General features: G+C 36.0%; 1 protein-coding gene and 2 pseudogenes across 1 annotated transcript; all 3 read right to left on the reverse strand.

The window, feature by feature from the left end:
• Positions 1-7,901: 7,901 nt before the first annotated feature.
• On the reverse strand, positions 7,902-8,840 carry LOC140510943 (olfactory receptor 10AG1-like). The gene has a single exon (XM_072619893.1). It carries the CDS (start codon positions 8,838-8,840, stop codon positions 7,902-7,904), a length of 939 nt encoding a protein of 312 aa, XP_072475994.1.
• A 20,600-nt stretch (positions 8,841-29,440) lies between these two features.
• On the reverse strand, positions 29,441-53,871 carry LOC140510947 (olfactory receptor 10AG1-like; annotated as a pseudogene).
• Positions 53,872-61,243: 7,372 nt separating this feature from the next.
• Positions 61,244-62,188, reverse strand: LOC140511464 (olfactory receptor 10AG1-like; annotated as a pseudogene).
• Positions 62,189-72,089: the final 9,901 nt, after the last annotated feature.

A 72,089-nucleotide genomic window follows, 5' to 3' on the forward strand; every position in this document is an offset into this window, starting at 1 on the left:
ACAATGTAACGGGGAAAAATATTGACTTTGGACAATGCGGTAGGGGAGTATCGGCTTTACTTTAGTTTTCTTAGCTCTGAGTTAGTCACAAGTAGCTACTCCTCTCTAAAACTTAGTTTCTTCATTTGTAAAATGGGGAAGATTATATTTGAACTCCCTGCTTCAAATAACTGGCATGAGAAAAGCAATTAGCAGACACCAAAGTGTTATGGACATGGACATTTCAATGAGTAAAAACAGAAACAATGAATGATTTTGTTAATTTATTAGAAACGAATACACACATATTTTATTTAACATGATTTTTCTTATTTTCCATAGTATGTTACTGTGGAAAGTCAAATTTTGTCAATTGTTCCCTCTCAATCTTGATATTTATTTATAACATGATAAGGCAGCAAGTTATAGATATAAGAACCAAGAACATAAGACATCAACTTGAAGTCCAACTATTGCACTTAGAGCCTTTTTTGCCAGTAGGCAAGTTACTTTCCCATTCTGAACCTTGACTTGTTATTGTCTTAGGTAATAAAGTTGATAGAAATGATTTTCAGAGTACCTTTCAGTTCAGGAATAAAAGTGAATTGTTAAGGAAAAAATCCTTGTATAACAGTAGATAGTAGCAAGAACAGAATAATTTCAGAAAGTGAACTGGCTTTTGTGCCTTTGCTAGATTTAAACTGACCTGAGAACTTGATTTCACAAATGTTTATCACAGGCTACTCTAGTTAACAAGTTCCATAGATGTGAGTTGACTTGAATATAAGTAGATTAAGGTGGAGATGATGTCTATAGCATTGGCTATGAAATAAAAAATACACTTTATGTAACTACACTATGACAAGAAAGATCTTCAAAAAGTAAGGTCTCCTCCTTTCACACACTCAAGTAAGAATTCTAGTAAACTGGCCATGCATTCGCAGCATATAATAGAGTGCCTTTTATATATTGGAGAAAAATTTTGAAAAAAAAATGTTGAATGAATAAAATCTTAGTTTAAAATTCAGGAAACTATACATTAACTCCAAACTATGGAAATTGTATCCATATATCTAGATACATCCAGACATAAGTAAATACAAATACATCAATATCCTCATTATATAGAGATCTATATAGAGATATACATAGAAATAAAACGTTAGTATAGATATATCTGTTCTATTTCCTCTACCAAATGGCCACAGAGGTCTAAGATTAGACAAACTCAGTCTTCTCACTGATACTATGTGCGAAATCTAAATTTGAGGATATTGATGGAAAGATAATGTAGCACCAGGTACTTAATATAATTTTTCTGAACTAAAACATGCATGTAAGTCAGTTATAATTGTTAAGTATTTCAGGAAATAATATGAACTACACTATTTCAGTTACGAAAGGTAAAAGAGAATATGTATTGTTTTAAAGGACAATAGAGCAGAGAAATCGAATTATATTAGCCTTCATTCATTTCTTAAAAAAAAAAAAATATTTAAGAGAGTACTATGTGTAAATTACTTTCTGTGTTGAGAGCAGTAATAGTGCAAATAAGAATAATAGTGATTTTTGCCCAAAGAGCAGAATGTTGATATTCCTAATCCTAAAGCTCAAATAATTCTAAGAGATGGGGAAAATTTTGATCTTGGAAGCAAAAGCATTCAAATGAAATTCAAAGATCTAAAATGTTCTACTTTCTTTTCTACTTAAAAATCTCTCCCCTATTTATTTCACTACTTCTCATTCCTTGGATGAGACTTGACATCTTGGAACCAATGACTCCTTTCAGGTCTCAGCTCATGAGCCATTTTCTCCACTAGACCCTTCCTGATTCTTTGATTTCATTGTACTCTTATCTGTCCTTTTTAATTTCTTTGTAAATGCTTTATTTATATTTTGCATTGAAGCATCTCGATACATGTTTTGGCTTCTTTTCCTATCAATAAATGTCAGTTATTACATTTCAGGCTAGTTGTTTCATTTGCATCTTTGTATCTATAGCCTCTCACATAATAACTAACACAACAACCCTACAAGGTAAGTATCATAATTATTCCCATTTTACAAATGAGTTAACTGAGGAAGAAACAGGTTAAGTGACTTGCCCTGGGTCCCAGAACAAATGAGTCTCAGTTTGAATTTCAATTTGTCTTCCTCACTCCAGGTTCAGTGACTTATCGGTGCCATCATCTAGATACCTCTAAAGAGAATTCATGTCTGCTATTCTTTTTCTGTTACTCACAAGAAGAGAAGGGGTGATAGCCATACAACTTGCTTTGCATCGACACTGTAGAATTATTTCTGTCTCATTTACCCTCAATAACCTTTCCTTTTTGAGATTCATTACTTCCTTTTATTTACCCTAAAACTCTACTACATTCTTTTTTCTTCTACCAACCAACTTCCACAGCATTTTAACAACTTTTCTCCTTTTTGTTTTACACAAAATTTGTAAAGTTTCCTACAAATCTAAAGTTCTCTATACTATAATCTATATCCATATATATATATTCTCATATGCTTTTCATCATCATCATCGTTGTTGCAATTATTGTTATACCATGAAAGATGGTCACAATGGATGGATTTGGATGTATTGCAGGAACGAATTTAACAGCAAATTGAGTTTTAATTAAAATGAGGAATTCAAAACCTTTATGAAAAACCAAAAAATTAAATAAATTTCAGAAGATAATGATTGTGTGTTTTTATTGGGAGTTTGTTAGGAAGAACAGCAAGTGGATTTAAACGATAGAACACTGGACTTGGGGTCAAAAAGTTCAGATTGACAAATCCTGTCTGAGGCCCTTATTAGCTGAATGACACTGGAAAAATAATTCATATAATCTTCTTTCTGCCTCAGTTTCGTCATTTGTAAATTAGGGACAGTAATGCAACCTACCTTGCAGTTTTACAAGGATATGATTTGAATATTATAAAGTGCTATGAAATGTTATTTTTTTTGTTTTTGTTATTATTTTTAAACACCACTATTATTTTTTTTATTTTGTAATGTTTAACAATCACTGCCATACAATTGTGATTTTATCCCCCCCACCTACCCCCCACTCCCTCCCTCCCTCCCCACGACTGCATACAATTCTGTATAGATTCTACATATACTTTCCTATTGAGTATATTTTCACTATAGTCATGCTATGTAGTCAGACTGAGATAAATGAAAGAAATCGTATAACAAATCAGAACATGATACACAAACACATACACATACACAAACATGATCTGCTACAATATGTGAGTGACTTCCATATTTCTCTCTCTGAGTGTGGCAGGCATTTTGCCTTGAGATCCTCCATTGGGATTTTTTTTTTTTTTGGTAAGAAGTTCTTGTGTTATTACACAAATCTAAGTCTACCAGAAAAAACTCTCACACACTGTGGTTGTTGCTGTGCATAAAGTTCTCCTGGTTCTTCTCCTTTCACTCAGCATCAGGTCATATAAGTCCTTCCAGGCCTCTCTGAAGTCTTCTTGTTCATCATTTCTTATGGCACAATAGTACTCCATTACATTCATATACCATAATTTATTCAGCCATTCCCCAATTGATGGACATCCCCTTGACTTCCAGTTTTTGGCAACTACATAGAGTGCTGCTATAAATATTTTTGTACATGTGGGACCCTTTCCCATTTTTATGATCTCTTGGGGATATAGTCCTAGTAGCGATATTGCTGGGTCAAAGGGTATGCATATTTTTGTAGCCCTTTGGGCATAGTTCCAAATTGCTCTCCAGAATGGTTGGATGCGCTCGCAGCTCCACCAACAATGAATTAGTGTTCCAACTTTCCCACATCCTCTCCAGCATTTATCATTTTCTTGTTCTGTCATGTTTGCCAATCTTATAGGTGTGATGTGGTACCTCAGAGTTGTTTTGATTTGCATCTCTCTAACCAATAGTGATTTAGAGCATTTTTTCATATGATTGTAGATAGCCTTAACCTCTTCCTCTGAAAATTGCCTGTTCCTATCCTTTGACCATTTATCAATTGGGGAATGACTTGTATGATTATACATTTGGATCAGTTCTCTATATATTCTAGAAATGAGGCCTTTATCCCCGAGCTTAGCTGTAAAAATTCTTTCCCAATTTACTACATCCCTCCGGATTTTGGTTGCATTGGGTTTGGTTGCACCACTATTATTTTTGACTAAAAAGAAAATCTTGGGGAGAAGAACGGATGATTAGAACAATGATAAGGATTTTGGAAAGCCCATAGAGCATGTATAGATATATTCTGGTTTCCTGGGAGTATGTAGGACTCTTTGGAAAGCTGAGTGCTCAGTGCCATCCCGACTCATCTGACCCTCACAATTGGTTACTGGAGCAGCAAAGCTGATGACATCAAATACTACATATGAAAAAAGAAAACATGTTTTCTGGTTGATGGATCCTTTGGTGGTGGCTTCTTGAGGTAATACTTGTGATGAAACTCAGGATAAAGGAAAGATCCTTCCCTGCCCCAGACAAAACATCAGGGTGCCTGATAGTCACATAAAATCAATAAGTTAATAAGCATTTATTCAATGCATGCCATGTGAAAGGTTACGTGGTGCAGTGGGTAAAGTGAGAAACGTGAAGTCAGGCAGACTCATCTTCCTGAGTTCAAATCTAACCTCAGACTTTTACTAACTGTGTTACTCTAAGCAAGTCTCTGAATCCTGTATACCTCCGATCTTCATCTGTAAAGTCAGCTGGAGCAGGAAATGACAAACTGCTCTAATGTCTTTGCCAAGAAAATCCCAAATGTGGTCATGCAAAGTCTAATACAACAGAAATGACTGAATAGCAACAAATATCAATGGCACTTCCGTTAGAGCTCAACTTTCTTTCCTTAGTTAGCACAAGTGTCTGGCTCTCTTGTGCTTTCATTTATATTCCCTTTCTCTTTTTAATATTAATTAACTTTGTGAAAAATGAAAGGACTTGGAAGATCCCTAAGTTCTCTAGATAAAGTCAATATCAGGGCAGTTTCGGTTTCACCAGTAGTAAAAGTAATCAGGTTTCTGACAAAAATAATTGTTGGCACAGGGGAGGGCAAAAGAAGGTCTCACATAGATCCTCCAAGGTTATTTCACTGTGGCATATGTAATGCAATTAATACTGTACTCTGATAAGGCTTAAAATTACTATAAGTGGTTAGTTGCTATTTTCTATTCTACTCAATCTGTTTTTTTTTAATTGCTTAGCACTAAATTTTTTTTCTGAAAATAAACTACCTACACCATACTTCATAAAGTTTAGCACATGAACTATTCTGTCTAGGCTAGTTCTTCCAGTATTATCTAGGTTAGGAGTGACACTTCAGCGAATAGGAGAAATGATAAGGTATTTTGTCTATTATAAATACACAAAAGAAGAAAGATGCTATCTCCATCCAGACCATGAAATTTTAAAAAATATATACATACACACATACATATAGGTGTGTGTATATGTTACAAAAACCCATATCTATATTTTTCTATCTATACACATGCACACGTGTGTATGTATGCTTGTATTATAGGTACACAGCTGTGTATATCTATATGTTTATATACATGTATATTTGTGTATATATGAGTATATATATCTATATGTAAATATATAATGTATTCATACATGTGTGCATAGGTGTGCGTGTGTGTCTTTGTGTTACCCATCTAATTTGTGTATAATGGCATCCATCTCAAGGGCAGGAGAGAAGGAAGAAAAAACTGGAAACATGAAATTTACATACTTGTTTTATTCCTTAAAAATAAAACTAAAAAATAATATGAGAAATGTAGACTATACTACTTCTATTGAATAATTAGATAAGACCAGAGGAATCAACCTGGAACCCAAATGTCTCACTGGATCCAAAGCGGAGAGAAGTGGCTAGTTTGGTAGTGGAATCCTCTTCCCTAAAGCTCTTCATGTGTGAAATTAAAATACATTTACACACACACACACACACACACACACACACACACACACACACACACACACACATATATATATATATTCTGGTCATGCTAGAAAGTGATTTTTGCTCACCTACAGGCTCTATAACAGGGATGCTTCCACAGCTGAAATTCACTGAATTATTGGTCTATAAATGAATTATGACCCTTTTGTTTAGATTAATAAAAAGTTTTCCTTTCTGTTACGTCAAAATGATGTGGGGATTTTTCACCAAGCTATGGTTTAAGATTTTATAATTTGCCACAAGCTGATTTAAATAGATTGCAGCTTAAAGAAATATACCTTTGGTTCTAAACTGTCTAAAAAGTAAGAAAGCACAAAAGTTTAAAAGGGGCACATAATATGTTTCCTCTAAATGGCTGTACATAGCCAAATGATCAAATGCAACTTTGAGAATGAGTTTTGAAAAGAAAAAAAGTAAAATGTTGATCATTACCTAAAAGATGTTCTCTTTTGAATAACAAAAATTTACAAGTTAAAACAGGTTTCTGATAATCATAAAGTTGTCAAAACAGAATGAAAAATGAAATTCAATGCTATTGAGAAAATGCTAAAATGCACAGACATTCACTGGTGTCAAAATTGCAAATGAGTAGAATCATTTTGGAGAGAGAGAAGAGGTCAACTTGCAATAAAAACTTCTATTTCAAGTCAACTCAACAATATTTACTCTTACAATAACTCCATTTTGGAAAATACATGTTAAACATTTTTATACAGTAAAATTTTAAAGGTTTTTATTGTAACATTTTTTTGTAATTGCAATAAAAAACCACATAATTTCCACCTATCTCCACCTCTGTAAGTCTGTCTATAAATCGCTAATATTTATTTCAATTTATGAACAATATCTATATATGTATTTGGATCTAACACTCTCTCACTTTTGCTCTCTGCAAACATATATAAATATGCATGCATGCATATGTACACATATACATAAATAGAAATATAGTTATAGCATAGAAATAGATTATGTCAATAAATATATAGCTATAGTCAAATGTGTATTTTGTATTATATTACAATTATTACATTACATTGTATTATATCGTATTGTGTCATATCATATCATGTACTTTGTATTTTTATATTAATAAGTTTTGTTTAGAAATATATAGAACTAAATTTGCGTATGATATGTAAAATTACATTATGTATGCACATGCATGTATTTATGTATGTATGCATCTATGTATATGTGTGTGTGCGGGTATGTGTATATTTATGTATATGTGTGCACACACACAGTTTTATTTTTTTTTGTTGTTTAAGAGAAAGACAAGGTGATTTCTCCTCCCCTAATTAAAAAAAAAAATTGAAATGCCCTTCCAGACATAACAAATTAATTATTTTTTCTTGCTTTACTTTCTACTTAAAAAGGTCCATCTTCTATTCCAGACACACATCATTTCCCTTTCAATCTTTATACTTTTTACAAAGACTCTTCTAAATGTGTACTTGATAATACAAACGTAATAAGTAGACACAGACATCCAAATCCTAAATTTCAGAAGAAATGTTACAAGCAATCGATATAATTTTTTTGGAATGATTAAAGTCAGGAAGCTAAAAATTATAATCAATTAATAATTGTTGAAAACGTATTTCCTCTGCGTTGTACTATGTGGCATAGTTTCAAAGATACATGTGAAATGACCCCAGTCTCTGCTAAGTTTATAATCTAGAATAGGAGAGAATGTATTTACATAAATCGATACATACAGATTATGAGCAAAGTTATGTGTGGCACAAACATTTGGGGGAATCAAGAAGGGTTTCATTTCAAAGGTTATACTTAAATTGAGACTTGATTCGAAAGCACAAAAGAGAAGGGATTAAATTATGAAAATGAATCTCGCTAGTGGAAAGTTAGCGAGACTAGAGAGGTGTTGGAGTTCATGGAAACAGAAATTTTTAAGAACTATGACACAAACACATTGAAAGACAGAATTCATGAATTTGTGTGCCACTTAGATCCTAGTTGTTTAATTGCTGCAATGACATCTTTGTTCCTCAGGCTGTATATCATAGGATTAAAGAGTGGGGTTACAATAGTATAGAAAAGGGCAAGTACTTTGTCTACTCCCGGTGAATGGTTTGACTTGGGTCTCAAATATGTGATAAAACCAGATCCATAGAATAAGCTCACAACTATCAGGTGGGAGGAACAAGTGGAAAAGGCCTTCCTTCTCCCCATGGCAGATGGTAGCTTCAGGATAGTCTTAATGATTTTGATGTAGGACCAGAGTATCAACAGTGAAGGAAATGTTACAAAGATTGTAGCACCAGCAAAGACTGATAACTCATTCAAAGTGATATCCCCACATGCCAGTTTCAATAATGGGGGAATATCACAGAAAACATGATTGAGTTTATTAGACCCACAGAAAGACAGAGAAAATAGTTGACAAGTTTGTGCTATCTGAATTGGAATTCCAATTATCCAGGCACCAGTAACTAGCTGAAGGCACTTTTTGTGGTTCATGATGATAGGATAGTAAAGGGGCTTACAGATAGCCACATACCGATCGTACGCCATCACAGCCAGGAAGAAGCTCTCACTGCCCCCTAGACTAAGGAGGATAGCAAGTTGTACACCACAAGCTAGGAAAGAAATATTTTTCTTCTGGGTCCAAAGGTCTGACAACATCCTTGGGATAGTCACTGTTGTGTAGCAGATTTCCAAGAAAGAAAAATTTCTGAGGAAAAAGTACATGGGGCTTTGGAGAGCAACAGTAACTTTGGTAATGACAATGATGAGGCCATTTCCTAAGAGGATACTTGTGTAGATCATTAAGAAAATCCCAAAGAGAAAGCCTTGTACACTGGGAAGGTCAGAAAATCCCAGGAGAATGAATTCCACCACTGTGCTGAAATTTGTTTCTGCCATTTTTCTGTATGTTCCAATGAAAAAATTACTAAAGCCATGTTAAGCAAATCATTATATTCCTCTGTGCCTTTTTCTGATCTTATAAAATGAATACTTTAATTTGGCCTAGAGATAAGTAATGCACTCCCTTTGACTTTGTATATTCTATGATTTCAAGTTCATTTTAACTGTACTATGCATAGAATCACAAAACGACAAAAGTGGAGAATCATAAGAGATATCACAGCCATCACATCCAATACATATAAGGAAACTATCACCATTACAACTCAACTAACTATCAGTTTTGAAGCTTCTATTGTTGTACGTTCCTTGAGGGAATCATCTATATGTTGAGATGAAAATTACACTTTACTTTATGTGACTGTTAAGAATTCTCTCTCTCTCTCTCTCTCTCTCTCTCTCTCTCTCTCTCTCTCTCTCTCTCTCTCTCTGTCTTTCTCTTTCTCTGTCTCTTTCTCTCTTTTTCTTTCTCACTCTTTCTCTCTCTCTTTCTGTCTCCCTCTCTGTCTCTCTTTCTGTGTGTCTCTGTCTCTATCTCTGTCTGTATGTCTCTCCGTCTCTCCATCTGTGTGTGTGTGAGTCTCTTCCTCACTTTGGCATTAATTCTAAATTTTAATTTTTACAATTTTTTTGTTCTTTGCTCCCATTTTGCCTTTTGGGTTCAAACACCTTCCCCCTCTGACTTTCAGTCATTTCGATGAAATGTGAATCATCAAAGGGTTAAAAATAGTTCCCTAAGTACGTCTCATGCTGCATTGACTTCACCCCAATAAATTAATGACCACTTATTAAGTTCCTCCTGCTTGTCAGACATTGTACTAGATGTTCTACACATAAAGTCAACGTGAAACAGTGCCTGGCTTTGAGCACAGATATTGTATGTGCATTGTAGCAGAGTCACAAAACAGTGCATTTTGCTCTCATACTATGATAAAGGGAGTACTATTTGATCAATCAATTTTAACTGATGTGAATTTAGATTTTGTTCTATGACTACACTCAAAAAGTGCTCATTGATAATTTCGGAAAATGCAGTTCTGACTTTACTATTCTCCCATTCAATAAACCTTAGTGTCTCTGAATTCACTTTAGAATCAAATATAGACATATTTCACATCTAAAGTGCTCATTACTTGACGCAATCCTGTTTTTTCACTCTTGTTAAATATTTTCATTCAAAATATGGTCCACTAAATTGAGTATTTTACTTTTCATCCTACCTGGCATTCTCTCTCCCTTTAGGACTCCCCCACCTCCCCACCCCAATACATGGAATACTTTCACTTCTTACCTATGCTTCATAGAATCTATGGTTTACTTTAGGTACTTTTATCTCTCCAGTGATGAGAAATCTTTCTTTATCCTGAATTTTTACAGCATATCTATACAACAATTTGATTATATGTTGCATTGTAGACTAAGATTAAGTTACCTTTTAAAAAAATATTCATATATGTTTGTCCTGTTTTTTCCGATCACTCTTAAGGTGAAGAGTCCTCTCATATACTTTTGTCTGCCTTCAATCATATCATGGATATATTCAGTTAAGTATTAGTAAACGGAATTGTTTCAAAGGTATGATTTTAGGTTCAAAGGTGAGACTTCCAATACCATCAAATGGCTCTCCCCCCACTCCCAGTTCAGGATAATTTAAACATAGCTCTTTGCTTTAGGTTAAGAGACTATCCTTGAAATCACACTGGGAGGGTTAATATGATCACTTATTGAAAATCATTTCCACCTTAATTTGGAAATATGTTGGTGGAAACAAAAGAAACAAACATGAAGAGAATGTGTATGTCAGTCTCTTACATGAAACCAATCTAAGTTTGAAAAAGGAAATGTGTTGGAGTAAATACTCAGCAAATTTAAGATAAATTCAAAGCCCTTCCCATGGAACTGTTTTAAAAATATTTTCAGCTTCACCAAAGTAAATATAATTGAAATAATGCTTGTCTTTAATATGTTGCATATAATATTTGTATACTGTAGGGCTGCAATTAAAATGAAAATTAATCTCACAATACTATAAAAATTGTTTTCCTAGCCATGATCTTAAATGATTAAATATATGTGTCAGTGTATACCTCTCCCTACTATGAAAAAATATGGTCTGTTTTGTGTTAGGGGATGACTACCATTGTTGGGAAGGTGTCCCACGCTCTTTCCTTAATCTTGGTCCGTAGTGGTAATATAGGATATAAAGACAGCAGGCAGATTAGAGCCCTATTCTACAAAAGCTAGACATCTTGATTAAGATTAATTATTAGAATGATAAAATACTCCATATTTACCTTCATAAGATGAAATGAAATCATATTCACTCACTTCATTTTTAAAACAAATGATGAAAATAAAATACTCACATACTATTAGCTGATGTGTATATTTCCATTTAAGGTATGCAAAATAAAAGCTTAGCATATAGTATCTTGTTTGAATCTCAAACAAATCTGGGAGATATACAATATGGCTATCTTCTTTTCTTTATTTCATGGATAAGATAACTGAAGCTTACATTAAATGACATGTCCAAGGTTACCTAGTTAGTAAAGGTGAGAGTGGCAATTCAGAGCCAGTCTTTTCTAGAATACAGATTCAACATTAATCTTCTCTATACAGTAAACTACCTCTTAATTAGATTTAAAATACCCACCTCAGTCCTGTAAATTCTACAAAAGGAATGGCAACTTCCTTCTACAATGTTGACTGTGTTGTATGCAGTCAGAGGACCTTAAAAAGAAAATTAGTCTTATTCTTCTTTGGTCTATGGGGATAACTCAGGTCACATTTTAACTTATAATTAGAAAAGAATACTTATGACTTTAGTCAAATATCTTAACCATTGTTTAATTAGGTGATATCATAGAAAGAATCCTGGGATTTTAGTCAGGAGACTGTGTTTCCAGTTTTGCTTAATGTGGAGCTCTTCTCAACTGGGTTTTATTTTTGTTGACTTCAGCGACTAATGGCTAAATTCATGAGGATTCTAATAAATCCTCCAGAAACTGGAAAAAAAATCTGTCTTTCCCTCCTGTTGTGTAAATTCTGCTCTACCCATCAGAGAACTTGCACTCAAAGAAAAAAATATACAACATACAAGGATGAAAAATAATAACAGAATCCTATTATATCATTTACAATTCATGTGAACTTGGTGAAGTCAGTAAACCATTATTTTCTTCACTTACAAGATTTGATGATGTTTATAAAATTATTTTCCCTTTAGAAAATACTACATAAATGAGCTAGAGTCAAAAAGCAGTGTTAAGGAGTCACAACAGTCAAACTCTCCTCAAATACTCCTTCTAACAACTTTAAAATATGCTTTAAAACAAATTTTGAACCAATTTAACCTACAAAAAGTCTGAGTGAGTCTTTTTTTTCAGAGTAGAAGAGAACGTAGGAGGTCAAAAGGAGGGGTTTTTTTTCCCCTAACCTTTGAGTGTGGGCCAGATCAGAGTATGCGTGGCAGCTACGGGAGCAGCAAGCCTTGGAAAGGACTGTGACAATAACAGCTTCAGGAGTTCTCAGCCCAGAGATTAAAAAAAAGGGGGGATTAGACAACTGGTCAGAAAGAGGTTACAGGAGACTCCTGTCCTAGCACTGCACAGCAAACCAGGCTCTATTTGGCAGTTACGTTGCCTACACTCAATTCTGGGTCACAGTTCCAAAGCAGATAGAAGGCAATAGGAAACCTGAGGAGCAATATCACTTGGGGCTAAAAGGAATCAGTGACCCTTTCTGGATAAGGACCAAAGCACAGATCAAAAGAGCAATGTGATGGCCACACATTTCCCCAATTCACACTTCCTTGGAAGCACAAAAAAATTTAGAGATACCCAGAACTGTCTGCAAAATTAGCACAGAATAAAAGCTTTAAGCTAGTGACAATGACCCACGACAATTCCCACCCCAGCTGCACAGAGACCAATGTTAACATAAAGTTCAAAGTCAAGAAATAGACTGGAAAAATCAGTACATAATAAAAGCAGAACTGGACTGTAAAATTCAATTATGTTAAGGGGAAGATCAATGAAAAAATTCAGAAGAAGGAAATAATATGAATTAGTTATAAGTAAAATCCCCAAAGGAAAATTTGCTTTTGAAACAACCACAAAAAGAATTCCTAAAATGGAAAAATCACAAGCCAAAAAAAGTAAAAATCAAAAAGATTGGTAAAGGAAAATAAATGGATGCAGTTCAAAAACATTCTGAAAAAAGAATTAACACTTTGGTAAAAAAAAAAAGAAAGAAAGAAAGAAAGGTACAATTCTTAAAAGGATGCCTTAAAAAATAAAATTAGTCAATCGATTAAAAAGGTATAAAAGTTCATTGAAGAAAATAGTTCATTAAGATTTAGCATTAGACAATGGGAAATAATGACTCCGTGAGAAATTAAGAATCAATAACAAAGATGATAAAAATGATATAAAAAATCCCTTGCCTTTTTCCATAATTTAGTGAATCTATCTCTGCAAACAAGTCTGCTCTTCTTGTAATTTTGAATTGACATATTGCTGAAACCTAGCTTGCTGAATCTGAATCATAACATCGCTGCCGTGGGAAATGAGGACAATTGTTCAGTAATTTGAACATTTTTGGCATTGCCTCTTTTTTATGACTGGAAAATAAATAATATATTTTCTTATCCAGTGGCTACTGTTAAGTTTCCTAAATTTCAGGCATATTGTACTGAACATTTTTATTTTTTTATTAAATGATTTTATTTATTTTCAGTGTTCTATAATCACTTTCATATAGCTTAGATATTTTCCCTTTCCTCCCCCTCCTTCCTACTCCCTCCCCCCTCCCCACACCCTTCCAGGGTCAGCATATAATCTTACATAGGATCTACACATACAATTTATTAAATACATTTTCACCTTAATCATGTTGCACAGAAGAATTACAAGAATTGAGAAAAATCATAAAACGAAAATAAAAAAGAAAACATAATACAAAAGAAAATGGTCTGCTGCATTCTGCAATCAAATTTCATAGTTCTTTCTCTGTAAGTGGAAAGCATTTTGCCTCAAGAGTCCTTTGGGAATTTTTAAATTCTTGCATTGCAATTATGTACTATGTCACCCAGGAAAATTCCTCACACACTGTGGTTGTTGCTGTGTACAAAGTTCTTCTGGTTCTGCTTCTTTCACTCACCATCAGCTCATACAGGTCTTTCCAGGTCTCTCTGAAGTCTTCCTGTTCATCATTTTTTATAGCACAGTAGTATTCCATTACACACATACACCACAACTTATTCATTCATTCCCCAAGTAAGGGGCATCCCCTTGATTTCCAGTTTTGGGCCATCACAAAGAAAGATATAAATATTTTTGTACATGTGGAAAACTTTCCCATTTTTATGATCTCTTGGGGATACAATCTGAAAAACACTATTGCTGAGTCAATGGGTATGCACATTTTTTTAGAGTTTTAAGCATAGTTCCAAATTGCTCTCCAGGATGGGTGGATCAGCTCACAACTCCACCGACAAAGAATTATTATTCCAACTCTCCCATACCTCCTCCAACATTTGACATTTTCCTCTTTTGTCATGTTAGACAATTTGATAGGTGTGATGTGCTACATCAGAGTTGCTTTGATTTTCATCTCTCTAATCAATAGTGGATTTAAAATATTTTTCATATGACTATAGATAGCTTTAATTTCTTGCTCTGAAAACTGCTTGTTCATATACTTTCATCATTTAACAAATGGGGAATGCCTTGTATAATTGTACATTTGACTCAGTTCTCTATATATGTTAGAAATGAGGCTTTTAACACAGATATTAGTCCCAAAATTTTTTTCCCAGTTATCTGTATCCCACCTAATCTTGGTTGCATTGGGCTTGTTTGTGCAAAATCTTTTCAATTTAATGTAATCTAAATTACCCGTTTTGCACTTTGTAATGTTTTCTATTTCTTGTTTAGTCAAAAATGTCTCCATTCTCCATAAATCTTACAAATAGACTATTATTTGCTTCATTAATTTGTTTACAAAGTCAATCTTTATACCTAGACCATGTAGTCATTTGGAATTTATCCTTGTGTGCAGAGTAAGACATTGGTCTATTCTCACTCTCTGCCACTCTGTTATTCAGTTTTCCCAACAATTTTTTAGAACAGTGAGTTCTTAACCCAGAAGCTTGGGTCCTTGGGTTTATCAAAAAGTAGATTATTATATTCATTGATTGCCGTGTCTCGGGTACCTAACCTATTCCTGTGGTCTACCCCTATGTTTCTTGGACAGCACCAAGTTGTTTTCATAATTACTGCTTTATAATACTATTTAGAATGTGGTATGGGTTGGCCACCTTCCCCAACATTTCTTTTCATCAGTTCACTTGATATTCTGGAGCTTTTGTTCTTCCAGATGAATTTTGATACTATTTTTCCTAGATGTGGAAAATAATTATTTGATACTTTATTTGTATGGCACTGAATAAGTAAAATAATTTAGGTAGAATTTTCATTTCTTTTAAATTGATTCTGCTTATCCACGAGCAACTGATGTTTTTCCACTTACTTAGATCTGACTTTATTTGTATCAAAATTGTTTTGTAATTGTGATCACATACTCCCTGGCTTTCTTTTGACAGGTAGACTGCCCAATATTTTATAGTGTCTATCTTAGCTTTAAATGGGATTTCTCTTTCTATCTCTTGCAGTTAGACTTTCTTAGAAATATAAAAAAATCCAGATAATTTGTTTGGATTTATATTGTAGCCTGCAATTTTGTCAAAGTTGTTTATTATTTCAAGTCATTTTTACTTGATTCTCTAGGATTCTCTATGTATATCATGATATCACCTACAAAGAGTGATAATTTAGGTTCTTCTTTGTCTATTGTAATTGCTTCAATTTCTACTTCTTCTCATATTGCTACAGCTTACATTTATAGTACCATATAGTACCATAATAGTGCTGATAATGGACATCCTTGTTTCAAACCTGATCTTATTGGAAATGCATCTAGCTTATCCCTATTGCATATAATGCTTGCTGAAGGTGTTAGGTAGATACTGCTTATTATTTTATGGAAAGTTCCATTTATTCCTATGCTTTCCAATGTTTTCAATAAAAACAGGAGTTGTATTTTGTCAAAAGCTTTTTCTATATCTGTTGAGATAATTATGTGTTTTGTGTTAGTTTTGTTGTTGATGTGATCAGTAATGTTAATAGGTTTCCTGATATTGAGTCAGCCCTGTATTCCTGCTATAAATTCTACCTGAACATAATGTATTATTCTCATGATAATTTACTTTTTTCTTTTGACTAAAAGCTTGTATAAAATTTTTGCATCTATTTTCATTAGATAAATTGGTCTATATTTTTCTTTCTCTATTTTGGCTTTTCCTGGTACCAGAACCATATTTGAATGATAAACATAAAATACTCAGACAGTTCATTGATGGCTTTTTCAATATCTGTTTATGAGATAAAGTTATTTAAGAATTCGAGTCCCTCTTCTGTTAATCTGGGCAATTTATATGTTTTAAAATAATCATCTATCCAAGGTCATGGAAATATAAACCAAAAACTAACTGGAAACTAAACAATCTAAACCTAAAGAATAAGTGTGTTTAACAACAAATTAGAGAAACAATCAACAACTTCATTTAAGAGAATGATGATAAGGAGACAACCTAGGAAATCTTATGCGATACTGCAAAAGGAGTTCTTAGGGAAAGTTTTATATCTTTGAATGCCTACATGAATAAAATAGAGAAAGAGTAAATCAGTCAACTGGGTATGGAGCTGAAAAACTAGAAAACGAAAAAACAGAAAATCTTCAAGTAAGCACCAAATCAGAAATACTGAAAACTCAAGGAGAGATTAATGAAATTGAAATAAGAAAACTATTGAACTAGTAAATAAAACAAAGAGTTAGTTTTAAGAAAAAAAAGCAATAAAACTGATAAATCTTTGGTAAACTTCATTTAAGAAAAGAAAGAAGAAAATCAAATTACCAATATAAAAACTGAAAAGGGTGAACTCACCTCCGATGAAGAGGAAATTAAAAAGACAATGAGAAATTACTTTGCCCAAGTGTATGCCCATAAACAGGAAAATCTAAATGAGATGAATGATTATTTTAAAAGGAATGAATTTCCCAGATTAACAGAAGAGGAATTTGAATACTTAAATAACCCTGTCTCAGAAAAATAAATTGAACACGCCTTCAATGAACTACACAGGAAAAAATCTCCAGGGTCAGATAAATTCACAAGTGAATTCTATGACACATTTAAAGAACAGTGAATTCCAACATTACAGAAACTATTTGGGAAAATTGGGGAAGAAGGAGTTCTCCAATACTCTTTTTATGATACAAAGATGGTTTTGATAATTAACAAGAAAAAGCCAAAACAGAGAAAGCAAATTATAGACCACTTTCTCTAATGAATCTATATTCATTATATTATATGAATCATAGGCAAAAATTTTAAATAAGATTTTAACATAAAGAATGCAACACTTTATCAAGAGAATAGTACATGATGATTAGGTAGAATTTATACCATACTGGTTCAATATTAGGAAAACTATTTGCATTATTTATCATATCAACAACAAAACCAACAGAAACCACATGATTATGTCAGTAGATGCAGAAAAAGCTTTTGACAAAATACAGCACCCATTCTTATTGAAAACACTGAAGAACATAGGAGTAAGTGTAACTTTTTATAAAATAATAAGCATTATCTCTCTAAAATCTTCAGCAAGCATTATATGCCATCGGGATAAGCTGGATCAATTTCCAGTAAGATCAGAGGTGATCAAGGATATCCATTGTCACCACTATTAATCAATATGGTACTACAAATGTTAGCTGTGCAATAAGAAAAATAAATTGTAGGAATTAGAATAAGCAAAGAAGGAACAAAGCTATCACTCTTTGCAGATGATGTGATAATATATTGAGAGAAACGCAGAGAATTAAGTAAAAAAAAAATCTTGAAATAATAAACAACTCTGGCAAAGTTGCAAGGTACAAAATAAACCCATAAAAATCTTCTGCATTCCTTTATATTATTAACAAAACCTGTCAAAACAATCCCAGGGACTGTATGAAAGTAATTGCCAAACACTTTTCGCACTAATAAAGTTAGATCTAAGTAAGTGGAAAAACATAAGTTGCTCGTTGGAGGACCAAGCCAATATGATAAAAATGATAACTTTAGCTAAATTAATTTACTTATTTTGTGACATATCAACCTATCAGATGATTATTTTGTAGGGAAAGAAAAAATAATATCAAAATTCAACTGGAAGGACAAAAGGTCCAGAATATCAAGGGAACTAATGAAGAGCACTGCTAGGGAAAATTACCTAACCCTATCAGATCTCACATTGTAGTATAAAGCAACAATTATCAAAACCACTTGGATTTGGCTAAGGAACAGAAATGTAGACCATAGGAATAGGTTAGGTACCCAAGACACAGTAGTCAGTGAATATAGCGGTCTACTGTTTGGTATACATAAGGATCCCAGGTTCTGGGATAAGAACTCATTGTTTGACAAAAATTACTGGGAAAACTGGATAACACTGTGGCGAATCCCAGACATACATCAATGCCTGAAACCATATACAAGAATAAAGTCCAAATGGGTAAATGATCTAGGTATAAAGATTGATTCTGTAAACAAATTAGTGGAGAGAGAAATAGTACATTTATTGGATTTGTGGAGAAGGGAAAAATTTTTGACTAAACAAGAGACAGAAAATATTATGATGTGCAAAAGGGATAATTTTTTGATTACATTAAATTGAAAAATTTTGCACAAACAAACTCATTAGAACCAAAATTAGGAGGGAAACAGAAAAGTGGAAAGAATTTTTACAACTAGCGTCTGTGATAGTGGTCTCATTTCTGAAATATATTAAAAAACTGAATCTAATATACAAGAATACAACTAACACACCTAACATGGCAAAACAGGAAGATGATAAATGCTGGAGAAGATGTAGGAGAGTTGGAACACTAATTCACTGTTGGTGGAGCTCTGAGCTGATCCAATTTGGAACTATACCCAAAAGGCTACAAAAATGTGCATATCCTTTGACTCAGCAATACTATTTCCAGGATTGTATACCCAAGGGATCATAAAAATGGGAAGTGGTCCCACATGTACAAAAATATTTATAGCAAGTCTCTTTATGGTGGCCACATGGTGGAAATCAAGGGGATGGCCATCAATTGGGTAATGGCTGAATAAATTGTGGTATATGAATGTAATGGAATACTATTGAGCTATAAGAAATGATGAACATAAAGACTTCAGAGAGGCCTGGAAAGACTTATATGAACTGATGCTGATGGAAAGGAGCAGAATCAGGAGAATTTTGTACACAGCAACAACCACAGTGTGCCAGGATTTTTTCTGGTAAATTTAGTACTTCATTGAAATGCAAGGACTTTAAAAATTCCCCGTGGTCTCTTAAGGCAAAATACCTTCCACATCCAGAGAAAGAACTATGAAATTCGAATGCAGAATGGGGGAGACCATTTTCTTTTGTATTACCTTTTCATTGCTTTTATAATTGCTCCTATTCATTTTAATTCTACTATGCAATGTGACTAAGGTGAAAATGTATTTACTGGAATGTACGTGGAGAATCTATACAAAATCATGTGCTGTCTCAGGAAGGGAAGGGAGAGGTAGGGAGGGAAGATGGGTAGGGAGGGGGGAAATCTCATTTATATGGAAGTGATTGTAGAGCACAGTAAACAAATAAAATTTTAAAAATGAAAAAATAATTATTCATCTCATTTAGATTGTCGAATTTATGAGTGTACACTTGGGCAAAGTAATTTCTAATTATTCTTTCGATTTCCTCCTCATTTGAGGTTAGTTCACGTGTTTGCTTTTCATATTGGTAATTTGTTTTTCTTTCTTTTTTTTAATCAAATTGACCGTTGATTTTTCAATTTTATTCATAAAATCATCTTTTGGTTTTATTTTTTCTTTCAATAGTTTTCTTTATTTCAGTTTTACTAATTTCTCCTTTGGTTTTCAGTATTTCTAATTTGGTATTTACTTGGGCATTTTCAATTTGTTATTTTTCCAGCTTTTTCAGTTGCATGCCCAATTCATTGGTCTTTTTTCCCTATTTTATTCATGTAGGCATTCAAAGATATTAAACTTCCCCTAAGAACTTCTTTTGCCGTATCCCATAAGTTTTGGTATGTTGTCTCATTATTGTCATTTTCTTGAATGTGATTGCTGATTGTTTTTTATGATTTCTCTTTTAACCCACTCATTACTTAGGATTAGGTTATTTAGTTTCCAATTAATTTTTGGTCTATCTTTCCGTGGCCTTTTATTACATATAGTTTTTATTGCATTTTGATCTGAGAAGGACACATTAACTGTCTTTGCCTTTCTGCACCAGATTTTGAAGGCTTTTGCCCTAGCATCTGGTCAATTTTTTGTATATGTGTCATGTCTCACTGAGAAAAAGGTATATTACTTTCTATTCCCATTCAATTTTCTCCAGAGATCTATCATGTCTACCTTATCCAGATACGTATTCACCTCATTAACTTCTTTCTTGTTTACTTTGAGGTTAGATTTATCAGATTCAGAGAGGGGATGGTTAAGGTCACCCACCAGTAAATATTTGCTGTGTATTTCTTCCTGTAACTCCTCTAACTTCTCCTCTGAGGATTTGGATGCTATACCTTTTGGAATATATATGTTTAGTAATGATATTGCTTTCATCAGATCAAGGACAGTATATTCTGCTCCAACATTTTACCTTTACCCTGTGTGAATCCACCTGCTTCAAATGTTTTTCTTGCAAACAACTTATTGTTGGATTTTGGTTTTTAATCCATTCTGGTATTCGCATTCGTTTTATGAGAGAGGTCATACCATTCACATTCACAGTTATGATTGCTATCTGTGTCTTTCCCTATATCCTTTTTCTCTGTGTTTGAATTTTTTTTTCTCCCTTCTCACTTCCACTCCACAATAGAGTTTTATTTTTTGACCACTACCCCCCTCACTCTTCCCTTCCTTCTTTCAGCCCCCCCCACACCTTTTGCTCCCTTTGACACTTACTAATTCTTTCCTAGCTTTTAACCTCCCCTCCGTTTTCCTTTTTTCTTCCTCTCCTACCACCTGTTGAGCTAGCTAAATTTCTATAATTAAGTGATTTTGTTGTTCTCTCCTCAAATGAAATCAAATGACAGTAAATATCAAACAATGATCCTCTCCTCTCCTCTTTCCCTCTACTGTAATATTTTTTTTTCTTCTTCCTGGGATGTAATTTGCAATTTTGCACCTCCTTTTCACATCTGTTCTTACAATGGCTTTGCTAACTTAAATCATATTTTATCATCACATCATTTACTTTACACCTGCCCCATCTATCTATGTATATCCCTTTTAAATGTCAGGATAACTACACAATTCTCAAGATTAAAAAGTATCATCTTCCCTTGTAGGGATGGGTGTTGAGGGCTAGGATGGAGTACCCTGGCAAGTTCAGGTTAGAACTTTGGAAAAAATTGTTCTCGGAGACTGTGCACCTTATCATCCACAATTACTCTCCAGCACCCCACCCCCCCACCCCTGATGTTGCTGTCTCCATGAGATAAACAAGAGAACTACAGAATACAAAGGATATGTAAAATAGAAAGATGCCCTCTAGGATAACATTCTTTTAAGACGATAAGACTGACCAAATTACTAGGACGGGAGATGAGTAAATTGTCAAGTAGATTTGCAATTTGTGTCTTTAAAAACCCCAAACCTCAGAACAATAAATGGAGTTGTTCTATCTTCTTCTACCTGCCCATGTTTTTCTTCTTCATCCTATCCCCAAGCCACATTGGGACGCCAGCTGTCCTCCACAGATAGAAACAGTATGTGCATATTGAATGACAAGATTTTTTCTCTCTGATTACCTTCTCATCCCTTTCTTGAGACTTGTGATTGGAGACAGAATTGTCAATTGAGCTCTGGTCTTTTCATCAGGAAGATCTGGAAACCCCTTATTTCATTGAATGTCCATCTTCTCACCTTAAATATTATGCTCAACTTTCCTGGGTAATTGATCTTTGGTTGTAGTCCCAGCTCCTTTACCTTACAGAATGTCATATTCCAATTCCTTCGTTCTTTTTATGTACAAGCTTCAGGGTACTGTGTGATCCTGACTGTAGTTCCTTGATATTTGAATAATTTCTTTCTCTCTGCCTGTAGTATTTTCTCCTTCACTTCACAGTTCTACAATTTGGCAACGATATTTCTAGATGTTTTCTTTAATTTGGGATCCCTTCCAGGATGTGAACTGTAGGTTCTATAGATGGCTGCTTTGCTCTCTGGATCTAAGACTTTTGGGACCCTAAATTCTTGATGATTTCTTGGAAGATATTTTCCAACCTCTTTTTTCCAACATGGCTTTCTAGTAGACCAATAACTCTTAGATTTTCTCCCTGTACCAGTTATCCAGATCATTTGTTTTTCCAATTAGATATTTGACATATTCTTCTATCTTTTCATGCTTTAGATTCTGTTTGACTGATTCTTGATGTCTTAGCTTCTACTTGCCCAATTCTACTTTTTATCAAATTGTTTTATTCAGTTAACTTTTGCATTTCCTTTCCCATCTGTCCAATTATTCCTTTTAAGGAGTTATTTTCTCCAGTTGCTTTTTGTACTGACTTTTCCATTTGTCTGATTTTCCTTTTAAATTCTTCTGTGATTTATTTTTTCCTATTTTAAAAATCATTGGCCAGATTTTCTTCTATTTCTTCTATTTGACTTTTAAAATCCTTCTTCAACTCTTCCAAGAACGATCTTTTTGAATGCCACCAGTTCGTAATCCCTTCTGGAGTTTCCGATGGGAGTACAGTCTCATTGCTGACCTCTTTGGTATTCTTGTTTTGGTCCTTGCCCCTGTAGAAAGATTCTGTGGTCCTTTCTTGTCTGTTTTGCTTCTTCTTCATGATGCTCACCCTTTTCCTGACCTTTAAAATAGATCTCTTCTTCTAGGGAAGAAAGGGCTCTGTCCTGTAGTTCTTGTGCCATGAACTTGTGTGTTGTGGCCTCTGGTTCTTTTAGCTAGAAGCTAAAATGCTGCAGATTACCTGGTGCCAAGCTGGCTGGTGTGAGAAAATAGAGGCAAGGTGTAGCCTTTCTGGGTTTCCCTGGAGTTTTGCTTGAGCTAACTCTGCTAAATGTGGAGGAGAGGCAGTCTGACTACAGTAGGTCATCTCCTGAGCTAGAGCATATGCAAACTCAGTGGTTTGTGATACCATCTGTACTAGTGTCTTGCCGAATCCTCTGGGGTGCTAAGGCATGCCTGGGTTCCTGATGTTGGTGGTTGTGGGCTTTATCTCCCTGGATCTCAGGATTTCCCTCCAGTTTGCTGCAGTGGAGCTGCCTGGGACAGCTCTTGTGGTGCACTTGTCCCATTGAGCCACAGAAAGAGGGACCCTCCTTAGCAATTTTCCTACCCTCACATGCTAAGAGACTGTTTGCTGCTTTGGTTGATCCCACTGTTCCAAGATGTTACTGGGGAAACGTTTTAAGGGTCTTTCAAGTTCAGGAAAGGGAGGGGGAGATCATTCACTGATCACTTCACCATCTTGGCTCCTGTAATTTCAAGTAGGTGATTTACAGACATTTAATCTGCTGGCTGATGTCCATTTTTGGAGCCCTCAGCCAAAAGACCCTGGGAGAATTGGGCTGCTGATCTGGATCTCAGCCCTGAGTGGCAGTCCTGAGGTGAGGAAGGGTGATGGTATGGTGGAGCTAGTGGAGGCTCTGGAAAAGGAATTGAACTTGCAGATCCTAGGCAGAAAAGCATTGGTAGCTCTCACACTAGAGTACAGGTCAGGAGAGGAGTAACTCCTCTCGATTGATTGTGCCACCTTGGAGGAACTAAGAACTTACAAGTTCCCAGAGTATACCCTCCACTTGACAAAGGACTCAGAATCAAGTAACTGGCTAGGAAAATGCCCAAAATAGGGGGGGGCGGGAAGAAGTCTATAGAAGGCTACTTTCTTGGTGAACAGGTATTTTCTTCCATTCTTTTGGGTGAGGAAAAACAATGCATACCATCAGAGGAAGATTTAAAGGTCAAGACTTCTGCATACAACACCTCCAAAATAAATATTCAATTGTATCAGGCCATGGAAGAGCTCAAAAAAGATTTTGAAAATCAAGTAATAGAGGTGGAGGAAACATTGGGAAGAGAATTGACAGTGAGACAAGAAATTCCTGAAAAGTGAGTCAACAGCTTGCTAAAGGAGAAGTAAAAAATGATGAAGAAAGTAGCACCTTTAAAAATAGGGTAACTCAATTGACAAAAAATGTCCAAAAAACCAATGATGAGAAGAATGCTGTAAAGAGTAGATTTCACCAAATGGGAAAGGAGGTGCAAAAGCTCAATGATGAAAACAGTTCATTAAAAATTAGAATGGAGTAGATGGAAACTAATGACTCTATGACAAACCAAGAAATTACTAAACAAAATCAAAAGAATGAAAAAATAGAAGATGCTGCTCCTGAGACTACCTCTTCCACCACTTCTACTCCCTGGAGCCAGTGCTGGGAAGACCAAACTCCCCTCTCGCCCAGCTGAGAAAGCCCTGAAACACTGACATTTGGAGCTTTCATTGCCTTTTGTATGTTGTGGGAACTGGGACCCTCCCTGCCAGAAATTCTGCCCCAGAGGTCTATTCAGATGCTGTTCCTCCCAGTGCTGCATGACCAGGACTAGGCTCTGCTCCACTCAGCGTCCCATGAGATAAACCTTTCCTGTTGGCCTTCCAGGTCACTTTTGACTGGAAACCTCTTTCACTCTGTTTTTCTGTGGTTTCTGCTTCTCTGGAATTTGTTGAGAATCATTTTTTACAGGTATTTTGTGGGCTGTGGGGGAAGTGCTAGAGTATATGTGACTTTCTACTCTACCATCTTGGCTCTATCCCCAAGAAAATGTTTTTTCAATGGAGGAGAAAAACGAGGAAGTAAGAGGGTAAAAGTGAAGCTTAGTCCCATCACATTTGGCTTAAGGAGGGAATAACATGACACTGAATTTGGTTTGAAAACTTATCTTATACTACAGGAAAGTAGGGGAGGAGATAAGTGGGGTGGGGGGATGATAGAAAGAAAGGCAAATGGGATGAAAGAGTCATTAGAAGTAAACACTTTTGGGGTGGGAGAGGGTCAAAAGAAAGAATGAAATAAATGAGGGGTAGGATAGAATGGAGGGAAATATAGTTAGTCTCTCACAACATGATTATTATGCAAGTCTTTTGCATAACTACACATGTATAGCCTTCATTGAATGGCTTACCTTCTCAGTGGGGATGGAAGGCGAGGCAAGAAGGGAGAGAAGTTAGAACTCAAAGTTTTAGGAAAGAGTGTTGAAAATTATTTTTGCATGCAACTGGGAAATAAGAAATACAGGTCATAGGGTACAGTAATCTATCTTGCCCTCCAGAAAAAGAGAGAAGATTGGGATAAAGTAAGGGAGGGGTGTGATAGAAGGGAGGGCAGATTGGAGAAGATATAATTGGAATGCACCGTGTCTTGGGGTGGGGGCAGGGGAGAGACGGGGAGAAAATTTGGAAGTGAAAATCTTGTGGAAATGAATGTTTAAATCTAAATCTAAATAAATAAATAAAAACAGATAGATGGATGGATGGATGGATGGATGGATGGATGGATGGATGGATGGATGGATGGATAGCGGGATAGAGGGATGGATGGATAGATGGATAGATGAATAGATGGATAGATAGATGGATAGATGGATAGATAGATAGATAGATAGATAGATAGATAGATAGATAGATAGATAGATAGATAGATAGATAGATGAACAAAAGGTTTACTCCAACTAAAATCTAATCAGGCAATAAATTAAATTCTAAGTTTGATTTAAGAAATGTCTTTCTGTTCATTATATTTGTTCAGACAAGTCTGGGGACATGTAGATCCTCCCTTTTTTCAGAGAGGTGACATGAAAATTGACAGCTCTTTCACTAACATTTGAGTAATCCAACTCATGCACCCCACACCCTATTGTAATGTATCCCAGCCTCTCATTGTAATAGTCATTTTCTCATTAATTGTTAACCAGATTTGACTGCCTCTCCTCAGAAACATCTACTCCTCAAAGAGTATATAAATTGTGAACCCATTGTCATGATGGATCTTTGGTCTAAGAGAGATGACCAAATGATCATCGATTTATTAAGAAGTGTGATGGTCTTCTTAATAAAATGATTAAGTTATTCATTAACTGTCTTTGGGATGTTGTAACCATCACAAAAATGATTAATATCGAATGTTGGACTAACAGCATCTAGGTACAAAATGAGAAAAGTTTGAAGTTTCATTAGTTCATTTGATTATTAAATAGATAATTAATTTCACAGGTTACATGAAAGATAATTATGGTAATATCTGTGCTTTAGTGTTGTTGTTGTTGTGTCATTTTAGTTGTCTCCAGCCATAGTAGAACGTGCGAACCGCACCATAAAACAATATGTCCAAAAACAAAAAGGGGCAGCTTCGGGACCCAGGTCCACAGCACATGATCAATTAAAATTGGCACTTTACACAATCAATTTTTAAAATTCAATGAGTACCGTCTTACGTCTGCCATGAAATACATGGTCAGCTCAGACTGACTGCTAGAACACATACCATACTAACTTGGGGCAAGGGTTATGCTTGTATCTTTACAGGAGACAAGGAGATCTTGGGTACCAGTGAAAAGACTACGGGTCGTACAACACAGGGAAGAAATCACAGGGAGTCCGCCAGAGAAAGAAGAAGAAACTACAAGGCCTGAGTCATGAAATTAGTCAGCTACATCTTACTACTCCTAACAGTGAGCCAGGCCGAGGACCAGTATTGGACTTTTGGACATTAGTAGACATTTCAACTTTACAGGACTGGTGAAGGGCTATCCTTGGTGTTTGTACAAATAATGTATCAGTGGGATTTAGGGAACAATTGAGGATGGATCACGAATTCTATCAGGCCATTCTAATGTTATAAAATGATGTAATAGCTATTGGAGATGAATTGCAGGCCATAGAAACACAATTGGCTTTAAGATGTGATTACAGATATCGTCATTTTTGCATGATGAACAAATTGTACAATGATACTGAATTTTATTGGGAAGAAATAAGAGCTCAGTTGCATGGTTTAACACTAGCCAAAATTTCAAGTGAAATGAAACTGTTGGAAAAATTGGCATTGGATATAAATACTCAAGGGACAAAAAGGTTAATACCTGAAAATTTTGTTTCAGACGTGATGCAGCTTTTTGGTCATTCGACCTCATTGTTTAATTGGCTAGGTCCATTGTTGTCAGGAGGTATTGTTATCCTGATTGTTATATGTCTTATATCAGCATGTCTCAAATATGCCCTATGAACTGTAAAAGATACAATGAGAATGCTTACTGAAAATCAATTCAAATTGAGAGATGTACAAACCCGTGAAGGTCATCGGGTCTAAAACAAAAAAGGGGAGTTGTAAGGGGTGCTGACCACCACACCATCTGGGACGCCACACTGACAGACATCAGGTAAACTGAGTCCGGTGCAGGGAAGGGTGAACAAGATGTCGATGGAAGGGACAGCCCCACCCCTGGTTTGTTTTTGTCACTATAGTTCCAGCTTGTGTTCATTACTACAGTTTCGGGTTTGTTTGTGTGTGTTACCATGGTTCACTGGGCTAGCTGGCAAAGACTATAAAATCAGAGTGCTTGCTGGAATAAATCGGAGTTGCTTCATGACTCGCTCTCCTGCCTCATTCTTTTACTTGCGAGCTCCACAGGAGGACAAGCAGCCTGCTGGTCAGGCATAAGACTCGCTCCTCTTGGTAAGCTATGCCATCACCATAGCACACAGCCATATTTTGTATTTTCTTGCCAAAGAAACTGGAAACATTTCTTTCTTGATCTCATTTTACAAATGAAGAACTAAGGTAAATAGAGTTAAGAGATTTGTCCAGGGTCACACTGTTAGTAAGTATCTAAGGCCAGAGCTGAACTCTGGAAATTGAGTCTTCTTGACTCCAGGCCTGGCACTCTTTCCACTGTGCCAAGTAGCTGCCTGCTACTGTATGAAGGTCTTTTGAAAAATAACTCTAAATTAAATCTATTCAACTCAAACTCTAAGTCAGATTCTAAATTATAATTGGAAAACTCAGATAGCTATCTCACATTTTGTTATTTTTTTTATTCTCCCAACCACATAAATCCTTTGGAAATATATATGTACCACTATTTCTTATCTCTGTTATATTTTCCTGGTTTTACAATAATAGTCACCATATTTCTAACACTATATTAAACCAAAACATTTACCAGAAGAAACACAATATAAGAATAACCAGCTGAAAATTGTTGAGAATCATTAATATTTAAAAAAAAACTGAATTAGAAGAACAACTGCATTTCACCAGGCTCAAAAAGATAATAAAACACACAGAATTTAATTGCTGAAAAGGTCATGGGCAAATGAAAACTTATTTGTAGATCCAAGGACTGAATCATCTGTTCTGGGATAGAATTCAAAACCATTCAAGAAAAAAATTACTGACATTCATATTCCATAATAAGAAGATATCTTATGGATATTATTGGTAACAAGAAGACCCAGAAGTATAAGAACAGCACCATTTCTGAAAATAAAAAAATAAATCTGAAATTGATAAGCTTCCAAGGATTGTTTAATGGTGTAGATATATTCTTATAGGAAAATGATAGAATATTGCTCTGCAATGAGAAATAGCAAATATGAAATTTTTTGGAAACATAGGAAAATGTTTGAAGTGGTAATAAGTAAATAACAAAGAGCCAAAATAGTGCACAATTAGTCAAGAATTATAAAGAACTTCAAAATGAGGAGGCAATTAAATTTTTATCAAGTTGAGTAGAATATTGTCAAAATTAAATAACCCTTTGTTATTTCTGTAAATAACATCTGATATGACTCCCTGGAAAATATTCTATAAAAGTTTTGTATTATTATTTTTTAGCTGATTTGGGGGTAAAAGATATTGGATAAATATTAAACGCCTAAAATTGTTGATTTTTAAAGTATGTTTGATCCTCTCATGTCTTCAAGGAAAATCACAATAACATGGAGTATTATAAATATTAGAAATTTCAGTTTCATTCATAAGAGGTCATGTAATTTACAAATGAGCAAAATAAAGTTCACAAAATGAAAATTATTTGATGGTACTCGGGAAAATTGATAAGCTCAGTTTTCTGTATATTGCAAGCTTACAAGAACTAATGTTTCAAGTAACTATTTCAGTTTATCATTTCACTTAGCCGAGTAAAGAATTTTATCTTTAATTGATGAAATTTAAATATTTGTCCTTAACGTATAATTATACTATATAATGCATTGCAATGTGGGAAAGTATTCTGTCGACTTAAGATTATCTACTATTTATCAGAAAGTTTTCAAATTCAGTTAAGCAAGAAAATCAAAAGCAAATTTCAATGGAATTAGAAATTAAGAAGTGGAGTGCTGACTAGAAAATGGTTCATTAAAAATCTCCATTTCCCTCATGACCCTGGTTTTCTCAGTCATAATTTTCTTAGAGCAACAATGACATCCTTGTTCCTTGGACTATATATCATAGGACTAAAACACTGGAGTTAAAATGGTTTAGAAAAGAGAAAGAACTTTGTCAATTTCTTTTGAGTGGCTAACTTTCGGTGGCAAATACATAATGGCAGCAGACACATAGAGTAAACCCACAACAATAAGGTGGGAAAAGTCAGTAGAAAATGCTTGGTATCTACCTGTGGCTGAGGGGAGCTTCAGGATCGGGGTAATGATTTTCATCTATGACCACAGTTTGAGCAGAAAGGAAACCATGGCAAATAGCACAACCACTAAATAAACAGAAAATTCATTCATGGAGGTGTCCCCACTGGCTAATTTCAGTAATAGGGGAAATGTTACAGAATGTATAATTGAATATGTTTGAACCACAGAAATGTAAAGAAAAAATATGATATATCTGGCCTATTTGAACTGGAATTCCACTGATCCAAGAGGCAGTCATCAGTTGGACACAACATTTATGATTCATGATGAGAGGATAGTTCAGTGGCTTACAAATGGCCACATCATGACCATATGCCATAACAGCCAAAAGAAAGCATTCTGTGGTTCCTAGAATTACAAAGAAGCAAAGTTTTACAGCACAAGCCAGCAAAGAAATATTTTTATCTGACTAAAACCTTGTTAACAATTTGGGGAGTATGACTAATGTATAGCAGAATTCTAAAAAGGAAAAATTCCCAAGGAAAAAATACATGGGTATTTGGAGAGCTGGATCTTGGTTCCTACAATGATGAGGCCATTTGCAATCAAGATATTCATGTTCATGATTTTTAAAAACTGCAAATAGAAACCCCTGAAGTTTAGGAACATCAGAAAATCCTGGAAGTATGAATTCCATCATGATGCTATCATTTTCTCCTGCCACCTGTGGGTACACTGTATGTAAATTTTATATTTGTGGTAGTCACCTTTCTGGTCTCTGTTTCTTCATATATAATAAAGAGAGAATTGGATTAATCTCTTCATTCTGTTGGAGAATTTATATAGTCTGAATTCTAATATCTCATCAATTAAATAAATGATGTAAAGACCTACTATTCAACTTATAAAATCGCAAAACAACACTACTCACAGCCTATTATTAGAAAGACTGAGTTGACTCTATATTTTTAACTCTATCCAAAGATCTCTCCAAGTCAAATATTCACAATTTAATTGTTTTGGTTTGTTGTTGCCCTTGTTCTCCTGTCATTTTCAGTCACGTTGTGCTATTCATCACCCTATTTGTGGTATTCTTGACAGAGGTACGAGAGTGATATATTTAGGATATTTGTTTCCAAATATGCAACAGGGACTATGAATTCAATTGAAAACAGAAAGAAGCCTCGGTCTAACACACTCATGCACACATCAACATACATACAAACACACTCGCATCAATTCATCACTTGCTTTTTGTTGGGCATATTCATTGTACCAATATGTAACTTCTCACTTTTGGTAGGCTACTATTCCAACCAGTATTACTGTTGATCTCTACTCATTTGAATTGTACTTATATTTATCAGGAAAGAAAAAATAATTCCTTCTTCTCTGAAGTGTTTAATTATTGTTTGTCCTTTGTTCTCTAAAAGAAACATGATATCATGGGAGTGATTCCATGACATGCAAGTAAATCTGGTTTCAGTGAGGGAGAGCTGTGCAAAGTCACCATGCTCATTTTATTCTCTGGAGTCATCTGGGTCCAGTGACCAGATACACATCAAGAAAACTGAACATAGCCCCTGAAGTAGTCAGTAATTCTAAAAGCATGGAAAGATCTACTCTTGAAATTTAACCACACCTACTGCCTTTAATACACTTTTGGTGATATTCATGTACTATCTTGTATCATTGCTAGTCTTTAATAAGTATTTTCTAACATCCTAAAAGATAATAAGATCATCGTTTAGTCTTGGCAGGCATCAGATGCCAACAAGTCCAGTCCCCTAATTTTAAACATAAGGAAACTGATACTCAATGAGTTAAGTGATTTGAAAAAAGTCAAACAGGCAGTGTCAGAGGTGGTATTGGAATCCAAGATCTCTTACTTTAGAATTAGTACACTTTCTATTGTACAATTGTATCTACTATAAGACAATGACATTTTATACCTTTTTATTTTACATATGATAAGTAGATGATAATCATTTCTTTGTTAAACTAAGTTAAGTAGGTAAAATGTAACAGAACCAGGAAAGCTTCATGTTCCAAAATATTAACATAACTGGAAACAATTTAATTTAACCATTAAGGATTCCTTCTAAGTTAATGAAGTTTCTTCTTTTAATACCCTCAGAGAGAGCTAACATATGTATGAATAATGAGTCATTGATAGCATCTCATGCATTTTCTCAGACTTTTCCCCTACTATGACAGCTAAGTGAGTGTCTTACTGAAAGAACTGAAAATTCAATAAAGCCAAATTTTGATAGAGTATAGAAGAAGAAAGAAAAAGGCTAGAGTTAAATTAGTGACCAGGGAAGGCTGACTCAGGCATACCATTACTGTTTCAGAGTGGAGAAGTAGAAAGGCACTAAGTCCTTAGAAGAATGGAAGTCTATAACATCTGGGAATTTAGCACCAAAGGACAGGGGATATGAAACATAAATTAAACAAAAAATGCATCTACTTAACATCATCTGTGTCCTTTCTCTCATTTTGATTCTCACTTCACCTAGACTGATTTGCTAAGAACCTATAGTACATTACTGCCATTGAGGCTTCCTCAAGTATTTCACCTACCCACTACTTCCTTTGCCCCAGTCACATCTCTCCTTACAGAGAGATTGAAATGTGCTATGCTGGCAGAGGTCCTGTAGGAGGAATCATTTCCCTGAGATATATCAAGTATATGATATAATTCAATCGAATAATCAACCTAAAAGTTTTCTACAAACTTCTCTGTACCTCAATTTTGTCATCTGTGAATTGTAGGAATATTTGTCTTAATATGGTCATATCAAATGGGACAACATATATGATGGCATTTTGGGAAAAAAATAAAATTGAATTACTATTATAATTGTTGCCCAAAATATACCAAGTCAAGCTCAGCTTGGTGAGTGAGAATCTTTATCTTTCTATCCTTTTCTCACTCTCTCCCCCTCTCCTGTTTCTACCCCATTTTCTCTACAGAATAAGGTATTCGGACTAGATTCCAAAATTCTACAAGCTATGAACAAATCTGTTCTACATTCTGTGTTATAAGATCTCTTCCATTTCTTATATTCTAGGTTTTCAGGTGTCATCTGGATCTACCATCCCATGTTCTGATCTACTTTTCAAATTCTGATGTTTCATTATTCTAATAAATACTTCCTAAATTGAATTTAAGAGTTAGTGAATAAGTAATGTAACACAAGAGTTCGGTAGTTGGAAAAGGAATCTAAAGGAACACATCCTTCCAAAGCATGACACCCTATTCCAGACAATTAGTTCATGATTATGGAAAGTCCATTGAGCAGAAATAGTAACTGAGAAAACTATGTTGTTATGAACTTATCTCAGATTAATTTCCTCCTTGTGTGTGTCTTTCCTTTGTGAATATAAGGGAGAAGGAACCTTCCCCCAGTGAATACATGCTTAATTTTGTCTCCAACATTTTATAATCAGAGTGAAATATTGAAAAGAGACCCTAACTTGGAGAATTGAAATGATAAGAAAACTGTGGTTAAAACTTTAGAATTTTGTAAAGTCAGAGCATGTTTGTCTCAAACTTTTAACGTAATATTCTTGGGTCTCTTCGTCACTTAATATGTGACCAGAATAGCTGGTCACCCCAGAGTTAGAATATGTTGGAAAAACATGTAAAACCACCATAAGTAGAATTGGGGTATTTGATCCTCTCCTGCCAGTAAAGTGTAATGTTGAAGAAGAAAGTATACATAGATTTCAACTTGTTTCATTTCTTCAAGTAGTACTACACATTTTCCTCAAATTTAAGGAAGACACACATAATATCAACTGTCATTTATGTTCCTTTATTATTACTTATACTTTGTTTTAGCATTTGTAATGATTAACCATGGCCTGTTACCCATGTGAATAGTCCTATCTAAAGAAAATAACTAAAATGCTAACTAAAATTAGGAGTACACTGACTTTTGTAAAGAGATATTAACTTATAACTAAAGAAAATGGTACTATTTGAAGTACTATTTGAACCACCATCTTATTTGAACTAGTACTCACTACGATCTGAAAACCTTAAGTTACATATGATGGGAGTTTTAAAGTTCAAGAGTCTTTGTGTATGATTTTAAACCTTGCTTCCTTGCTTTGTTGTATCTTGATGCCATGATATGAAAACACACACACAAACACAAACACATATGCATTTAGGGTTAGGGTTAAGGCTAGAATTAGTATTTAGGGTTAGGACATTTAGGGTTAGGGAAAGTGTATATATATATGTGTGTGTGTGTATGTGTGTGTGTGTGTATGTATGTGTGTATACACATATATGTATGTATATGTATACATTTATATATAATAGGTATATATACGTGGGTGTGTGTGTGGGTGTGTGTGTGTGTGTGTGTACCTATGGAAATGGCAGGGATCTTGAAAATTTTGTGGGTACAGCTTAAATAAAAAGGTCTGGCCTTGTCCTAAATCACGTTTACCTTTTCAGATGGGATAAAAGCATTTTCAGCTGTTCCATTATTCATTAAAAATGTTTAAATAAATATAGTCATATAAAATTGCAGAGCAGTACTGAAATTCCCTTTACACAAAACATATAGATCTGGAGCAAAATAATGATGATGATGATGATGAGTGACATATCAAGTTTCAGACTTTTAAAGGAAATTTAAATTTATCATTTCATTTAAATTCATTAGCATTCCTGTGATATAGGTCATAAAGCTATTATCATCTTACTCTGAAAGGTGTAAAAAGAGATTCAGAGAAGTTAAGCTACTTGTGCAAGGTCATTCAGCAAATAAATTATTCTTTAAATCATACTTGAGATAACTTACTCAGATTTAGAACCAGGAATCAAATGTAAATTTCAAGCAACTATAAGTACTCATTCCACTACCCACCAAATGGTCCAAAAGGTCCCAAACACCCTTTCTAAAATTATGAAAGGAATTAGAGCTCTTTAAAAAGGGAGGATCCCTATATTGCTTTCCTGCTCTGCAGACAACTCTTCTTCCATGACACGTTTATTTTTTTTTTTTTTAATGAAAGGCCAGAGCAGGTGACCTCAAGTCCAGTGTTTCAAATATTTCACAGTGAGACCATATGAACTGATGGGAAGACAACTAAGTTTCATATTCTAATGATAGAAATCAACAAGCAAATGTAGATATATGAAAAAGCCTTCATTAATCAACTTCTTTTCCTTTGAGGCTTATCCTTTACAAGTATATAACCCAATCTGAATCTCATTGGTCTTTGTCTACAATCCCTCCCCTATGTTATTTTCTCCTGTTTACTCAATGGCATTTTTGTCTAACAGTCTCCTTCTCCACAACAGCTCTTCACCTCATGCTACAGGATGCCAATTCATCTAACGATAGTCTTTCAAATACTGCAACTTCTCAGTTCCTCAGTCTACTCAACTTACATAACCTATTACTTCACTATATGTCAACTATACACTGGCACTGTTATATTCTTCATTGCATCATCAATCACAAATATTGGATTTCATTGTATAAGGACTCTAAAATACCTTTATGCACTGAAACTCCTATCCATCCCTGAGAAAAAAAGGCAGAGATGTCTAAATTATCCAGTAGCTGGGCAGAAGGAGATAAGTATGGTTTTACTTTCAATTTTGATTTACCCAAACTGAACTTAGGTAACCTAAGGCAGGTGGGTGGTGAAATGGATAGAATATCTGCCCTGGATTCTGGAAGACTCTTCTTCCTGAGTTTAAATCTGATCTCTGACGCTATCAGTGTGACCATGGGCAAGTCACTTAACCCTGTTGGCCTCAGTTTATTCACCTGTAAAATGAGCTAGACCAAAAATGCAAACCACTCCAGTATCTTTACCAAGAAAATTCCAAATGGGTTCATAAAGAGTCAGACACAACTGAACAACAAAGACAAAAGTCTATTTATATCTTGGAAAACTGACTAGGATTACAGAAGAACAAAAGAGAAATATTATGTCAGGATTAATAAGAGCTTCAAAATTATAATGGAAGGAATTATTTTTAATGTTGTAGCAATCGTGATGTGGATATTAAACATGCAATGCACCAGCATTCAGGGTAATGGGATAAAGAAAAAAAAAAAAAAAAACCTTAGAGACCAAAAGAGAAAGTAAAAGTAGCTAGTCAGTCACTGAAATAAACAGCCCAGACTTCCAGTATGTTCCAATAATAAGAGGAAATATTTCAGCATATTGAATTTTGGAGTCTAGCATATATGTATCTCAGGAAAGAAATATCTCAAGGTGGCATTTGTGGCTTCAAATAAATTGTAAGGGAGGAGCCAAGATGGCAGAGTCTTTCTGACACACACAAGCTAGCTCCGAACCCACAGCCCATAAAATATCTGTAAAGAAGAACTCCCAACAAATTCTGGAGCAGCAGAAGCCACAGAACAACAGAGCAGACGAGATTTCTGCTCCAGACAGACCTGCAAACCTGACGCGAAAGGTTCATCATGCACTGGACCCAGAGCAGAGCCCAGCCCTGCTTTGGCCACTCAGAACTGAGAGGAGAAGATCCGAGTGGGCTTCAGGGACAAAATCTCCAGCTGCCACGCAGGTCCCTCCACCCACAGGAGACAAGGGTTGGTGAGAGGGTCTCTTTGGCTGGTCAAGAGGGGAGTGGGGGGGTCCGTATAACTCAGGCCCCTGGGGAGGCAGCAGCGGGGGTGGCAGCAAACAGGGGCTCCCCAAGCAGGTAGGAACCTGGATTCATTGTTGAAGGTCTCCAGCATAAACCCCCTGAGGGAACTGAGGCCCGTCTGGCAGCCCTGCCCCCACCTGAGCACCTGAACCTAATTTCACACTGAATAGCAGCCCCGCCCCAGCCCAAAGCCCTGAGGCTGGGAAGCAGCATTTGAATCTCAGACCCCAAGAGCAGGCTGGGCAGATATGGAGGCGTGCTGGGTGTGGAAAGAAAACTCAGAAGTCAAGTCACTGGCTGGGAAAATGCCCAGAAAAGGGAAAAAAAATATAAGACTATAGAGGTTACTTTCTTGGTGAACAGATAATTCCTCCCGTCCTTTCAGATGGGGAAGAACAATGCTTACCATCAGGAAAAGACACAGAAGTTAAGGCTTCTGTATCCCACACATCCAAAATAAATATACCATGGGCTCAGGCCATGGAAGAGCTCAAAAAGGATTTTGAAAATCAAGTAAGAGAGGTGGAGGAAAAGCTGGGAAGAGAAATGAGAGAGATGAAAGAAAAGTATGAGAAGCAGGTCAATACCTTGCTAAAGGAGACCCAAAAAAATGCTGAATAAAATAACACCTTGAAAAACAGGCAAACTCAATTGGCAAAAGAGGTTCAAAAAGTCAATGAGGAGAAGAATGCTTTCAAAAGCAGAATTAATCAAATGGAAATGGAGGTTCAAAAGCTCTCTAAAGAAAATAGTTATTTCAAAATGAGAATGGAACAGATGGAGGCTAATGACTTTATGAGAAACCAAGAAATCACAAAACAAAACCAAAAGAATGAAAAAATGGAAGATAATGTGAAATATCACATTGGAAAAACAACTGGGCTGGAAAATAGATCAAGGAGAGACAATTTAAAAATTATAGGACTACCTGAAAGCCATGATCAAAAAAAGAACCTAGACATCATCTTTCATGAAATTATCAAGGAAAACTGCCCTGATATTCTAGAACCAGAGGGCAAAATAAGTATTCAAGGAATCCACAGATCACCGCCTGAAAGAGATCCTAAAAGAGAAACTCCTAGGAACATTGTGGCCAAATTCCAGAGTTTCCAGGTCAAGGAGAAAATATTTCAAGCAGCTAGAAAGAAACAGTTCAAGTACTGTGGAAATACAATCAGAATAACACAAGATCTAGCAGCTTCTACATTAAGGGATTGAAGGGCGTGGAATGTGATATTCCAGAAGGCAAAGGAACTAGGAATAAAACCAAGAATCACCTACCCAGCAAAACTGAGTATAATACTTCAGGGGAAAAATTGGTCTTTCAATGAAATAGAGGACTTTCAAGCATTCTTGATGAAAAGACCAGAGCTGAAAAGAAAATTTGACTTTCAAACAGAAGAATGAAGAGAAGCATGAAAAGGTAAACAGCAAAGAGAAGTCATAAGGGACTTACTAATGTTGAACTGTTTACATTCCTGCATGGAAGGACAATATTTGTAACTCTTGATACTTTTCAGTGTCTGGGTAGTGGGTGGGGTTACACACACACACACACACACACACACACACACACACACGCACACAAACACAGACAGAGAGCAAAGAGTGAATTGAACAGGATGAGATCATATCTTTAAAAAATTAAATTAAGTGGTGAGAGAGAAATATATTAGGAGGAAAAAGGGAGAAATGGGATGGGGCAAATTATCTGTCATAAAAGAGGGAAGCAAAACACTTTTTAATGGAGGGAAAAAGAAGGGAGGTGAAAGAAAAACATGAAGTTTACTCTCATCACATTCCATTAAAGGAAGGAATAAAATGCACATTCATTTTGGTATGAAAACCTGTCTTCCAATACAGGAAAGTGGGGGACAAGGGGATAAGCAGGGTGGACGGGAGAATGGAAGGGAGAGCAATGGGAGGAGGAAGCAATTTGAAGTCAACTCTCTTGGGGAGGGACAGGATCAAAAGAGAGAATAGAAGCAATGGGGGGGGCAGGATAGGATGGAGGGAAACATAGTTAGTCTTACAGAACATGACTATTATGGAAGTCATTTGCAAAACTACACAGATTTGGCCTATATTGAATTGCTTGCCTTCCAAAGGGAATGAGTGGGGAGGGAGGGATGAAGAGAAGTTGGAACTCAAAGTTTTAGGAACAACTGTTGAATACTGTTCTTGCTACTAGGAAATAAGAAATACGGTTAATGGGGTATAGAAAGTTATCTGGCCCTACAGGGCAAAAGAAAAGATGGGGACAAGGGAAGGGAGGGATGATAGAAGAGAGGGAAAATTGGTGATAGGGGCAATTAGAATGCTCGACATTTTGGGGTGGGGAGAGGACAAATGGGGAGAAAATTTGGAACCCAAAATTTTGTGAAAATGAATTTTAAAAAGTTAAAAGTTAAATAAATTAATTTTTTAAAATAAATAAATTGTATCACTCCAAAATCCTTTAAATGTATTTTCCATTTTTTTCAATTTTTTGTTAATTGATTTGAGCTTTTGAAAAATAACAATGGATTAGCAGGTCCTAAGGGGTCAGGATTCTTTCCCAAAAGTTATGAACTCTTTAGAATCTCACCTTCATTGATCTGGTATGTTTTCTTCAACATCACAGTTTCCTGGTTGCAGAAGATCAAGTACCCAAATTCTATATGAGATTGTTTTCTAAATTTTTCCAAAATTCTCTTAACTCTAAGGTGACCAACCTCTTCTGGTCATATACTAGGTGAGTGAGAAACATGGGAACCAGAGATTTGAGGTTTTGAAGACACAAGGAAGCAGGAGCCTTTTCCTAGTGAATACATGCCTAATTTTATCTCTATATTTGTGTAAATAAAGAAAAATGATCAGTGGAGACCCTTACGTGGAGAACTGCAATGATAAGAAAATCATAGACAAACCTTTAGTATTTTGTAATGTCAGATGAATGGTTATCTTAAACTCTTGAGAAAAATTAATGAGAGAATCACTTAAAGCTTGGGTTTGGGTGTTATCTAGGGTTTGCCACAATATTGTAATAGAAAAGAAGTCAACATACAGTGCTAATCAGTTATGGGCAAATAATTATTTCATCCACCAGAAAATGCTGATAACCAAAGGGTTGCATGCGTGTACATTGTAAATACTAAAAGTATGCAACAGGAGTAACATAAGCACTGTTAAAATTTCAGGGAATGTTAAGACAAACATCTAGACAAGAAGCAGTGTATAGAATAACTAAATAGGCATTTTACATTTCACATTGATTTGTCACTGTTCTAGCATGTTTGTAATCTTGAGGTTGAAGTCAAGACATTATGCTCCTTCTCCTATCTGTACTCATTATGTCCTCCAAGAGGAATTATAAGGAGGTACAGAGGGGATCAATCACATTGCAGTTAGTATGTTTAGTCAATTAGTCAATAAGCATTTAGTAATTGCCCACTACATTTCTAGGACTGTACTAAGTGTTGAAGATAAAAACAAAGGGAAAAGACTGAGAAATCTGGAACTTCCAATGGGCCAAGGCAGCCACTGTCGAACGGTTCATCTTAGGAAAGATTATTTTAACTATGACCAGGCAAACTTGGATAAAATAAAGCAGAATACCAAGGGCCCAGGATGAACTATATCTAGTTGAGCTCCTATTCTAGTTGCTACATGAATCAACCACTATACTACTGAAGCAAAAAAAAAAAAAAATTATGCTTCATCCATTCCCTATACATATACAGAAACAAAGGGTGAAATGGGAGTGTGATGATTGAAAAGTGTGAGAAATGTAGTTTCTGGTTAATTTATTCATTTTATTATTAAGGCTAGCATATTAATCAAAGGATGGTCATTTGGTCATCTCTCTTAGACCAAACACAATTAGAGTGGTGAGCTCACTATACACACACATGCGCACACGCACACACACACATGCGTGCATGTGCACACACACATGCACACACAGATATACATATATATAAAATACATACTTATACATATATATAACACATATATATAGATACAGATATACATATACTTCAAAGAATAGGTGTTTCTGAGGGATGACCATCAATTCTGATTGGATAACCCAATGGGAGGTGATTAATATGAAAATGAATGTCTTAGGGTATGTGACTTAGATCACCCAAATCTTTCTTGAAGAGACATCAATTTTCTTATCACCTGTCTTGCAAAAAAAAAAACAAAACAAAACAAAACAAAACAGGATAATCAGCCTTTTCTAAGATCTTTTTGAGAAAACACAATGAGCAGGAATTCAGTCATTAACTCAAATTCAGAGTTTCTTTTATAGTCTGACTGGATCTTATGTATGACTGAATCTTGGGTAAATCTTTAACAGTTTTATCAAACTGGTTGCTTTTAGGATGAGGAAGTAAAAAAGGGGAAAAATCTGGGTCCTAATAAAATAACTAATGATTAAATACAATAGTGAAATATTGATTTCTCACAGAAGGATCGAGTCAATCCATGCTTAAGGACTCTGTTATTGTGAGAGAATGAGGAGTCCAGGATGGCATTTAAATTATTAGCTTGGGTAACTGGCAGGATGATTGTGGTAACAGTAACAGAGGAGTTAAAAAGAAGGGAAAGTTTTTGGAAAAGATAATGAGTTCAGTTTTGAATATGTTCAGCTTAAAATGTCTACAGGAAATATAGCTCCAGATGTATTACAGACAGTTGGAGATAAAAGCCTTCACATAAACACAGAGGTTAGAAGGAAATAAATAGATTTAAGTGTCAACAGCATAAGAATGTAGCAAATGAAAAAAAACAGATATTTTCATTGTAAATCATAACCAATTTATTAATCAGGCTATCTAATTATCAATAAGTTAATGCTTAGTGGTTTCAGCCAACAGTGACTCCCAGGGAAGACAATGAGTACCTTAAATGTCTTTGCAAAAGATAATTCTCTGTGACAAGTGAAAATCAGCCTTGATTGGTGGGAATTTGATGAGAAGGTAGTCCAGAAGTCTGTTCCTCCTGGGAATGTGGGTTGATTATAAAATTCATCCACTTCTACCAATCCAGACAGAGGAATCGATCTCCATCTAGACCACTCTGGTTGATTTTCTCCTTTTTGAGTTGGATCACCCTAAACTCTAATTGAGGGATACAAGGACAGGAGCTCATTTCCTTTAGGGTAAGAACTCACCTTGACTGGGTTCTATTTACATTCTAAACAGAAATAAGATCTCTTAATTGAGTGTACTCCAGTCTAAGATTGAAGATCATATTCCCAAATAGAGGATTAGGGATAATCTCAATCAACCATGTCTTTCAAAATCTTACTTTCTTAGGACCTGGACTTCAATGAAGAAACAAAGTAGAAATCCCCTAATTTCATCCTAATTTGATAACTGGTTATTAACAAAATTATAAATATTTCAGAGATGACAATTTACTTCATGCAACCTGACAAGATTATTAACTGAAATAGGATAGATGGAAAAGACTGTCCCTGATAGAATCCTTAATAATATACTTGTTTAAGCCTTTCACTCTTCTTAAAATTCCTCAGTTGTAAGGTAGGTCTTGGCTTATTCTTAATGTTAAGAGACCTCCATGCTCTTTCAATGAAAGGGTAAGAAAGTTTTAATCAGTTGTTTAGTTCACAGCAGTTTGGTTTAGAAAATATTCCCCATGTGTTCACATCAATATGCAAACATTATTAAATGTATGGTATTATAATAGCAGTCTGTTTCGTTAATGTACCTACATTATTTGATACTACATAATTATTAAAGACAATAATTCAAATCACGAAAACTACAAACTGTTGCAGTATAGGGGTGCTAGGAACCACAAATTACAGAGCTCTTTGACCTTGACAGTATCTGAACATCCTATGAAACAGATTGGGTGGGTGAGATTCCTAGTGAGTCTTTGATATTTGTGACTCCAATAGAAGTAAGTCAGATCTTAATAATCTGTGCACTTGATGAGGATAAAATTGATACTTTTATACAGAAAGAGTGTGGGCAGATCTGGATGGAATCTAGGAGTGACAAGTGGCCTAGAGAGCTCCAGAAGTACCAAAGAAAGGGGCCCAGAAGGAATTAAGGAGTGTCAACTAAACTAATTAAGAAATTAATGCAGGCTGGGGTGGGACACTTGCCTTGGGCTGAGGCACCAGTGATTTGAGCTACAGAAATATACAGGAAAATTTGGGGCTTTTCTTATTAGAGATTCAGTACAAATCTAATATCCTATCATGAATGACATTTTCATTTATCAACATACAAGTATTAATTATGCCAACAACAGAATATAGATTTTTAAGAAATATGCCATATCAATAAAAATGAGACATTGCATTTATACCAACATCAGGTTAGGATTAAGTCAAGCAAATCTGGATAATATTACAAAAAAATGCAACAAACAAAAGTTAAATTCAAAAATTCCAGGATACGATAAGGAGGAAACCCAATTGTATTTGGGAAAAATAAAATCTGCATCCAGTGAAAAGGGGAAAAAATTTAAAAAGCAAGCAAAAAGCAAACAACAGGAAGAACAACAAATAAACTGTCTTTTCCAGTACTGGAAGACAACTAATTGACCAAAGCAAACCCCACACCCCAAAAAAGTGTCTTAAACTATCTTTCTAAATTCAAGAATTATCTTACCACTCATATTGCTAGCCTGAATCAGTACAATTGCAAAAGATTACATGAGGAATGGTTAAAAACAATACAGAATCACAGAGAAAAAAATCAATCTGGGGAAAAAAATTCTTCTTTCAAAGTTGCCTTGAAAAAAAACCTGCTAGCATGCAAATTGCAAACTGTAAACTTGGTCTTTTTGGGGGGAGAAGCAATTTCAAATCATTACAATCCATGGAAATGATAAAAAACGAAAAAGCCTACAATGAGCACTCTCGATTGGAAGTCTGTGACTCTGAGGCCATTCAATAATTACCTCCTTTTTTGTAAGGATGAACAATGTATTAAAATTGAATATTCTACTTAGGTAGGCCTCTGAGAAAACAATGGAACATTCTTGAGCTAAAATATTATAGCATCTCAGAAGAATAGAAGAAAGCAAAAATCCTATGCTTAAAAAGTAAAACAGAAGGCACTTTACTGTAAAAATAAGCAACCAAGAATTATTGGTCTATTCCTGTGGATAGAGACATCTTTCTGAAGGAAATCTGGACTTGCTTGTTTTCTCTCTGCAAGATCCAAGCCAGAAGACCATGTTTTCTCCAATTCCAAATTCTCATTAACAAGAAGTTCTTGTTTACTTTTCATGGAGACATGGAGCAATGGGTAATACATCTGCAGCAATGAGAAAAGTCTTCTGGAAGTGAACTTCAGCCTTTAATTATGCATGTAAAATTAATTCATCAATTATCTCTAATAAAATCACATTACTTTTAAATGAACAGGTAAGACTGGATTATCTTTCACAATCTTCATAAAGTTGCATTAAAAATATGCTTTGTAGCAGACATAGGTAAGATGTTGGAGAAAAGGCATGGATTCCCCTGAGCATATTTTACGGTTAGAATCCCCTTTCAACACCTTTAAGTAATGCCCTAAGACAATTTTTGGAGTGGCAGAAGTCACTAATGGATGGGGTAAACCAATTTTCCAGCAAGAAAACATGGAAAGCTGGCAGGGAATGTCTTAGTGGAGCAGGGTAAGAGTGGAGGGTAGTCCAGCACAGGTCTTGCCAGTTCAGACCTGACCCCAGAAAACCAGTAAACCAGTGAGTCGTCATCAGCAGCTGCTTGTTCCAGAACTCTGAACCCACACAACTGGTCAGAAACAGATCACAGAGGTCTTTTTGCTGGCCTTGAGGACAGGATTCTGTTGCTATGTCCATACTCATATCCAAATCACAACACTCTGTGGCAATTCTGGGATGAAGACGAGCACTAGCACACCAAAACTTGTGGCCCCAGTGGAACTTGGCCACAAGTTCTGGGGTAAAGGAAAAAGGAGTCCTTGTGGTCGCTCATAGACTAGAAGACAGGCCAGGGAAGTAGTAAACATACCTCTCCTTAGATCATACAACCTTGGAAGAACTGAAAGCTGATAGATAACCTGAACTAACTCTGAAAACAGTTGCATAAAGCTCATGAGAGTGGAGGCCAACTTTACTAAAAGTTAAAAAAAAAAGTCTGGAAAATGAATAAAGAGCCAAAAAAAAAAATACTGATTATACAAAGGTGTATAGCATCAAAGCACACACTCAGAAGAAAACAAAAAAGTCAAACTCCCAACTCTGAAGCCTTAAAGAAAAATATTGCGTTGGTGTCAGGCCATGGAAGAGCCCAAAAAGAATTTTTAAAATCAAGTAAAAAAAGTAGAGGAACAATTGGGAAGAGAAATTAGAGTGATGAAAGAAACTCACACACACACAAACATACAAAAGAGTCAACAGTTTAGTAAAGGAGACATACATGTACAATAACACCTTAAGAAACAGAATAGACCAAGTTATAAAAGATGCATAACAATTCAATGAAGAAGAATGCCATGAAAAGGGGAATTGGTTAAGTGAATAAAAAAATACAGAAAATTCCCTGAAGAAAATAACTCCTTAAAAAGTGAAATTGTCTAAATGATGAAAAGGAGATACAAAAGCTCACTGAAGAAAATAATTTCTTTTTTTAAATTTTTTTATTTTTTTTATTTTTATTTATTTTTATTTTTTTATTTTGTAATGTTTAACAATCACTGCCATACAATTGTGATTTTATCCCCCCCACCTACCCCCCACTGCCCCCCTCCCTCCCCACGACTGCATACAATTCTGTATAGATTCTACATATACTTTCCTATTGAGTATATTCTCACTATAGTCATGCTATGTAGTCAGACTAAGATAAATGAAAGAAATCGTATAACAAATCAGAACATGATACACAAACACATACACATACACAAACATGATCTGCTACAATATATGAGTGACTTCCATATTTCTCTCTCTGAGTGTGGCAGGCATTTTGCCTTGAGATCCTCCATTGGGATTTTTTTTTTTTTTGGTAAGAAGTTTTTGTGTTATTACATAAATCTAAGTCTACCAGAAAAAAACTCTCACACACTGTGGTTGTTGCTGTGCATAAAGTTCTCCTGGTTCTGCTCCTTTCACTCAGCATCAGGTCATATAAGTCCTTCCAGGCCTCTCTGAAGTCTTCTTGTTCATCATTTCTTATGGCACAATAGTACTCCATTACATTCATATACCACAATTTATTCAGCCATTCCCCAATTGATGGACATCCCCTTGACTTCCAGTTTTTGGCAACTACATAGAGTGCTGTTATAAATATTTTTGTACATGTGGGACCCTTTCCCATTTTTATGATCTCTTGGGGATATAGTCCTAGTAGCGATATTGCTGGGTCAAGGGGTATGCACATTTTTGTAGCCCTTTGGGCATAGTTCCAAATTGCTCTCCAGAATGGTTGGATGCGCTCGCAGCTCCACCAACAATGAATTAGTGTTCCAACTTTCCCACATCCTCTCCAGCATTTATCATTTTCTTGTTCTGTCATGTTTGCCAATCTTATAGGTGTGATGTGGTACCTCAGAGTTGTTTTGATTTGCATCTCTCTAACCAATAGTGATTTAGAGCATTTTTTCATATGATTATAGATAGCCTTAACCTCTTCCTCTAAAAATTGCCTGTTCATATCCTTTGACCATTTATCAATTGGGGAATGAAGAAAATAATTTCTTAAAAATTGGAATTGGAGAAGTGGAAGCTAATAACTTCTTAAGAACATCAAGAAACCAAAAGAGTGAAAAAAGAATAGAAGAAAATATGAAATTGTTCATGGAAAAATAACTGACCTGGAAAATAGTTTAGGGAAAGATAATATTAAAATTATTGAACTACATGAAATTCATGATTAAACTTGTGACATAGAGTCCGAATACAGATGGAATCATATTTTAAAAAATTCTTAATTTTTCTTTTACAACATGACTAATATAGAAATATGTTTTGCATGCCTACACTTATACATCTATTAAATTAATTGACTTCTTATGGGGGGGTGGTTAAAGAAAATTTAAAACTCAAAATTGTAAAATGAATGTGAAAAATTACTTTTATGTAGTTGGGAAACATTAAATATTTATTATTTTTAATTGAAATGTGCTTATCAAATCAAGGATAATTTCTAGGTGATCGGTATTGCAGACACATGATTCATTGCACTGAAACAACTTTTATTTATTCTTTGGTATTCCAGTTCTAGTAATAATAACCTTTATATGATCTAAGCATTTTCAGTCCATATAGCAATTTCTTCCACTACAAATTTTGGTATTTCAATTCACAGCTAGTTGAAGCCCTTCTTATTTGACATGAGAATCTATTTTCTAAGAGTCATTTAGATGATTATATAGATAACATCCTGACCTTGTAGTCAGGAAGATCTCAATTTGAATCCTGCCCACCAGAAAATTGCTTTCTGTGTGGTCCAGGGGATGATTTTCTCTTACAATCTCAGTTTTCTCACTTGCAAAACGGGAGTGATAATCATGGTATTTACACTTCAAATAGTTATAGAAAGCCACTGAGATGATACAAGGAAAGTACCTTGAAAATCTAAGATGATGAAGATGATAATGGTACTGGTAGTCATGGTGATGTCCAAAATGAAGGAAATTTGTGTTCCTTTTTACATTGAATTGTTTTGATTATCTAGAATACCCTAATCATTCTTAGGAATATGCATTTGTATGGGTAAGTGGGATTGGAAGCAGGGTCTATGATTTATTACAATATTGTGTTTTGTTTTGCACTGTTTTAATTTGAATCAATTACAGATACGTACCCCAATATACATACTGATTCTCGCTCAAATTTTTCTTGTTCATTTATCTCAGTTGTAAATGACTTTTCATGACTTTAGTTGGCAAACATACTGGAGTGGTTTGTCATTTCCTTCCTTAGCTCATTTTTCACATGAGGAAACAGAGGGCAAAAAAAGTTAAGTGACTTGCTCAGGATCATAGAGCTAATATCTGAAACTGGATTAGAACACAGGACCTCCTGACTCTAGGCCTAGCACTCTAACAACTGTACCACATAATATTGCTCAAAGACATCCATACATACATTTACATATGTATACACATACACATATGTATATACACATATTTATAAGTATGTGAATGAATATGTACATGCACTAGCAAAGAGTTTTTGATAGGTTGCTATGTATATAGTAGTGTCACCTTGATAATGAAAAAAATGAGGAGAGAACTCTGTTTTAACATTTATTATTCATGTCAAGATGTATCCCTGTACTCATATTATTTCAATGGACTTTTCCTTGTAAAATTTTTTTTTGTTAAAATGAATATCTATCTTTGTATCTATTATTTCTCTATTGTAGTAAGACATACACACACATATATATTCATTTATGTATATACATATATATGTATGTATATTTGTGTGCACTCACATTTAACTTTATGTATGTGTATGCATGTAGAAATAGATATGACTCTGTCTAATCTTACAAAATCTGTGAGCCCACAAGTCTTTGAATGTTGATTATTTCCATCATCTATTATCTTTGTCATTTTGGTTGTTGTGTTGGTCCTTCATTGCTGAAGAAGACCATACCATCAGAGAAATGATGACATGACTTGCGTTTTACTTTGTTTTGAGTGAGGGAGGGCTGGGCAGGTCATCAGCCTCACTTCTCCTCCAGAGCCATCTGAATCCCGTGACCAGATATTTATCAGGATGACCAGAGATGACCCAAGATGAGGCAATTGGTGTTGAGTGACTTGCTTTAGGTCACACAGTTAGTGAGTGTCAAGTGTCTGAGGTCAGATTTGAACTCAGGTCCTCCTGACTACTGCGCTGGTGCTCTATCTACCGTACCATCTAGCTCCTTTATTTTCATTGTCAAAATTGTCATTTTGGTGGTTATGATGAGAAAAATTTTAATCATTTCAATTTGTATTTACTGTTTTGTTAGTGATCAATAATATTTTTTTCAATTATATGGCTTTTGATAGATTGCATTTTCAGTGTTTAAAATCATCTAAATCATTCATTTGTTGTTTAATGACTCATGTCTGTGACTGTGTGTTGGTTTAAATAAAAACATACCTTAAAATCAAGTCATCTTTAAAATTAATCATGTTGCTGGATTAAAAATAATGAGGCACAATGAATACTAATACTTACTTTTCTAATTTTTAAATTAGAAATGTAAACAGATGTCTTGACCCTTGAGAGATAGTCATTAAATTAAGCATTTACAATTTGGAAACTGGCAAATGCTACAAATAAAGGCTTGATTTATTGTATCAACTTAGGAAAAAGGTGAAGAAACTATCAATAATAAATATTACTTTTTTTCTGAAAAAAGTGGTTGTTTAACATTTAACAGTACACTGTTTGATATCTCAAAAAATATTTCTTAATAAATATTTATAAGTAGAAATGCTAACTTTAATACCTAAAGAATTGGCATTTTTATTCATATATATGTATATATTCATCACTATTCTCTTTATAATGAATCGACTTATATGAATATTAGCATATTTAGTGTATACTCCAATCTCCTGGGGTTTATCTTTTCACTCTGTAAATTTTCATAAATATCTTTCTAGAGTTCTTTGTAATTTGATTACTGGTTCCTAATTGCTTTATACTAATCTATTGAGCAAGCTTATCAAAATTTATAATTCCATAAATCCATAGAATAATAGTTTTCTAGCTGTAAGTGATCTTAGAAGTCATTGAGGCTCAGAGTATTTAAACAACGTAAATGAGATGACAATTCAATGGTTTAGCAGCAAGCACCCTCAGCATAAACAGGAGGACTAGCTGTACAGTTTCTTACATCTGCTTTTCTAAAAGGAAAGCAACTTTTCAGGGGTCAACAATCCACTTTAATTACATTCACCAAAAGAGAAAATATAACCTGAGAAGTAAAGACCAATAGACAGGACTTCTTTTTTCAGGGTGATGTTCTCATCAGTGAATTCTTTTTTTATAGTTTTAAAATCATTGGCCAGTTTTTCTTTTATATCCTTCTTCAGACGTTCCAGGTAATCTAGTTGTGCTTGCGAGAAATTCATAGTCCCATCTGAGGTTTCAGATGGAAGTACAGTCTCAGCTCTAACCTCTTTGGTGTTTGTGTTTTGGTCCTTATCCCCATAGAAAGATTCTATGGTTTTTTCACTTTTCGTCTGCTTTTTCCGATTCATGATGTTGGCTGAGTGTTGTAGCTTTTGGTTCTTTCAGTCAGAAGGTACAGATCTTTAAGTTGAGCTGATGTGTGTCTGAGCTAAAAGCAGGCTTTTGTTTTTTGTTTCCCCAATCAACCCTGGGGTTAGCTTGTTAGGTGTGTGGGAGGTGTGGTCTGGTCTCAGGATATCTCCTCAGCTGACTTGAGGCAAAGGCAAGGTCAGGGGATGGTGATCCCAGCTTCCCTATTGTCTTCCCTTTTCCCCTGGAGGGCTGGGGCACGCCTAGAAGCTAACGCGTGTTCCCGCCCCTCCTGGGGCTCGTCTCCCAGCTCTGAGGCTTGCATGGGTCTCAGTGCGAATTTTCTCTGCCCTGGGTCGTCTGTCCCTCCAGATCGCCTCCACCACAGTAGAAAGAATCCCCCTTTGCCACTTTTCCAGCCTCTGGTGTTATGAGACCACCTGCCCCCTTCTGCTGTTCCCGCTGATCCAGGATTAATCTGGGGAAGAATTTTATGGTTCCCTCATGGTCATCAGTGGGGAGGAGAGAGCACTTACTGATCACTCTGCCATCCCAGTTCCTGGAAGTTCAAGTAGTGACTCACCGAAGTCCGTCTTCAGGCTGAAGATTTCAAGGGCTGCTGCGCTGATGTCTGGCACTCAGCGGCTCTCACCAGCTCGGCCTGGCTTATCTCCTGCTCCGCTGGTCTCGCCCGCCACTCTCGGGCTCCTCTGGTCCCCTCCGCCCTGCCGCGCTGACCGCGCTGCGCTGTGCGCCGGGGTCTTACCCCCGCGGAACAGATCCCTCCCGTGGACCCTCTGGTCCAGCCTGGGCTCCGAATCCGTCAAAGTCCGTCACCCACTGGATTCTACACCTCCAAAGTCTGGTCAGACTCTCCCCCCAGAGATACCCAGAGGAGTTTTTCCAGCAGCTTAGGTGAGTCGTTGCTTTCACTCCGCCATCTTGGCTCCGCCCCTCAGAATACAATTTTTAAAATAAATAATATATAAATAATAAATATGAATATTTATAAATAATATAATGATATAATATATTATATAGTAATATAATATATAATATATTAATATAATTAATTTATATTAATGAATATATCATATTCATTAATATAATTAAAATATAATACATTATATATTATACAATAATACAATAATGTAAATATAAATAATAAATATAAACAAGCGTATCTATGTCTACCTAGCTGTATCTATATTGACATCTATCTCCATCTATCCATCAAATATATCAGAGCAGCTTCCCAGAGTCTTATCTAGCACACAAAGCTTCTTCCAATAATTAATCCCCCAACTAAAACCAAGCCTCAGAGGCTTTGTACACTTTTCAGAGCAAGAGGGCATCACAACCATTGACAGCCAGTGCCTCATTCACAAAAGGTGTGGTCTTCCTACAAATCTTCCCAGCCCATAAATGGGTGGGGGAAGATCTTTAATCGCATTAATATAATTAACAATACCAATACGTGTTCTTTTTCTAGTTACAGAAACCCTTGTTTCTGTATTTCACTACTAGTAAAGACTCTTGGTTGATAAAGGCAAGATTCTGTCAGAGGCACTTGATTATACTGAAACAAAAACAAAAGATCCTAGTTTGCTTGCCATTACAGCAAATCACTTGATCTTGTGTACCTCAGTTTACTCATATGTAAAATGAACTAGAGAAAACCATGACAAATTGCTCTAGGATCTTTGCAAAGAAAATTCTAAATGGGATCATGAAAAGAGACTGATACTGTTGAAAAATGACTAACAACAAACACTAACAAATTAGTGATGCTAGATTGAATTATTTAGGTCAACTCTTAGAATTGATAAGCTAGAACACACTGATCAAATGCTGTTTTCTTTGCAGCATTTCTCTGTGTGGAAAATAGTGTTTGATATGTTTTTTTAGATATTAGTCTTTATTTAAGGATAGGTCTTTTAATTTCCTTCTCATTATTGATCTGAGAAGTTTGGACATTTTATTATAACTTTAGTTTCATTGATGCAGCCATTTTATACATGTCACACACAGGTACATATATGTACACACATACACATATGCACACACACACATTTAGGGTTTTATATATATATATATATATATATATATATACCTATATTTATTGATTGTTTAGTTCTTTTCCTTTATTCTTGAAGAGGACCAAAATGACATCACTGTGCTAGTCAAGTTTCAGTTTGTCTGACTGGGTTGAACTGACCAATACAAACTCAGAATGTTCTTACATAGTTCAGACACAAATAGTCCATATAAACATTGGAGATGAGTCTCTACATTTGTCCATCTGATGTTTCTTTTCAGCTACTTCAATTTTGCTTTTCTCATAGAGCAAAGCACCTTTTCTGATATGGGCATGATATGCTGAGTGGACTCATCTCCCATGTCACACAATCAGTTTCAAAGTTCTTAAGAGAAACTTTGACTGTGTTCTATATTCATATATATTATACAGATATATGTGCATAGTTATATGTATAAAACTATACAAGAATATGCAACAATAAGTAGGTATATAACATATATTGTGTATATGCAGATTAAATATGTCGCTGTATATATTTCCATATGACTCTATATGTATATATGGACACACATATATGCACAAAATATTTTCACACACACGTGAATGCAAATATATGTGTGTTCATACATATGTATGCATTTATATTTATGTATTGTTATTATTTCTCTATGTGACAGGCTCAAAGGTGTATAATTAGACACTGGGAAAGTACCTTAGATATTTTCTACTCTAATCATTTAATTTTCCAAAGGATTGGAAGTGAGAGCAAGAGGAATTCAGTGATTTACTCACGGTCACATAAGTGTTGAAATGAAATTTTCTGACCCTACCCCTACCATGCTTTTCACTATATTTAGTTTAGAAATATTTCTATATTACTCTGAAATCTTTAAATTTGACATTCATTGTGTTGCATTCTATTCAATCAATATAGCCATTCCCTGCATTGGGTATACTGTTTAAAACATTTTTTTTAAGTTCTATTTCAAGTAGAGTTATTATGAAAATATTTGTTGAATGTTTGTCATTAACCTCCAAATGGTGATTCCTGGACTTGTTGATTCAAAGAATATAAACCATATAATAATTGTATTACAAATAATTTAAATTAAATTTAGGAATATTTGAACCAATTCCTGGCTCCACAAAGAGTGTTCCTGTCTTCTCCTAACTTCTGTAAATGTGTTTGTCCTAACTTTTACCGTATTTGCTAATTTAAAGGGTAATATTTTGGATTTGTTTAAATTGTGCTTTGTGTATTGTCCCAGATTTTTTTTCAAGTGATGTTTATAGTTTGCTTTCCCCCTTTAAAATTATTCGCATCATTTGACAATTTGTCTATTAATAAATGTTTCATATTCTTATAATTCTATGTCAATTTCCTTTAGACTTTCAAAGTGACGTTTTTCACAATGATATTTGGTGCATTATTTATCCAAATTCCATTTTTTCCTTCTTAATGTAACCAAATTTATTCTGTTTGTGTAAAACTTTTTTCACTTGTATAAAATCTATGGCTCCTATTTTACCCATTTCTAATTACATTCACCCTTCAATGCTCATAAGTTCTTACTTTATTTACAATTATTAAACGTGTAGTTTTTATTATGTATTAAAACAGATCTAGATTTTAATTTTGATTTTTTTTTTACTCATTTGAAATGAATTATATTATGTAATGGAGATATAAACTCGTTTTCTATCAGATCTTTTTCACTTTTCTCAAAATCTCAAGTCTCACAAAATCTCACAAAAAGTTGTTTGTATTACGTATTTTATTGTCCAATAGGTTGATGAACGCATTTAATCTTAGGTCTTGATAAGAGCATATTCTACTATTCTCACTTTTTTTTTCCATTTTAATTCTGTACCTGCTAGTTTTGATAATTCTAGGTATATCATTTAATTTTATATAAAATGATTACTGAAGTGTTTCCTTCATATATTAAAGAAGATATTCAACATACTTATAATCTATAGCAATATTTTGTTTCGTGTGTTTAGTTAAACATGTCTCAATTGTCTTGATTATTGTCCCACTTGCATCTATGTCTGAAACATTTTTCTAAATGTTTTGCCTGAAACCGTAGTTTTGGTGAATAGTTCCCCAATGTACTAAGTACTTCTCTTCTTTAGGCCTGACGATGTGCCGTTTGCTCACTTGGCTGCTTTGACCATGCATACTCTCTCAGGGTGGGTCTCTTGCATTCTTTACTTGTGTCCACTCTTCTCATTGGCACAGTGGGACTATAAGAGAGATTATACACCACGTAGAGTTTTCTGTTTCCATTTTTCTTTTTATGACCCTTCACAAAGCACCTGTGTTTTGGCCTAACCATATTGTCTTTATGACTATTAACACCAGTCATCCACTGCATCCAAGGTCATTGCCCATTGTTCTGACTTTTGTCCTACCAGTGGACGTCAAAGACTCTGGAAGAGACAGTGAGGTTGAAAACTTTGTGCAACTCTGCCTCACTTGAATCAATTCACAAGTGAGTCAAGATATGAGCCCATCATTTCATTAATCCTTTTTGGAAATGAAGTAAAAAAAAAAAAAAACCATTAAAACCAAATGCACTGGTGGGAACACATAAGTGTTAAGTGTGTGAATCTAAAGAATATCTTGAAATTGGGTTTTCTTTTCATTATAAAAGTATCTTTGCATTTTGATGTTCAAGTTTCTTCTTTCTACGTTCTGTAGCATTATAGTCAGGTTTTAACATATTGCTCAGAGATATTTATATATTTTTTCTTAAAATAATAATAATAATAACTGTCTTTTATATAACACTTTACAGTTTCCAAAGCACTTGATAAATATTATCTAATTTTACATTCACAAGAAATCTGCGAAGTAGTTCCTACTATTAATTTCATTTTGTGGGTGAGTAAATTGAGACAGAGGGTGTGTTACTTGACTACATTCTTTGCTTGGTTTTTGTCCTTCATCTTCAAAGAGGACCAAAATGGCATTGCTATTGTAAAGTCAAATTTCAGTGTGTCCCACTGTGGCTAATCAGACCAGTAAGAGATCAGAATGCTCTACCACAGGTTGGACTCATATAGTCCGTATTAATATTTGAGGTGGATATCCCAAATTTGCACATCCTGCGTTTACTTTGTGCTGTCTCAACTCTGCTTTGCTCAAACACTACAGCACTTTTTCTTTTATGGGCACGCCATGCTGAGTGGTCCTGTCCCTGTGTCTCCCATGTTGCTCAAGCAAATACAAAGTTCTTGAGAGAGACCTTGAGAGTGTTCTTGTATCATTTCTTTTGGCCACCATGTGGTCGCCCACCCCATGCAAGTTATCCATAAAACAGTCTTTTTGGCAAGAGTATATTTTACATTTAAACAACGTGGCTAGCCCATAACTAGTAAATATCTTAGGCCAGATTTGAGCTTATGTCTTCCTGACTCTAGACCTAGAATTCTATCTACTGTGCCACCTAGCTGCTTCAATCAAAAATAAAAAATCTGCTACAATCAAATAAACATTTATTATGCACTTACTGTGTACCAGGCCCTGCGCTGTGCATTGGAGACATAATCAGTAAATATAGTACCTACCCTTAAATTGCTTACAATCTAATAGTGAGAGAAAACACACAACTAGGAGGCAGAAAAGCAGGTGCAAGGGGAAGTCAGGGAGCAACCAATGTGGAATGGGTTCCCAATATTGCATTTTGAGAGCATGGGGTAAAGAATACAGCATGAAGAAGAGTATTATGAATTCTAATTATACTAGTCAATGAGGGTTGAGTTAAAGAATATGATCATTTGGCTCAGATTCAATCCAGCTCAGACTCTGTCCAGCTGGGATTCTATCTGGCCCGCTTGTAAATACAAGCCTTACAAATACTTAGGCTCCTTAAGAGGCAACCCAATTAGGCAAATCTTTAATCAACTTTGTTTTCTTTGGCTTTAAGAAGTCTTGAGTCGAATTCATTCGAGCACAACCCAGACTGTTCGTATTTTGGGGTCCCTGATCACCCCTCAACCTCTTCATTTATGGTTCCCTGACCAGGAAAGCTGCTAATCTCAAGTTCTTCTGCTCAAACTGGAAGGTATGTAAACCTCCCCGTCTCTCTATCCCCTACTTGCTCTCAAAGCACTTTGGAAGTGGTTTTTCAGACCTGTCTTCAGGTCCCAGTATCAGGCAAAGTCTCTGACATTTCTGGGCACTAGAGAGTTAGAGACTGAGGTTGTTGGTCTATTGGTTAGGCAGTGGACCTGGGAATTCTCTGGATTTCCTGGGTGCAAGGAAATCGGGGAAAACTCGGTTACTTTTTTAGTGTGTGCCTAAGTCTCTGAACTTTCTGGGCGCTAGAGAGTTAGAGATTCAGGTTGTCGGTCCAGTGGCTGTGGACCTGTGCATACCCTCCAAAGCATAATTCTCTGAACTTTCTGGGGGCTAGAAGGTTAGAGAAATGTCTGTTAAGTGGGTGCCCAATTCTCTGTATTTCCTGGGTGGAAAGAAATCAGAGAAAATTTTGTTAGTTTTGTCCTCTTGTTTTTTTCTCAAGGCTTACTTCCATGCCCCCCTTTAAGGGGACTTCCAGCCCCAAAGCAAAAAAATGAGTCAAAATTCATCAGTTCCAAGGAATTTGCCTTTGGGCTGCCTTTTACAAAATTGGAAAAAAATTAAAGTCTCTAAAGACCTTAAAAAGAAAAAGTTGGTATTCTTTTGCAACACACTTTGGCCTCAGTATCACCTGGAGGACAACAAAGTGTGGCCTATATTTGGGACCTTACAATGTAATATCCTTATACCATAACAATTATATTGCCTCCAAAAGGGAAAACAGATAGAAATACCTTACATATAAGGGCCTTTGTCGAACTCTCTCAGGACCCCATTCTCAGAAAAAATTGTAAGATGCTTGTAGCTAGAGCCATCCCACAAAAGGGAAATGGGGGTGAATTGGATGTTTTGGATGACCCCCTGTTTATGGTTTCTAGGGTCTCGGCCTCACTTCCTCCCCTATCTCTGTTCCCAAACCCCGCTCAGTTCCCAGCCACGGGCTTGCTGAGGTGACTCCCTCTGCAGCCCCCCTCACTGGGACAACATTCACTCAGACCACAGACCCCATCCCCATGGCAGTCTCTACAGTATCACTGCCTGTAACCCACCCCTTCTTGGGGACTCTACCTCAGTCCCCAACTATGGGCCTTGCTGGGGTACCCCACTTTGCAGCTCCTCTCACTGGGGCAATATTCACTCAGGCCTTAGGCCCCGCTTCCATGGCATTCTCTGAGGCATCTCCCCCTTTGATCCCTACTCTTCCTCAGATACCAGCGGATCTTTCCCCTTGTCAGCCAGATCCCCTGCCCCTGCAGCCTAATCAAGTTCAGCAGGCATTCCCCAGCCCCTCCCTCACAAGCAGTGGGACTTCCTATCTTCCTCCACAAGCCCCTGTCCCCACTGGGCTGTCAGGGCTGTTTCCCTTGAGAGAAGTGCCTACCCCACCCAGTGGGACAACCAGGATTCGTGTTCCATTCTCTCTTTCAGATCTCACCCAGATTAAAGAGAAACTGGGGAGATACTTGGAAGACCCCACTAGGTTCACTAAGGGTTTTAGGGAAGTATCCCTACAGTTTGAACTTTCTTGGAAGGATCTGCATATTCTTTTCTCTGTCCGTTGTACCATTCAGGAGAAGGGGAAAATTTGGGAACATGCCCAAAAGTTTGGGGATCATATGGCTAGCAATAATCCCATAAAATACTCCCCAGAAACAGCTGCTGTTCCCACGAGTGACCCCAGATGGAACTATCAAAAGAGTGAGGACAGGGAAAAGAGAGACTTTATGGTAATTTGCCTGTTAGATGGCCTGAAAACTGCATTTCAAAAACAAGTAAATTTTCAAAAAATTAGGGAAATTACTCAGGGAGAAAAGGAAAACCCTGCCCTTTTTCAAAACCGGCTAGTAGAAGCTATTAAAAAGCATACAAATTTGTATCCTGATTCCATAGAAGGGGAAGTAATCCTTAGGATGTATTTTATTAATCAGTCTGCCCCAGATATTAGGAGGAAACTGCAGAAATTGGCAATGGGACCTCAAACACCTCAGGCCCAGTTACTGGAGATGTCTTTAACAACAGAGACCTCGTTGAGCAGAGGAAAGAGAAAGAAGGAGAAGGGTCAAGGCCAGGGAGCATGCTCAATTCTTGGCTGCTGCCTTGGCCAGGAAAAGACCCAAGGAGCACCCCTGCAGGACACCCCCTTGGAGGAAGCCTGGCTACTTAGGCAGTGGGGAAACCTACTTTCCTTGCCACAAAGAGGGTCACTGGTCCAAGGAGTGCTGCTCCAGGGCACCCCCCCAGAGGGAGCCCCAGGAACCAATGCCTGTGGAACCGTACCTATGTGACCAGGAGGGACATTGGAGGAAAGATTGTCCCTCAGGTTGGAAAAGTGGTGGAGCCGCCCTCCAGTACCCTGTACTCCAGTCTTCTCAAGACTTGGAACAATGGGAAAGCCTGGGTACTGGCAGTGCTCCCACTTTCTCCACCTCTCTCACCAAGCCCTGGGCAAAAACGAAGGCTGAAGGTAAGGTTACCCACTTTAACATGGCTAAGTTCTCTGCTTTAACCAATCACTCTGGCCCTACCTGTCCCTTCACCCCTTGGGTCATAGGCATTGAAGGGGAAACTAAGGAATGTCTCCAGACATATCCCTTCCCCAGCCTACTTGAGAATCTATTGTTTAAATACTCCTTCCTTGTGCCCTCCTCTGATCCTGCCCGCTTGTTGGGAAGGGACCTGATGGTGAAATTGGGAAGTCAATTTTCTCTAGTTAAACCTCCCATCTCCCTTTTGCCTCTGTTCACTATATCTTCCCGGGTTTGCTTGAGAGTGTGGGAGACAGTCAGGCCAAATATTTGGGACCCTGGAATTCCAGAGAGAGCTACTTCTGCCATCCCAGCCATTGTTAGTCTCGCAGATGCTAAAGTGCTCCCCCATCTCAGCCAGTATCTGATTAAGCCTGAGACCTGGGAAGGACTACAACCTTTAATTGAAAAATTCCTTAAGTATAGAATCTTTGTCCCTTGTCCATCTCCATGCAACACTGCAACCCTTCCCACTAAAAAGCCTAATGGAGAATATGTTTTTGCCTTTGAATGTACTTTTCCTGGGGAATCAAGTCCATATAAGCTAACACAGAGAGTTTTGCCCCAAAGCTTTCGAGATAACCCTCATTTATTTGGCCAGGCTTTGGGAAGGGATTTAAGGCACCTGAAACTATCATGCAGTAGCTTAATTCAGTATGTGCGTGATATTCTTATTTGTAGCCCCACACAAGCAGGTTCTTTGGCTGCTGCCACAGAAGCCCTTAATTTCTTTGGCATTCGAGGCTATACAGTCTCTTTGAACAAAATCCAGATAGCATGCCAGTCCATAAGGTATCTGGGCCATGAACTCACACCCACCTCTCTCTCCTTGACCTCTGAGAGAAAAAGGACAATCCTGTCTATCCCTGGTCCAGATAGTAAGAAGCAAATTCGAGTGTTTTTAGGCATGACTGGATTTTGTAGACTCTGGATGCCTAATTTTGGTTTTATTGTTCAACTCCTTTATGGCCCTACTCAGGGCACTGACTCGGAACAGGCTAAAGTTTTTGAGAATCTGAAAACTAATTTGACCACCACTACATCACTAGACCTACCCAGTCGGGGAAAACCTTTCACTCTGTATGTTAATGAGAGGAGAGGACAGGCTTTGGGAGTCTTAACCCACTCCTTAGGACCTGATCCCAGGCCAGTTGATGTTTTTCTTTACTCAAAATATGTTTTCCTTGTTCTACATACCTGTGGAGCAATCTGGAAAGAAAGGGGATATCTGACAGCAAAAAACTTCCCTATCAAACATGCCCTTCTATGTTTTGGCCTTGGCACAGTCATTTTTAATTCTCTCCAGAGAAATTATCTTTTATGCCAGGGAAATTGTCTTTTCTTTATACTCCTTTTGTACCTGTTCGGTGTGTGTGTGCCTAACGTCTTTGCCAGGTTTGTCCTTTCCAGGGTGTAAGCCATCAACTTCCAGATGACAGCCCAGGCTGTATACCAATCTCTGTCTGAAACCTAGGTCTCCAGCCCACTGGACCTGGCACCACCCAGATTCTGAAGTCTGACCCCTTGAACAGGACCCATTGAGGCAGGGACAGCTCTACGTCCATTGCCAAGAGGAAGAAGTTTCAGAAACTGAGACCTTTGCCTTTTACCCCAAAAGAATTTGGGTTCAATTTGTTTTAGGGGGGAATGATGGGGTTCAGACTCTAGGAACTTCCTTGAGCTCCCCTGGAATCTCCTCACTTAACCTGGCCTTTCATATTTAAATTGAGCTCCCCTTGTATCTCTCCACAGAACCTGGCTTTTCATACTCAAATCTGTTGACCATTGTCTGTTATCTCTCGATTACCCCACCTGCTTCCCACCCAAAACCCTCCATTGTCTGCTATCTCCTGATAGCCTCCAGCTGTTTCCAGTCTTTGAGCCTTCTTGGATTCCTTCCTCGGACTTCTCCTCAAGACCTTTTCTAAACCCCTCCTCCCATCACCCTGGACTACCAGCCCCCCCCCCCCCATCCCTCCTATACTCTTTTCTGTATTTAAGTCCCTCCTTGCCTCCATGAAGGAGCTCAGATTTAATCCAGCTCAGACTCTGTCTAGCTGGGATTCTATCTGGACCACTTGTGAATACAAGCGTTACAAATACTTAGGCTCCTTAAGAGGCAACCCAATTAGGCGAATCTTTAATAAACTTTGTTTTCTTTGGCTTAAAAAAAAAAAAGAAAAAAAAGAATATGAACATTTCCTAGAGAGAAGTCCATTGAGGAAAGGAGATGATTTATCTGTTCATCGTCTTGACTCAGCTTCCAACTTGATATTAGGCAGTGCTATTAAGTTTTCTGAAGTCTACAAAGAGCAACTTTAAACTTGCAGGAGAAGTTCTAGGTACAGGCCAGAGGAGTCTGGATGGGAAGCAGAAACTGATCATTTGAGGTGGGTTTGGTCTGAGAAGACCTGGAGGTAAAAAGAGAAGTCAAGGGCTTAAAGCCTGTGCCTGGGGCCTTGGTTAAACTCCCTGGGAAGACTGAGGCTGGGGGCCTGGAGGGGAGAGGGCCACAGGTGTTCTGGATGTCAAAAAAAGTCTCAATGATGTGAGATGAGGACAAGAAGAAAAAAGAGGGAAATTTCAAAGAATGGCCTTTTATGTAAAATAGAAAATGAGTTAATAGTGGCAGATAATAATGATGTTTCTAGTATATTTGTCTAGTATAATTATATGACATCACATAACAGAATGTTTTACTTAATCTGTGAGCTCTTTGTTAGAATGCACTGTCTTTTGACATTCCCTTGTATCACTAGAGTGTAGTATAATGCCTAGCATTTAGTAATCAATAATTACCTTGACTACATGCACACTGTAAATGATATCATTTAAATTATTAAAATACTAATCTTGGCTTAATTTTTTTCTTCAAGAAGAGAGTATTTTTTAGGTAAGCACTAAAGATGGAGGAAATTATCATTTTGATATGACAACTCTGGAAATAGGAATCAAGTATTTCATAATTGGAGATTTTTAGCTGGAAATGATAAAAAATTACAAAAGTAAGAGAAAGAACTGAAAGTAGTTCTATTTAAATGGAAATTAAGTGGAAAAGAAAAAGAATCTCCATTAAATTTAGCTATTTGTTTCACAAGATTAAGTAGGTAGAAATTTTTTCATTGCTACAATGACATCCTTGTTCCTCAGACTGTATATCAGGGGGTTAAACACTGGGGTCACCATATGGTAGAAAAGAGAAAGCATTTTATCTGTTCCTGTTAAATGGCTGGACTTGGGTCGCAAATACATAATAATACCAGACCCAAAGAACAATGTAACTGTTATGAGATGGGAGGAACAAGCGAAGAAGGCTTTATGCCTTCCCTTGGCTGATTGTAATTTCAGGATGCTGGTGATGATTTTGATGAGGGATGTAAGTATCAATAGAAAGGGAACCACGGCAAAGAGCACAGTACCAGTGTAGATGGCAGACTCATTCACAGAGCTATCTCCACAAGCCACCTCCAGTACTGGAGTGATGTCGCAGAAAGCATGATTGAGTTTGTTAGAACCACAGAAGGGAAGAGAGAAAATTTGATATGTCTGCCCTATCTGACCAGGAATTGAATCAATTCAAGAAGAAATCACCAAGAAGATGCAAACTTTGTGGTTCATGATGAGAGGATAGTAGAGAGCCTTGCAAATAGCCAAATAACTATCATAGGCCATGACAGTCAAGAGAAAACACCCAGTGATTCCAAAAATAAGAAAGAAACAAAGAAATACAGCACATTCCAGGAAGGAAATATGTCTATTCTTGGTACAAAGAACCATCAGCATTTTGGGAAGGGTGACTGAGGTGTAACAAATTTCCAAAAAGGAAAAGTTCCCAAGGAAAAAATACATTGGTGTTTGGAGAGCTCAATCAGTCTTGGTTATGACAATGATGATTCCATTTCCTATAGGAATGCTGATATAGATTATGAAGAAAATCCCAAACAGAAACCCTTGTAGGTTGGGGTCATCTGAAAATCCAACGAGAATAAATCCTATCACATTACTGAAATTTGTCGTTGCCATTCTTTCTGTATATTCCATCTGTGGAAACAGTGAATTTTAAAATCTGTGGACTTTGATTTCTTCTTTTTAAAATTAAAGGTGTTCAATAAAATATTCTCTAGGCTTAGTTTCAATTATAGCATTTGATATTCAATGTTATTAGATGCTTTCCAACTGGAATATACTCTGTTCAAATAACACTTATGGGTGGAGTACCTTATAGCCTATTATCATGTTCTTTAGACTTTTTATATCATATGTGCTGAGCGCTAGATAAATCTATTATGCTACATACCGTATCCAATGGTCTAATGTTAACTAAAAACTATCACTTCTGTTATTCACTCAAGAATGTATTTGTGACCACTATGACCTTATGTCTCCTTTCCTTCTCTATATGATTTCTATCTCTATTTCTATATTATCTATGATTGTCTCTTTCTACATCTGCATCTACACTAATATTTATATTTTATCATTATCTAAGTATATCTATCTAGTTATCATCTGTGTTTAAATGGATTTTTTTAATATAATACGTGTATTTATTTAAATACCTATACATAGCTAAGAAGTTGTCTTACCTCTTTATTTTGTAAATATCTTTATATGTAAAACATTTCCATTTATAGCTATTTATATATAATATAAATATATCAACAGATAGGTATAGATCTACATATTATACACTTACATGGGTGTATACATCTGTTCACAAGTGTGTTTATGTAGACAGAGATTATAGATCTAGATATCTTAATTCAATATTTCTCCAAGTGAAACTGACATGTTTCCTCAATAGTCATAAACAATTTGACTTTTTTGCCTAGAACAAATATAAATATATAGACACCTTGACAAGTACTTGATATTGTTAATGTAAAATTACCAAATAAAGCTTTTTATGCAAAATCTTGACAAAATTGATCAATGAAGAGAATATATAGGTTCAGATTCAATCCAACTCGGACTCGGTCTAGCTGAGATTTTAACTGACCCACCTGTCAATACAAGCGTCACAATGTTTAGGCACCTTAAGAGTCCACCCAATATGGCAAACCTTTAATAAACCTTTTTTTTAACTTCGGCTAGAAGAAGTCTTGAGTCAAATTCATTCAGAAGGACCGACGTGTAGGTATTTTGGGGGTCCCCAGCACCCTGAACCTCAACATATGATTCCCTGACCAGGAAGCACTACTAATCTCAAGTTCTTCTCTAGGCACGACTGGAAGGTATGTAAGCTTCGCCCTCTCCTCATTCCCTTCTCTCTCTCTAGGTACCTTGGAAATGCTTTTCGGGTCTGATCTGTCAGGTTCTGTTAGGTTAGGCCACTAGGAAAATGTGTGGTACAGATTTTCTGTCAAGTGGTTATGTTGGAAGCCATGGAACTGGGTGCACTTTCTAAGTCATGGAGGACAGGGACAGAGGCCCTATTTTGAAGTGTGCTTCAGATTCTTTCAATATTTTTGGTGACAGGGAATGGGAAAAACTTCAAGATATCCTTTTGTGGTTGTTTTGTTTTGGTTTGTTATGCTTGTTTTTTGAGGCTTACTCCCAAATCTTCCTTCACGGAGGAAGGGGCTTCCAGCCTCCACACCTACAATAGGTCACTCCTTTGCCATTCCCAAATGTTTGTCTTTGGTTTGTCTTTTACAAAATTGGGAAAAATTTAGTTTCTTTAAAGAATTTAAAAAGGAAAAGATCATGTTCTTTTGTAACACTGTTTGTCCTGAGTACCATCTAGAAGACCACAAAGCATGGCCCATTTTTGGGACTTTAAACATTTATATTCTTTTGCAGTTAGAATTATACTGTTGCAAAGAAGGAAAATGAATACAAATTTCCTATATAATGACCTTTGTTGAGGTGTCTCAGAATGCTGTTCTCAGGAAAGATTGTAAGATGTTCATACCTGGAGCTGCTCCTCAAAGGGGCACTGGGAGTCAATTGCACATTTTGGATAACACCTTTCTTATAGCCCCCAAGGGATTCAGCGCCCCCCCTCTCCCAAGCCACTGTCCTTGCTGAGGTGCTTCTGTTTTCAGCACCTCGCCTGGAGGCCGCTCAGGCCTCAGACCCCACCCCCACAGTAGTCTCTGGAGCATCTCCCCCTCTGACCACTTCCCCTGCTCAGGTGCCAGCTGATAGTTCCCCTTGTCAGCCTGATCCCTCAGCCTTGCAGCCTAATCTATTTCAGCCAGAATTCCTCAGCTCCACCCTCACAAGAAGTGGGACTTCCTATCTCTCTAACCAAACTGTATGTCCACAGCCTCTTCAAGGACTTTTCCCCCAGAGGAAATTGTCCACCTCTAGTGGAACAATGAGAGTGCATGGCCCATTCTCCATTTCCGACCTCATTCTGGTCATATAGAAACTGGGGAGATATTCAGAAGACCCCACTAGGTTTACTGAGGATTTTAGGGACATATCCCTACAATCTGAGCTTTCATGTCCTCTTCTCTATCTGCTGTACCGCTGAGGAGAAGAGGAGAATCTGGAAAGAACCCAAAAATTTGGGGGTCATTTGACTAGAGAACGAGAAAAGGAAATGTAGATCTGGATATTCACCATAAATTCTTACCACTTTAAATTTCCGATGTTAAAGGATAATAGGTAGAAGAATGAAAACAAGTAATTGTCATTAAAAAGTATAAACAAAACAAAAATTCTTCTACTTAAAAATATAATTAAATTAAATGCCGTAAAACATTTCAAAAGTCCATTTTTTGCTCATATCTCTCAGTCTTTATTAAGAGATTGTATTATATTTGGTGATTTAACTTTTCTTATTAGGAGTAGTTAACAAAAAAAATCCTTTGTGTTCCATTTACTAAAAATTACTTTTTAAAGTGCTTCTCTAGAAATATTCTTATATAATATTATATGAGTCAAAATGTAAAAAAAGAAAAATACAAATATCATCTAAAATGATGCCATTTCAATGTCCAGTGCATTGTTATCATGGCTTGATGTAAAAAGTAACATTCTCTTTGTTGAATCTTAATTCTTGAATCAATATCATAAAACTTTTATTTCAAGGGAACTTAGAGACATTTTGGTCAGACACTGGATTAGTGATTTGGAAACAATTCCCAGATGAAGAAATTCTGTCTGCCAATGAAAATTTGCTCTCTCTTTGTAATTTATAATCCCCCAAAAATTAAATTTCTAGAATTAAGTGAAAGAAAGCAAATTTTTTGGATACATGAAGGACACTTGGGAAGGAATGTCAGAAACAACATGAAAAGACAGAGAGAAATTCTTTAATTACAGATTAGATGCAAAGCTGTACTCCTCACCTTCAATGTAATCCAGGAGATTGGACCACCTATGGAAATTGTAAGGGTGGATTTGAGTCTCTATTGTCAAATCAGTTAAACAAACATTAAAGCATTGTGCTAGTCAGCTACATGATGGTAATACCAAATAAATGACCTGAGATTTTGATTGCTTAGAAAACAACAAAAAAAAAACAAGCAAACCACCTCCCCCCAATAATTTATAGTCTTAGATGGCTACTTAAATGATGGACAAATGAGATGAGCTACTCAAAGTCATATAGCCAGTATGTGTCATGTTTTCTCAATCAGCTCTCTATCCCAATGTCATACTGTTTCTAGTTACTTGGACAGATTAGACATTCACACAAAATATCTAATGAATCAAAGAATCAAAACATTTAGCCTAGTTCATGCTTACCTGCTTGTGTGGGATAAAACTACTCCATTGCATCTTACTTTGATTAATATATTTTTGAAATCTCTCTCCAGTCATCTTTCTCAACTTGGATGTCAGTCACATAAGAATTAAAACCTGCAGTGGTTCTTTCTGCAAAGAAACACAAATCTTATGAAAAACAGGCTTTTACATGAGAAACCATAAAAGTGTGTTACTTTACTTTTAGTGGGGATAGTTCCTGTCCCATGCCACTTTTTGCTTTTTAATGAGAATCACGGTCTTCTGATGCTAGGTCTTGTGCTCTAAACAAATGTTAATGGGTTGTTATCACAATGGAAAGAGTGCTAGGATTAGAAGACCAAGAGGTCAATCCCCCTCTTGACTTGTAGATATGGACAATAAGTTTTATGATTGGCTTGGTCCTTCAGTGGCATCTCAGAGGAGCAATGGATAGGTTGCTGGGCCCGGAGTCAAGACAACCTGAATTCAAATGGTGTCAGGCACTTATTGACTATGTAAATTTGGTCAAGTTTCTCATCCATGTCAGTTTTAGTTTCTTCATCTGTAAAATAGGAATTGTAAGAGTGCCTAACTCCTAGGGTTACTGTGAGGATCAAATAAGATTATCTTTGTAAAGTATTTAACACAGTGCCTGGCACAAAGTAAGTACTTTGAAAATGCTTATTCATTATCCCCTTGTGTGATTCAGAGCATTTAAGTGTCTTTATCTCCCTGTTCATCAATTTCCTCTCTAACTTCCTCTAATTTCATTAATTTTCTCTAGTATATGAATCATAACACTTCCATATGTTATTCCAACTTACACAGATGTGAGAAAAGTCATAAGCAAATTAAATGTTATCAAAAATATTAGTGCTAAGGATTTAGGTATGTAATATTTTACAAAAGTTAACACAAAAAGTGTTAGTATAAGAGAATATTAAGGCATCATTTTGCTGTAATAAGGCAAATACTATTTGTTAAAATATCATCACTAGTGCTAGCTTTATTTTTGTCTTTTTCAGAATTAACATAGCATTGTAGTTATCATAAAATTTGTCAATATGGAGTAAACTTATTTTTATGATTTTGTTTTTAGCTTTCAAGATACAGTTCCAATCAAATTTCATTAAAATATTAATGCTTTATCATTTCATATCAATTTCATTTCTGAATATATTCCTCCCTCCTCCCTATTCATATTGCAATCGTTTCCGATCAAAATTAGATATAGTTAGCTATAGATATAGATAATATAGTTATAGGTATATAAATATATGTACACATATGTACAGTATAGATATAACTGTACACACATAAATAAGGGTGTATAAGCACACAAACATATACATGCATATGTGTATATGTGTACAGTATGTATGTGTGCATAGATTCATGTCTAAATTATCTGTATATCTACGTTTATATCCATACTTAATGTAAAAGAGCTCAGCAAAATAAATAAACAGATGAATGAACAAAATTTTGAGCTACATCTGAAAGTATATTTATTATTCTATGCACATAGCCTCCAAACTTTACAAAAGAGGGGCAAAAAGTTAAATTGCTTTTTTCTTTTTACCTAATTAAAAGAAACTGAAGGGATTTTTTTTTTAAATTTTTGCCCTTTTAAATTATTCAACTGTAAAGAAATGGACTGCTGTAGCATATTGTTTCTGGAAGTTGCTTGTGCTAGGACCTTTCTTATATTTTCACTGTATGGTCTTGAAATTCCACTCTAATGAAGACATTTTTATGAGAGTCAAAGGGACTGTTTGCTTTGTCTTCAAGTGTCCCCGGCTATGTATAGAATCTTTAGAAGGTCATCTTATGTGTCTCACAAAGTGATTATCATCAAGCTTCCTTTTCTCACAGTATTTAACAAATTTTCATTTCTAGAAAAAGTAATCTGCTTCTGTGTACCAGATCTTACCTTAATTCCCCTTGTCTTCCTTAGTCTGGGTCGCTTATCCCATTTGATCACATTCTGCATTATGCTGTAATTATACCTTTCAAATTATATGTGTAAAACTAGTCTAGCTTATAGGAAATTATTATCTAAAATTCTTTTATAGAATATTTTTGAAAGAATCATAACTTAACTAGCATAGTCTATTTTGTTATTGACATTTTCTTAAATTATTCATATATTTATCTATCTATTCATCTATCTATCATCACTTGTTTATGCTAGTGTATCCTTCTTTCCTTCTTCCAGTTAACCACCCCTTTGACAAAGAACAAGAAGAGAGAGGAAATAAAGCAAGTCATAAAATTTAACTAAGAAATCAACTGAGTATGATAATTTAGTATCAGTATTCCACATTCAGAATGTGCCACATCAGAAAAAAAAAATGAAGGAGGCACAATTCTCTTCTATGTAGACAAACTTCATTCCCCGTTATAATCAGATAGTTTTTAGTTTGATGGTCTGTAATTTGTTCTACTTATATTACGTTAATTGAAGAATACATTTTTCCTGGTTGTCTTCCTTCTCTATGTCACTTCACAAATGTGTACCCATACTTCTCTGAATTTTTCACATTTCTTATTATATTACACTTTTCAATATTTCATTAAAATATATTAATTTTTAAATCAACTGATTTTCCAGTTTTCCAGTTGTTTTTCTTAAATTTCTTTGGTTTTTTTGTTTCTGTTTTTTTTTTCTTTATTTTTAGTGTTCAACATTTATTTCCACAAGATTTTGAATTCCAAATTTTCTACCTGTCTCTCATATCTCCCACCCCAAAAAACCATGCACTCTTATTGCCCTGTCCCACAAACTACTCTCACTTCAATCGCACCCATCCCTTAACTCATTCCCATCTTCTCTCTTTTCTTGTAGGCCAAAATGGATTTCTATATCCCATTACCTTTATTTCTTATTCCCCACTTGCATGCAAAAACAATTCTCAACATTTGTTCCTTAAACTTTGAGTTCTAATTTCTCTCCCTCCCTCCCCACCCATCCCTACTGAGAAGACAAGCAATTCAAGATAGGCTATACATGTTTAGTTTTACTAAAGACTTTCATTAGAGTTATGCGGTGAAAGACCAATTATATTTCCCTCCATCCTATCCTGCCCATATTTGTTCTATTCTCTTTTTAGACATTTACCCTCCCCTAAAGTGATTATAACTGATACTCCCTCCTCTCATTTGCCCTCTCTTCTATCATCCCCCCATCCCACTTATCCCCTTCTCCCATAATTTCCTTTAGTGTAAGATAGATTTTCGTAATAAATTGAGTGCATTTAGGGTTAGGGTTAGGGTTAGGGTTAGTTTCCAGAGTTGCAAATATTATTTTTCCATTTAAGAATTTAACAATTCAATATTAGTAAATCCCTTATGATTTCTCTTTCTTGTTTACCTTTTCATGCCTCTCTTGATTCTTGTGTTTGAACGTTAAATTTTCTATTCAGCTCTGGTCTTTTCAACAAGAATGCTTGAAATTCCTCTACTTCATGGAAAGACCATTTTCCCCCTGAAATAACATACTCAATTTTGCTGGGTGGGTGATTCTTAGTTTTCATCTTAGTTCCTTTGACTTCTGGAATGTCATATTTCAAGCCCTGCAGTCCCTTAATGTAGATGCTGCTTGATCTTTTGTTGTCCTGATTGTATTTCCACAATATTCGAATTGTTTCTTTCTAGCTGCTTGCAATATTTTCTCCTTGATCTAGGAACACTGGAATTTGGCTATAATATTCCTAGTACTTTGTCTTTTAGAATATCTTTCAGGAGGTAATCGATAGATTCTTTCAACATTTAATTTGCCCTCTGGTTCTAGAATATCAGGGCAGTTTTCCTTGGTAATTTCATGAAAGATGATGTCTAGACCCTTTTTGAATTATGGCTTTCAGGTAGTCCCGTAATTTTTATATTGTCTCTTCTGGATCTATTCTCCAGGTCAGTTGTTTTCCAATGACAATTTTTTTTCATTCTTTTTTGTTTTGTTATTCCTTGGTTTCTCATAAAGTCATCATCTTCTATCTGCTCAATTCTAATTTTTAAAGAACTATTTTCTTCACTGAGCTTTCAAACTTCCTTTTCCATTTTGCTAATACTACTTTTTAAAATATTCTTTTCCTCATTGGCTTTTTGAATCTCTTTTGCCAGTTGAGTTAGCCTATTTTTAAAGGTGTAGTTTTCTTCAGTATTTTTTGTGGTTCTACTTATTGAGCTGTTGACTCACTTATCATGAAATTCTTGCGTCACTCTCATTTCTCTTCCCAATTTTTCCACCAACTCCCTTACTTGATTTTCAAAATCCTTTTTGAGCTCTTCCACGGCCTGAGACCATTGCATATTTATTTTGGAGGTTTTGGTTGCAGAAGCCTTGACCTTTTTTGTCTTCCAGTGATGCTATGCATTGTTGTTCCTTGCCTGAATGGATGGAAGAAAATAAATGTTCACCAAGAAAGTAGCCTTCTATAGTCTTACTTTTCCCTTTTTTGGACATTTTCTCACCCAGTTACTTGACATTTGAGTCTTTCACCAAGTAGAGTGTATACTCTGGGGACCTGTAAGTTCTTAGTTCCTCCAAGGTGGCACAATCAAGGGAGGGGAGTTACTCCTTTCCTGACCTGCACTCTGGTCTGGGAGCTACTAAGTTTTTCTGCCCGGGATCACTAAATAGAATTCCCTTTCCAGAGCCTCTAGCAACTCCACCAAGCAATCACTCTCCCTCACCCCAGAGCTGTCACTCAGGGCTGTGACCCATCTCAGTGACTCAGTTCCCCCACGGTCTTTAGGCTGAGGGCTCCAAAAATGGACCCTGCTGCTGCTGCTTCAACCTGGGGCCGGGATTATAGGAGTAACCTGCTCCCTTCTCACCCAGCTGCAAAAACTTTCTCACTGAACTTTGAAGCTGTCTTTGGCGTTTGTGGTTGAGGAATGTGGAGGTGAGGGATATGAAGAACAACAGTGCTGCCAATGATTCTGCCCCCGAGGCCTGCTCCTGTATTGTTCCTGTTGATGCCACATGACCAAGGCTGGGCTGGCCTCCATTGGCTGCCCTATGTTCTGCACCCTGTGTGATAGACCTTTCTTGTTGCCCTTCCAGGTTTCCTTGGACTGGAAATCTCTTTCACTCTGTCCTTTTGTGACTTTGACTGCTCTAGAATTTGTTTACAGACACTTTGTACAGGTATTTTATGGGCTGTGGGGGGGAAGAGCTAGAGTAGGTGCCTCTTTCTACTCTGCCATCATGGCTCTCTGCCCCCCAATTGTTTTGTTTTTAGATTTGATATCTTTATCTCTACCATTCTGGGAATATCACCATCACTCATAGGTTCAATCCCACTGGTAATTGGCACAGGATCTTTCCTTTAGTTTGTTTTTTGACATGAACTATTTCTCCCCTTTTAGGCAAACTTGTATACTCTATTTACTACCCCCCTCCCCCAGCCTATTATGTTGATGATAGACTTACAGTAGATACTTGATCTGTTTTAACTCTCCTACAGCTTAGAAATCATGAGCTTAATCAATTTATGAGATTGAGTCTCCCTAGTAGCCAATTATTGGCACTTACCAACATCCTTGTTCAAATGTTTGCTGTTAAAGATAAAGTACAGATACGAATATTTTGATATCTTTGTGCCAATTTTAAGGTATACACTATACTTGTATATTATTTTAGATGCAGTATGTCTGAATCAATATGCATTATTACATTAGCTACCCTTTTACCATAATTTGAAATTACTTTTAAGAAAAAAATATTTTCATTTGAGGATGCCTGCAGGTAGCAGGAGTTACCAAGTAGAAGATTCAGCAAAGGAGATTGAGAGAGAGAGGGTAGATAAGTGGAAGTTAAAACAAGAGAAAAGAATAACATAAAATGTAGAGCATCAGGGAAAAAAATAACTGATAATGTCAGCAGTGTAATTATGTCTATGAATATTAAGAGTGGATGGATCAAGTAAGTGATTTTGTTTCTGGAGCAGTTTGTTGCTTTTGGTTTTGCTTTTCTTTGTTTATTTTTAGATAGGGGAGATAGCTGTATTTTTAGGCACAGAGTAGCAACCATTAGACAGGGAGAGATTGAGAAATAGTAGATACCAGAAATGATTGGCATAGGGGGTCAATTTGTTGGAGAATACAAGATGGAAGAATTTAGGAAGAGGTCTGTGATTATGGAACACATATGAATTAGGCTAGTATAAAATGTTACCTTGCTGCAGTTGAGATTACATCATATAGCTTTATAGTGGAGCCATTCAGGACAGTTCCACATTTATCTTCAGCTTTATTCAGT

Source organism: Notamacropus eugenii, chromosome 6 (assembly GCF_028372415.1).
Source record: "Notamacropus eugenii isolate mMacEug1 chromosome 6, mMacEug1.pri_v2, whole genome shotgun sequence".
NCBI classification, from domain to species: Eukaryota; Metazoa; Chordata; class Mammalia; order Diprotodontia; family Macropodidae; genus Notamacropus; species Notamacropus eugenii.

Coding starts and splice junctions, on each gene's coding strand:
- LOC140510943 (XM_072619893.1), bottom strand. CDS start 8,840: ATGGCAGAAACAAATTTCAGCACAGTGGTGGAATTCATTCTCCTGGGA.